The sequence below is a fragment of the Bos taurus genome, chromosome 1, assembly GCF_002263795.3.
Source record: "Bos taurus isolate L1 Dominette 01449 registration number 42190680 breed Hereford chromosome 1, ARS-UCD2.0, whole genome shotgun sequence".
Taxonomy (NCBI): domain Eukaryota; kingdom Metazoa; phylum Chordata; class Mammalia; order Artiodactyla; family Bovidae; genus Bos; species Bos taurus.
In genome coordinates this window covers 106,148,598-106,220,686 of record NC_037328.1, presented here as the reverse complement: position 1 = coordinate 106,220,686, position 72,089 = coordinate 106,148,598, and the positions used below count along the sequence as shown (strand labels likewise).

The 72,089-nt window shown below is 38.3% G+C and overlaps 1 protein-coding gene across 1 annotated transcript; it reads left to right on the top strand.

The window, feature by feature from the left end:
- Positions 1 to 34,107: 34,107 nt before the first annotated feature.
- NMD3 (NMD3 ribosome export adaptor) lies at positions 34,108 to 70,521 on the top strand. The gene is given in 16 exon segments (NM_001075420.2): positions 34,108 to 34,229; positions 34,792 to 34,847; positions 35,942 to 36,076; positions 38,070 to 38,166; positions 43,601 to 43,681; positions 44,667 to 44,795; positions 45,209 to 45,299; positions 52,668 to 52,746; positions 53,429 to 53,525; positions 57,757 to 57,874; positions 58,785 to 58,930; positions 64,902 to 65,014; positions 65,790 to 65,862; positions 67,218 to 67,324; positions 68,612 to 68,682; positions 69,122 to 70,521. Coding segments are annotated over 15 exon segments (1,512 nt in total). The 5' UTR covers positions 34,108 to 34,229; positions 34,792 to 34,803; the 3' UTR covers positions 69,253 to 70,521.
- The last annotated feature ends 1,568 nt before the right edge of the window (positions 70,522 to 72,089 follow it).

Here is a 72,089-nt window from a genome sequence, read left to right as displayed (position 1 = left end):
TCATAACAAACACCGTCTTCCAGCAACACAAGAGAAGACTCTATACATGGACATCACCAGATGGTCAACACCAAAATCAGATTGATTATATTCTTTGCAGCCAAAGATGGAGAAGCTCTATACAGTCAGCAAAAACAAGACCAGGAGCTGACTGTGGCTCAGACCAGGAACTCCTTATTGCCAAATTCAGACTTAAATTGAAGAAGTAGGGAAAATCACTAGACCATTCAGATAAGACCTAAATGAAATCCCTTATGATTATACAGTGGAAGTGAGAAATAGATTTAAGGGCCTAGATCTGATAGATAGAGTGCCTGATGAGCTATGGAATGAGGTCCATGACACTGTACAGGAGACAGGGATCAAGACCATCCCCATGGAAAAGAAATGCAAAAAAGCAAAATGACTGTCTGGGGAGGCCTTACAAATAGCTATGAAAAGAAGAGAAGAGAAAAGCAAAGGAGAAAAGGAAAGATATAAACATCTGAATGCAGAGTTCCAAAGAATAGCAAGAAGAGATAAGGAAGCCTTCTTCAGCAATCAATGCAAAGAAATAGAGGAAAATAACAGAATGGGAAAGACTAGGGATCTCTTCAAGAAAATCAGAGATACCAAAGGAACATTTCATGCAAAGATGGGCTCAATAAAGGACAGAAATGGTATGGACCTAACAGAAGCAGAAGATATTAAGAAGAGATGGCAAGAATACACAGAAGAACTGTACAAAAAAGATCTTCATGACCCAGATAATCACGATGGTGTGACCACTCACCTAGAGCCAGACATCCTAGAATGTGAAGTCAAGTGGGCCTTAGAAAGCATCACTATGAACAAAGCTAGTGGAGGTGATAGAATTCCAGTTGAGCTATTCCAAATCCTGAAAGATGATGCTGTGAAAGTGCTGCACTCAGTATGCCAGCAAATTTGGAAAACTCAGCAGTGGCCACAGGACTGGAAGAGGTCAGTTTTCATTCCAATCCCAAAGAAAGGCTAGGCCAAAGACTGCTCAAACTACCACACAATTGCACTCATCTCACACGCTAGTAAAGTAATGCTCAAAATTCTCCAAGCCAGGCTTCAGCAATATGTGAACCATGAACTTCCTGATGTTCAAGCTGGTTTCAGAAAAGGCAGGGGAACCAGAGATCAAATTGCCAACATCCACTGGATCATGGAAAAAGCAAGAGAGTTCCAGAAAAGCATCTATTTCTGCTTTATTGACTATGCCAAAGCCTTTGACTGTGTGGATCACAATAAACTGTGGAAAATTCTGAAAGAGATGGAAATACCAGAACACCTGATCTGCCTCTTGAGAAATCTGTATGCAGGTCAGGAAGCAACAGTTAGAACTGGACATGGAACAACAGACTGGTTCCAAATAGGAAAAGGAGTACGTCAAGGCTGTATATTGTCACCCTGTTTATTTAATTTATATGCAGAGTACATCATGAGAAACGCTGGACTGGAAGAAACACAAGCTGGAATCAAGATTGCCGGGAGAAATATCAATAACCTCAGATATGCAGATGACACCACCCTTATGGCAGAAAGTGAAGAGGAACTCAAAAGCCTCTTGATGAAGGTGAAAGTGGAGAGTGAAAAAGTTGGCTTAAAGCTCAACATTCAGAAAACGAAGATCATGGCATCTGGTCCCATCACTTCATGGGAAATAGATGGGGACACAGTGGAAACAGTGTCACACTTTATTTTTCTGGGCTCCAAAATCACTGCAGATGGTGACTGCAGCCATGAAATTAAAAGACGCTTGCTTCTTGGAAGGAAAGTTATGACCAACCTAGATAGCATATTCAAAAGCAGAGACATTACTTTGCCAACAAAGGTTCGTCTAGTCAAAGCTATGGTTTTTTCTGTGGTCATGTATGGATGTGAGAGTTGGACTGTGAAGAAGGCTGAGCGCTGAAGAACTGATGCTTTTGAACTGTGGTGTTGGAGAAGACTCTTGAGAGTCCCTTTGACTGCAAGGAGATCCAACAAGTCCATTCTGAGGGAGATCAGCCCTGGGATTTCTTTGGAAGGAATGATGCAAAAGCTGAAACTCCAGTACTTTGGCCACCTCATGGGAAGAGTTGACTCATTGGAAAAGACTCTGATGCTGGGAAGGATTGGGGGCAAGAGGAGAAGGGGACGACAGAGGATGAGATGGCTGGATGGCACCACTGACTCGATGTACATGAGTTTAGGTGAAGTCTGGGAGTTGGTGATGGACAGGGAGGCCTGGCATGCTGCCATTCATGGGGTCTCAAAGAGTCAGACATGACTGAGCAACTGATCTGATCTTATCTGAGAGCTGTTCAGAATAATTCTGGGTTTCCAATTATGAAGCTGCAAACAATTTCATGAGACTCTTCTTACATTATTTAATACCCTGGGTAAATACATAAACCATTAGTGTTTGACCTAACTGGCATCATCCTGTATAGATTGCTTTCATTTCTTTTTTTTTTTTTTTAAGGAATATTTATGTTACATTCTCCCAGGTTAAAGAACATTTTAAAAACATCAGTTTTGATGATGACATTGAATGGATACATAAAAATTATTGAATACTTTTTTCTTTTTTTGCTATTACAGACATTATTTCAATGAGTATCTCTGTTTTTTAGTTTTTAAAACTTTTTATTTGGATATGGTTTCAAACTCACAGAAAACTTGCAAGAATAGTACAAAGAACACCCATATGCCTTCCATCAGATTCCCCTGTTATTTACATTTTGCCTCATTTGCTTTATCTTTTGCTCTTTATTGGGGGAAGAACTGTTGCTCTACCACCTCAGAGTGGGGTGGTGGAGGTCTCTGAATTAACTGACAATAGCCACATTCCAGGAGGAAAGACAATTATTTATATACATGTAGGACCACTCATAACAGTTTGTATAGCAGCTTAATAGAGGAAAAGGTTGGGGGTGGTTAAGGACTTCAGTTGAAAAGTACAAAAGATTCTACTTGGCTTTTTCATCCTGATGCTATTGGGGAACCTCCTTCCTGGCTGGAAACTCCCCTGGAAAGGAATTTATGGCGCTGAATTCTTACCTCCTGGTACTAGAATTCCATTTTCTCCCAAACGTGCAACTCCTTTGGAGGGATGTTAAATGGCAGCTGCATTTTGGGGGGCTTTACTTTAGTCAGATACTGGCAATTCAGATAAGATATCCTAACGCATATTTTGCTCAAATTTTTATCATTGAAGGTTATCTTTATGCCATTCTGGTAGATTATTAGTCCCCTCATCACTCTATATATCTATATCAATATCAAGATAGATATACAGATATAAACTCATTGAGTGTGTGTATGTTCTGAACCACCTTTTTCCCACTGTATTTACCCCTAATACTTCAGTTTGTATGAATTATTAAAAGACAAACTAAGGCATATTAAAAATATTAAGAGTTTATACTATTCCAATCAGGCAATACCAAACCAGAAGGAGAAAGGAGTGCTCCACCAACAGGACTCAGGGAAAGATTTTTATAGAGAACAGGTAGAAACAAAGCAAGGAAATTATTTGATTGCCTCATTTGTAAAAGCCTAGTTTGCTGCTGGTGACTGGTTGGCCTTTGGTTTTGAGTTCTCCACCTTGAAGCATTTACAGACCTAGGCTGTGGTGTGCTTATGTAGGCAAAGCACCTCAGTCTAATGGTTTCCTGTTTAATTAATTTAACCTTACAAAGAACAAGGATATCCCTCTCATATAATCATAGTACTGTTATCAACTTTAGTACACTTAATCTGGATATAATTATATTTCCTAAATCTACCATCCACGTTCCAATTTTGTCAATTGACCCAATAATATATTTATAGCAAATATTTCCTTTCCAGCAGAGGGTCCAATCTAGAGCTAGGTTATTATATAGCAGACCCTTGAATAACATGGGTTTGAACTTCGTGAGTCCACGTATACAGGGATTTCTTTCACTGAATACATACTACAGTACTGCATCGTCCACAGTTGGTTGAATCCGAGGATACTGAACTTCAGATATGCATGGACCACTGTAAAGCTAACTGTAGACTTTCGACTGTGAGGAAGATTGGTACCTCTAATTCCCTCGCTGTTCAAGGGCCAACTGTACTTAGCTGTAACATCTCTTTCAGTTCAGTTCAGTTCAGTCGCTCAGTTGTGTCCGATTCTTTGCGACCCCATAAATCGCAGCACGCCAGGCCTCCCTGTCTATCACCAACTCCCAGAGTTCACCTAAACTCATGTACATCGAGTTGGTGGTGCCATCCAGCCATCTAATCCTCTGTGGTCCCCTTCTCCTCCTGTGCCCAATCCCTCCCAGCATCAGAGTCTTTTCCAATGAGTCAACTCTTCACATAAGGTGGGCAAAGTATTAGAGTTTCAGCTTTAGGATCAGTCCTCCCAAAGAAGACCCAGGAATGATCTCCTTTAGAATGGACTTTAGTCTCCCTTAATATGGAACATTTCCTTGGCTTTTCATTGACTTTTATGACCTTAATATTTTGGAAAAATATAGACCTTGTAAAATAAAAAAGTGGAATTTGTCTTATTTTGAGCTTGTCTAATATTTCCTCATCATTAGTTTCAGATTTTGCATCCTGGATACATTAGTGGCATTGTGTCCTCAGTCCCTCATTTGTGATAATTTGTGCTCATTTTGATTTTCTGGTCAAGGTGTTATTTGCATAGTTAGCTGTTTTTTACTCTTGTGACCAGTAAGCAACCTGTGAGAATTATTATTCAATAGCACACATTCGGTGGATGCCAGAATCTAGTCCTGTAAATTGTCTTTGAGATTTTTTATCTACCTGTAAATTAGGCTGCATACTGAATTCTTCTAATTTCAAATATCTTGTGATGACTCTTCAAGCTAACATTTCTAATTTTCTTCCGTTCATCTGACTTAAAGTCACTGAGAACAAAGGCTGCCCTTTTCTCTGCAAACCGAAGCTGGAAAACTTGATATAAACTTCAGAGGAATCACTGCAACAGTTCCTGTGTGGCCAGCCTTCATGCCTGTTGATGTGTGGGCCACACATAAAGTTCCTTGGATACCTGATGACACCACCAGAGAGATTCAAACCACAAAAGATGCTTCACACCCAAATATCTCAAAATCACTGGCTCCCCTCAGAACTCAGAAATTGGACTTACAGTCTCTTTCAATTACCAACCTTTGTTACTATTTTGTTTCCCTAGAAATGCCTCTTATTAAATACCTATGGCTTGAACCATATAAACCTCACTTTTGGAGCCCAGCTATATCACCTCTAGCCATAGGGGTTCAGAATATGTCACCCTAAAATACGCCACATCAGTATATTGATTATTTTGAATTAAAGTTACTTTAGAAATGGCTGATACAAGAACTCTGACCTTACTTTGTCCCCCTCTAAAAGTATGAGATCAATCTCTCATGTACAAGGTACCCTCCCTGTACCAGGAGGGTATAAGGTATTTTTATCACCAGAGACAGGGAATTTAGGGCCAAGAAAGCTGTAGAAACAAACCTTGCTACTTCATCATGTTACTACCCTCCTGTCTTGTCAATTTTTCACATGTTTATTGTTTCTTTGTCGAAAATGTATTGAAGGAGGAAACAGATGGAACAGGCTCCATCTTGAAAGCAGGACTCCATCTTGGGATGGACTGTGGACTTTGAGCTATATGCCCAGTATCTATGGAAAGGACATATCAACTGGAAAACCAGACCACCCCACCCCACCCCCCCCCGCCCCAGATGGAAGAGCCCCAGGGCTCATACCTAGAATCTCCGTCACCTAAATGAATATTCTAATTATCTGTGTAACCAAATAGAATCATAAATTCTATTATGCTTATTGGGGTATGACCAAAGGCCTATTGATAATTGTCCACTATAAACTACCTAGGCATAAGTCATATAAATCACGGGTTAACTTTGATTGTATCTTTCTTTTCCTTTGTTCAGACTAGTTTCAGAGAATTTGGGGAGGTGAGTTTGAGCATGTACACTTAGGGTATATACATCACATCACACATCAGTCACTCAGTCGTCTCTGACTCTTTGCAACCCCATGAATCCCAGTACGCCAGGCCTCCCTGTCCATCACCAACTCCTGGAGTTCACTCAGACTCATGTCCATCGAGTCAGTGATGTCATCCAGCCATCTCATCCTCTGTCATCTCCTTCTCCTCTTGCCCCCAATCCCTCCCAGCATCAGAGTCTTTTCCAACGAGTCAACTCTTCTCATGAGGCGGCCAAAGTACTGGAGTTTCAGCTTTAGCATCATTCCTTCCAAAGAAATCCCAGGGCTGATCTTCAGAATGGACTGGTTGGATCTCCTTGCAGTCCAAGGGACTCTCAAGAGTCTTCTCCAACACCACAGTTCAAAAGCATCAATTCTTCGGTGCTCAGCCTTCTTCACAGTCCAACTCTCACATCCATACATGACCACAGGAAAAACCATAGCCTTGACTAGACGAACCTTTGTTGGCAAAGTAATGTCTCTGCTTTTGAATATGCTATCTAGGTTGGTCATAACTTTCCTTCCAAGAAGCAAGCGTCTTTTAATTTCATGGCTGCAGTCACCATCTGCAGTGATTTTGGAGCCCAGAAAAATAAAGTGTGACACTGTTTCCACTGTGTCCCCATCTATTTCCCATGAAGTGATGGGACCAGATGCCATGATCTTCGTTTTCTGAATGTTGAGCTTTAAGCCAACTTTTTCACTCTCCACTTTCACCTTCATCAAGAGGCTTTTGAGTTCCTCTTCACTTTCTGCCATAAGGGTGGTGTCATCTGCATATCTGAGGTTATTGATATTTCTCCCGGCAATCTTGATTCCAGCTTGTGTTTCTTCCAGTCCAGCGTTTCTCATGATGTACTCTGCATATAAATTAAATAAACAGGGTGACAATATACAGCCTTGACGAACTCCTTTTCCTATTTGGAACCAGTCTGTTGTTCCATGTCTAGTTCTAACTGTTGCTTCCTGACCTGCATACAGATTTCTCAAGAGGCAGATCAGGTGTTCTGGTATTTCCATCTCTTTCAGAATTTTCCACAGTTTATTGTGATCCACACAGTCAAAGGCTTTGGCATAGTCAATAAAGCAGTTTTTCTGGAACTCTCTTGCTTTTTCCATGATCCAGCAGATGTTGGCAATTTGATCTCTGGTTCCTCTGCCTTTTCTAAAACCAGCTTGAACATCAGGAAGTTCACGGTTCACATATTGCTGAAGCCTGGCTTGGAGAATTTTGAGCATTACTTTACTAGCGTGTGAGATGAGTGCAATTGTGCGGTAGTTTGAGCATTCTTTGGCATAGCCTTTCTTTGGGATTGGAATGAAAACTGACCTCTTCCAGTCCTGTGGCCACTGCTGAGTTTTCCAAATTTGCTGGCATACTGAGTGCAGCACTTTCACAGCATCATCTTTCAGGATTTGGAATAGCTCAACTGGAATTCTATCACCTCCACTAGCTTTGTTCATAGTGATGCTTTCTAAGGCCCACTTGACTTCACATTCAAGGATGTCTGGCTCTAGGTGAGTGGTCACGCCATCGTGATTATCTGGGTCATGAAGATCTTTTTTGTACAGTTCTTCTGTGTATTCTTGCCATCTCTTCTTAATATCTTCTGCTTCTGTTAGGTCCATACCATTTCTGTCCTTTATTGAGCCCATCTTTGCATGAAATGTTCCTTTGGTATCTCTGATTTTCTTGAAGAGATCTCTAGTCTTTCCCATTCTGTTGTTTTCCTCTATTTCTTTGCATTGATTGCTGACGAAGGCTTCCTTATCTCTTCTTGCTATTCTTTGGAACTCTGCATTCAGATGTTTATATCTTTCCTTTTCTCCTTTGCTTTTCTCTTCTCTTCTTTTCATAGCTATTTGTAAGGCCTCCCCAGACAGTCATTTTGCTTTTTTGCATTTCTTTTCCATGGGGATGGTCTTGATCCCTGTCTCCTGTACAGTGTCACGGACCTCATTCCATAGTTCATCAGGCACTCTATCTGTCAGATCTAGGCCCTTAAATCTATTTCTCACTTCCACTGTATAATCATAAAGGATTTGATTTAGGTCATACCTGAATGGTCTAGTGGTTTTCCCTACTTTCTTCAATTTAAGTCTGAATTTGGCAATAAGGAGTTCCTGGTCTGAGCCACAGTCAGCTCCTGGTCTTGTTTTTGCTGACTGTATAGAGCTTCTCCATCTTTGGCTGCAAAGAATATAATCAATCTGATTTTGGTGTTGACCATCTGGTGATGTCCATGTATAGAGTCTTCTCTTGTGTTGCTGGAAGACGGTGTTTGTTATGACCAGTGCATTTTCTTGGCAAAACTCTATTAGTCTTTGCCCTGCTTCATTCCATAGTCCAAGGCCAAATTTGCCTGTTACTCCAGGTGTTTCTTGACTTCCTACTTTTGCATTCCAGTCCCCTATAATGAAAAGGACATCTTTTTTGAGTGTTAGTTCTAAAAGGTCTTGTAGGTCTTCATAGAACCGTTCAACTTCAGCTTCTTCAGCGTTACTGGTTGAGGCATAGACTTGGATTACTGTGATATTGAATGGTTTGCCTTGGAAACGAACAGAGATCATTGTGTCGTTTTTGAGATTGCATCCAAGTACTACATTTCGGACTCTTTTGTTGACCATGATGGCTACTCCATTTCTTCTGAGGGATTCCTGCCCGCAGTAGTAGATATAATGGTCATCTGAGTTCAATTCACCCATTCCAGACCATTTCAGTTCACTGATTCCTAGAATGTCGACATTCACTCTTGCCATCTCTTGTTTGACCACTTCCAATTTACCTTGATTCATGGACCTGACATTCCACGTTCCTATGCAATATTGCTCTTTACAGCATCGGACCATGCTTCTATCACCAGTCACATCCACAGCTGGGTATTCTTTTTGCTTTGGCTCCATCCCTTCATTCTTTCTGCAGTTATTTCTCCACTGATCTCCAGTAGCATATTGGGCCCCTACTGACCTGGGGAGTTTCTCTTTCAGTATCCTATCATTTTGCCTTTTCATACTGTTCATGGGGTTCTCAAGGCAAGAATACTGAAGTGGTTTGCCATTCCCTTCTCCAGTGGACCACATTCTGTCAGACCTTTCCACCATGACCCTTCCATCTTGGGTTGCCCCACGGGCATGGCTTAGTTTCATTCAGTTAGACAAGGCTGTGGTCCTAGTGTGATTAGACTGACTAGTTTTCTGTGAGTATGGTTTCAGTATGTCTGCCCTCTGATGCCCTCTTGCAACACCTACCTTCTTACTTGGGTTTCTCTTACCTTGGGCGTGGGGTATCTCTTCATGGCTGTTCCAGCAAAGCGCAGCCAATGCTCTTTACCTTGGACGAGGGTATATAAGGTTTTCACAAAAACTGGTCAGGGTCCTTGGCTAAGAGGAGACTCTGCCTTGGGCCCACTGGTGTAATAAACTGCACTCCACTATCTGCATTGCACTCCTAAGTGAGTTTGTTTCCTGGAACACATGGCTACAACAGTAGAAAAGTGTCCTGCTTTGCTCAATTTGAGTTTCATGTCTTTGTAGGGGGGCAGGGGGAGGGGGCTCCCATATAATTACATTTGTTTATCTCCTGTTACTCTTTTTATTACAGGTGGGTCTCAGCCAACAACCTGGGAGGATAGAGGGGAAATTATTTTTCATCCCTTACACCACCTTCTGAAGTGAGACACAACTCTGTAACTGAACTGACCTATTCTCAGTACTAAGAGACTAGTTCAGTGAGACTACCAACTTCACAAAGACAGTGAAACTTAGCAGGGAACTTTCAAAGGATGGAATGAAAAGTAGCAGAATATGCCACTCCAAAATATACCTCTTTGGCATAAGGATTATTTTGAACTGATTATTATTATTATTATTTTTTAAGAAACAGCAGACACAGGAGAAGCTCCAAAACAGAGCTGAATTTACCCTTTTCTAAGGGAAATCTCCATTGATTACGGTGCCTTCCTCTCTGTACCAGGAAGAGAATGACTCTAAATCACAAAACTCATCCATGAAGAAGGTGCTGGCTTAAATCTGCGTAACAACCTTACCCAGTTTGCTGTGTCTTTCCTGATAACCTCCTGTAAGTGGCCCCCCTAGTCCCCAGCATCTTTCTTTTGTCTTTAGCTGAAGATAGTATTTCAAGTGATGGATTGGGCCATTTCAGGGTATTTTACTCAGTTTTCGTGGGTATCTCCCATGTATACATGATATATGTGTTAATAAACTTCTGTGTGTTTTTCTCTTTTTAATATGTCTTTTATTTCAAGGGGTCTGATCACAGAACCTAGAAGGGTAAAGGAAAATTACTATTCATAATAGTATGAGTTATTAATGCTAGAACTGTTAATAAGAAGATAGTGTGTGTGTTTCTAAGAGTTCTTTTAGTATCAGGATCAGCCACAACTTTCTCCTTAGGATCAGGAGAGGTTAAAAGGTAACATGACAACATTAAGCAAAATATTAGTTGCTGTTTATTTTTACAAAAGACCAAATGGAGTAAAGACGCCCTCTAGTGAAAGATTAGGTACATTTTGCAATCAAACTGAAAGAACAGAAAATCTATGCACAATTACATGGCAATTGCAATGTGGAGCTTTTGCTTTCTTCCTGAACAATAAAATCAATAACAGAATTAAGAAATTAATTCACTTATGTAATAAACTATGTTCTCATTCATATGTTCTTCCTGAATGAATTTTATTGATTTTAATTACTTCTAAGTTGTTTTGTTCTATAAATTCAAATAACCAAGTTGTCATTCTGTCAAGGAAATCTGTTGTTTCCTATTTTGGGGGAAAAAAAAAAAAGGGTCACTCTTTATTGACAAATATACTCTTTCTCACAGGTTTATAAAGTAAATATTGATTTGTTCAACAGATAATCTGAATGTGTTATCAGAATTTACTTTAATTTTATAAAATAAATATTTGAGAGAAAGTAATTTGCAAAATTATCAAAAGATCTAATGATAAAGAGCTTCCCTGGTGGCTCAGTGGTGAAGAGTCTGCCAATGCAGGAGACAGGGGTTTGACCCTTGATCTGGGAATATCTCACATACAGTGGCGCAACTAAGCCTGTGTGCTGCAATTGTTAAGCCTGTGCTCTAGAGCCAGTGGGCCACAATTACTGAGCCCACATGCCAAAACTACTGAAGCTCACACACCCTAGAGACCCTGCTTGCAACAAGAGAAGCCACCACAATGAGAAGCCCACACACCAGAACTACAGAGTAGCCTCCCCTTGCTGCAACTAGAGTAAAGTCCGCGCAGTGCTGAAGACCCAGAACAGCCAAAGATAAAGAAAGAAAGTTACTTAAAGCAAAAAGATATAATGACAAATCTCTAGAAAAATAAGATGTTGACAGAAATTCGTATTTTATGACTTTCAGGGTCAAGGTGCTTGAGAAAGAGATAAAAGAATAAAGGGACTGTGTGTAGAGTTGATGGGCACGGGGAGCAGGAGATTATGCTCTCAGAGGCCAGCCCAGAATCTTGTTTACAGTGAAAATCAATAAACATTGTTGATTGGAGGTGAGACAAGTTGTTCCCTAACAAACTGAAATAAAATCTCTTTTGGATGAATTGCTAAGATGGTTGGCAAATGCCAAAATTCAGTGTTTCATTGATTTAAAACTGTCCTGTAAAACTTACAGGCGGACAGTCCCTTGGCTATGACAAAAGGAATAATAAAATACAACCTTTTGAGGTTCTGAGCTTATTGGATGTCCATCTGCACACACACAAAAATTAATCCTAGCTTCTACCTCACACCTTAAAGAAAAATCAGTTCCTAGTGGATTGCACATCTAAATGTGAAAGGTAAAACATCAAAGTTTCTAGAAGAAAACATGGCCACCTCAGGGATTGCAAATATTTCTCAAACTGGATGTGAACAGCACTAACCACAGAGCAAAAGACCGTACTAACTGAAAATTAAGAACTTCTCTACTTAAAAACACCACTAGAAGACCTATGCAATATGTATGTTCAATAAAGGACTTTTATCAAGAATACATAAATAATTCCTACAAATCAATAGAGAAATGAACACAGAAGAAAAATGACTTAAAATTAATAGGGACTTTACAAAAAATGATTACTGATCAATAAACTTATGAAAATGTGTTCAACTTTCTTAGTCGTCAGAGAAAAAAAACATTACATCATAATGTGACAGCACAATAACCAGAGGTATCCTGGTAAATGTTCGACAATTGGCTTTCTAGAAGGAGGAAAAGTCTGTATGTGTGCGTATCACAAATGGACAAATAATAAAATATACAGTGTATACTCTTTACTGTAAATTCCATACAGCCAACTGATTCTTACAGAATTCTTTCTGATTTTTGCTGAACTTTTGCATCCTTATCTAAGGCTGTAATTCAACCATGCTTTGATAATTTTTTTAGCTATTCACAAGATACCAACTACATACATGAAACTTTTAAGCTTAATCTGCATTATTAATATTTCCCCCATCACTTTCTGAAGTCTGTATAAATCAAGCCCTGATTAGTGGCATGTCCCAGTTTTCATAGTGTAAATATTCCACTGTGGTCAATCTCAAACTACCTAGAAGATATTGCTAAAGAGATGCATATAATATTATGTATTATATAGTATTTCCCTCACATGGATAAAATTACTATAAATAAACTCAATAGCATAGAATGATAGTCAAATGTAGTACAGTAATTAGGAGGTGATAAATTTTGAATACTTTTGTTTTAATATAACTTACGTTTATGTAAGTTAATTTTTAATAATGGTTATTTTTAACAACCAGTTGTCAAACTTACTACAAATTTAACCTTTTGTCCCTGAGAGCTGGTCTGAGCCAACTCCAACATACCTTTGAACCTACCAGAATGAAAAGATAGCCAATACCACATGAGATCTATGACAATTAATTCCTAGATAAATCCCCAACAGAAATGCACACCTAGGTTCACCAAAGACATGTATAAGAATGTTCACAGCAGCACTATTCATAATAGCCCTGAATGAAAAGCAACCCCAAAGTCATCAATAATAGATAAATAAATCATATAATATTCAATGAGAATGAACACACTATTGTTACATGTACCAACATGGACGAATCTCATAAAGGTGAAACAAACCAGACCCAAATGTATACATGGGCTTCCCTGATGGCTCAGACAGTAAAGAATCTGCCCACAAGGCGGGAAACCTAGGTTTGATCCCTGGGTTGGGAAAATCCCCTGGAGGAGGGCAAGGGAACTCACTCCAGTATCCTTGCCTGGAGAATCCCCATGGATAGAGGAGCCTGGTTGGCTACAGTCCATGGGGTCACAAAGAGTCAGACACAACTAAGCGACTAAGCACAGGATAGCAAAAGAATACATGCTGTTTGTTTCCATTTATATAAACTCAAAAACAGACAAAAGTAGTCTACAGTGTCAAAGTCAGGAGAATGGGGTAAGGGCGCAAGGGACACAACCGGTGCTCTGGTTGTGTTCTTTTTCTCAGTTGGCACGGTCTCCATAATTGTGTCCAGTTTGTGAAAATTCATTAAACTGGACCACTTAAGATCTGTGTGATTTTCTGTGGATGTGGCATTTCAGGGTTTAAAACATGTAAAAAAAAAATCTACTCCCTAGATTTAAAAAGGTACAACTGACCTAACTGATAATTCCAAGGTAATATTAAGTTGGCTAATTTAATTATCTTTAACTGAAGGAGTTGTTTAGACACCAAGTCATGTCTGACTCTTTGCAAACTCCATGGACTGTAGCCTCGCTAGACTTCTCTGTCCATGGGATCTTCCAGGCAAGAATACTGGAATGGATTGCCTTTTCCTTCTCCAGGGGATCTTCCTGACCCAGAGATCAAACCCAAGTGTCCTGCTAAGCAGGTGGAGTTTTTATCACTGAGCCACATGGGAAGGCCACTGAAGGAGTAGGGGAGTAGAAACCAGAAGGTTGATGAATGGAATCCCATTGTCTCATCATGAGAGCCTCTGAAAGAATTTTTATTCCTTTTGTGACTCAATACTTTCTACTACAAATAGAAGTGGATTACAAAAATCAGAAAATTAATGAAACACAAAGCTTACCAAATCTCTGTACTAACCTTCAAAATAGCTAAACTCTATGAAGCTATTTTGTAACAGAGAGTAATATATCCCCAAATAATTTACTTGGTCCTTGAAAATATGACTCTGTTAAGAGTCATATAGCCTTTTAAAGATTTTTCAAAGACATAATAACCTTGTTCATTTTTTCCCCATTTGGCCTGGATCCACAGAAAGAAAACAGCCACAAGCCAATAAAATAAAAAGGAAGGCCTACTTCTCAGTAAAAGATATGGGTAAATGGTTAAATGGATGTTGGAAATGGAGTGAGGGCTCCATCAGCCGTAAACCCAGTGGAAGGAGCAGCTTTCTGTTGAGTGGAAGTTAATTTAACATTGTATATTGCAGATAAAAATGCTTGCTGGAGATTATTAATTCATACAGACCTATACCTAGATCTTTACATTATTTTCAAATTACTTTTGAAAGCTTTCTCCTTCCATATCACAGTATCACATACAAAAATACGTTAGACTCTGTTGCTACCCGAACACTCTCCTTCTAGAAGCTTTACTGCTACAGCACATTTCACATTTCATAAATTTTGATGTCTGTTTTGCCCTAGACTTCCCTTTCTATGTGAGTTATTTAGCAGAACTTAGTTTAAGATTATGTGATACATATAAAAGAGTACTCATTTTAGACGGACGTGATAGAAATCTTTTCTTGAAGGTTCATTCATTACATTTTGTAAGGAAAAGAACCATAACTGAGTATCAGTTTCACCATAAATCTACCCATCTCCTTTGCAAAGAGTCTATAATCAGCAAATCAGTGATCTGGGAATTATTTTAGACATTTAGCTCTGCACACACACCAACTTGACAAATGTGAATAATAGGCTCACATTGACTGGACAGTCAGAAGCAGACAACACTTGGGTAAATCAAACAAGGTTTACATATTTGAAGGTGCAGCATGAAGTTAGAACAGATTAGCTGGGCAGTAGAGGCATCAACTCTCATTTCCTATTAACAGTCAGAAGTGCTTTTACTTGAGAACCCATCAAGGGGGCCACACCAGCAGATACACAGTTGGGGATGTTAAGTCTGAGCAAATGAGGCTCCCATCAGACCTTTCAAAGACTAGGACTGTCAGACCTAGTCTCGTATACATAATGCTAAAGCAGTCCAGGATGTCTTGGTCTTGCTTGGGTACATGCTGGAGACAACTGCACCCTGGCCAGGTATACCACAACTATCAGGGAATCACAGGACACATGCCAGATTTGCAGGAGTATATCGTACTCACGTTGTTTGTTTAGTCACTAAGTCATGTCTGACTCTTTTGTGACCCAATGGACTGCAGCCTGCCAACCTCCTCTGTCCGTGGGATTTCCCAGGCAAGAACCCCGGAGTGGGTTGCCATTTCCTTCTCCAATATAAATAAAATCTTTGTTCATTGCCTTTAACCCCTCCAAACTAGGACAGCATGGGCTGGATGTAATTCTGAACTCCATGCCATGGAACCAGAGTAATGGGTAATCTGTTATCCATATGGCTCTGGGAGTCATGCTAAAGTACCCTTGGACCAGTTTTAGGATCCAATAAAGTCCAGAGTTACTTATGTTGACAAGGAATCATGAGATTAAACAAGGAAAAAAAGACTGCAAAATACATGCCCTGCTAAGTCACTTCAGTCGTGTCCAACTCTGTGCGACCCCATAGACGGAGCCTGCCAGGCTTCCCCGTCCCTGGGATTCTCCAGGCAAGAACACTGGAGTGATTGCCATTTCCTTCTCCAATGCAGGAAAGTGAAAAGTGAAAGGGAAGTCACTCAGTCATGTCTGATTCTTAGCGACCCCATGGACTGCAGCCCACCAGGCTCCTCCGCCCATGGGATTTTCCAGGCAAGAGTACTGGAGTGGGGTGCCATTGCCTTCTCCGATACATGCCCTGCTGCTGCTAAGTCGCTTCAGTCGTGTCCAACTCTGTGCGACCCCATAGACGGCAGCCCACCAGGCTTCTCCGTCCTTGGGATTCTCCAGGCAAGAACACTGGAGTGAGTTGCCATTTCCTTCTCCAATGCATGAAAGTGAAAAGTGAAAGTGAAGTCGCTCAGTCGTGTCTGACTCTAGCGATCCCATGGACTGCAGCCTACCAGGTTCCTCCATCCATGGGGTTTTCCAGGCAAAAGTACTGGAGTGGGGTGCCATTGCCTTCTCTGATATATGCCCTAGCCATAGACTATCCAATCATCTAGTCACTAAACATTGCAAGACAATTTTCTACATCATTATTATTTTTTTAAACTTTCTATGTTGCATTGTGAAGTGAAGTCGCTCAGTCGTGTCCGACTCTTTGTGATCCCATGGACTGGGGCCTACCAGGCTTCTCAGTCCATGGGGTTTTCCAGGCAAGAGTACTGGAGTGGGTTATCATTTCCTTCTCCAGGGGATCTTCCTGACCCAGGGATCAAACCCGGGTCTCCGGCATTGTAGGCAGATGCTTTACCCTCTGAGCCACCAGGGAAGCTGGTGCATTGGGGGTATAGCCAATTAACAATGTTATGATAGTTTCAGGTGAACAGTGAAGGACTCAGCCATACACACACACACACACACACACACACACACACACACACACACACACACACACATATATATCCGTTCTCTCCCAAACTCTGCTCGCGTCCAACCTGCCACATAACATTGGGCAGTGTTCTATATGCTATACAGTAGGTTCTTGTTGGTTATACATTTTAAATATAGCAGTGTGTACATGTACATCCCAAACTCCCTAACTATTCCTTCCACCATTCCTTCCCCCAGCAACTGTAAGTTCATTCTCTAAGTCTATGAGTCTGTTTCTGTTTTTTAAGTTCATTTGTATCTTTTCTTTATAGATTCCACATATAAGGGATGTCATATATTTGTCCTTCTCTGTCTGACTTACTTCACTTTACATCATTATTTTATATGTGCTTTTATTTTGCTTATTTTTGTTGCCTGCTAAACCTATGCAGTGAGATGTGAGGAGGTTTCTATTTAGCCATCCTCCATCATCTGGGGGCATCATTTTACCAGGTGAAACACCCATTTGCTTTGGATGGTGTCCTTCCCTTCAACTCAGTTTTGAATAATAGAATGCCAAACTGCAGTGCCACAATGAGATCCCAGCAATCTGGGTTCATCATTGGCTTAATCCATGACTTTTCTTTTTTTGGCTGCACTGGGTCTTTGTCGTTGTGCTCAGGTTTTTCATTGCAGTGGCTTCTCTTGTTGCAGAGCACAGGTTCTATGGTGCCTGGGCTGCAGTAGTTGTGGTGCACAGGCTTAGTTGCCTCATGCCACGTGGAATCTTCCCAGACCTGGGACTGATGTCTCCTGTGTTGGCAGGCAGATTCTTCATCATTGGACCACCAGGGAAGCCCTCATGGCATTTTAATCAGAGAAGAATTGCTAGATGTTACACATCTCTGCCTAAAGCTTAATCTACCTTAACCACTCTGTCATGCTGAAACCCTTACTCACCCTGGATGGTTCTGCTGAGGCAGAGAGCTGATTTAGATCAGGATCCAGGCTGAAACCCTGGGTTTACCAACTACTACGCTTGTGATCTCCAGTAAGTCCCATGGGGCTCGAGTTTGTTTTCCTCACCAGTGAAGTGGGATCTAATCTATTACCCTTATGAGTTTGCAGCAACAGTGTAGAGAATGCTTGTAACTTTGCCTTAAACAGTGCTTGACACACAGTCTGTGCTCAATAAACATAAATTGATTCTAAATCTGACAGTTTAGTCTCTTGAAATATCGCATGTGCAAAAAATTGTTTATTGTCTATAGATTTTACTGACATGGATGGGTTTTACTGAAAAGTCTCTAAATTTCAGCAATAAATTCATTGCTAGGATTTTAGAGGACAAGTTTGTTGTGTTGTGAACAGATGTAAAAGTGCCTACAGCTAAAAGCATTTCCTTGTACATGAAATTAAGACTTGCAGCTACATGCCAAGCAACTCATGAATCAATATCATATTCTCGGCCACCACTTACCCTCTTAGAAGCTTTTTGAAAATATTAGTAAGTGTAACCAAGAATTTGTTGAACTCAAGTAAATTTTCACTGAGCTGTTTGATTGCTCAGTCTGTTAGACGGATTAAAGGTTATTAGAGAGGGACTGTCATTGACAGTGCTGCTGATGGATCAGCAAGCAGCAAGACTGCACAGTAATGAAGAGAAAGAAAATCACTCCATACAGGGATTAAGATTTTAATTGGTTTCTCAAGGCATTTACAGACTCTATTCAAGAGCTAGTTCTGAAGTTTAAAAGAATATTGGAAGACCGCAGTCATGACCACTTAGGGCTTTCTGTTTTGCATTCACAAATATTAATTGAATACATCACCACTGTCTAAAAATAGCCCAATAAACATTTACCAGGAACATCTGGCTATTAGACTTCTTAACTGAATGCACCCAACTGTGTTAATTTTGGCAATGAATGTGCAAATTGCTAAGCTGGTATAGGGATTCTAAACTTGGAAAGGGCAAAGGTGGGAGAGTAGGAGGTAGTTCTTGGAAAATTAGCATGAATAGGACTGGACTACAGTGGGCAGTGGCTCAAACTCTGTGTATCTTTAGTTACTGCCCAGTCTCAATCTGCTCACATGATATAGGCTCTGCTGATTACAGGTGCCAGCCCTTAACTTCTGAGTTAATGATGCAAAGGATCAAGGACAGCAGGAAGCCTCATGATGGCCACACAGAGTTCTAGGGAAGCAGAGACTGAGGTTCTAGCAGCAATAGCTGTATCTGCAGGGCAGGCTGCCGTGTATATACTGCAATAGCGATATTTGTGTGGTTTTGACTGGATATGTTGGCTCTGCTGTGTAATTTCGGGTGGTATTCCTGGCTGCATGGCCCTCAGTCTTGTTTTTCACCTTCCTTTGGATTCTGGGGCCTACCAGGAGTATGTCACAAATTCCTTTTGCTAACTAACTAAGCCAGAGTCAGTTTCTCATGCTTATAATTAAGAATGTAGTATTTCATTTGAAAAGACCCTGATGTTGGGAAAGATTGAAGGCAGGAGGAGAAGGGTACAACAGAAGATGAGATGGTTACATGACATAACCAACTCAGTGGACAAGACTTTGGGTAAACTCTGGGAGTTGGCGATGGACAGGGAGGCCTGGCATGCTGTAGTTCATGGGGTTGCAAAGAGTCGGATACGACTGAGTGACTGAACTGAACTATTCATTCAATTTTTAAAAAGCCAATGTTAGAATATCAAAAATCCCCATGGACTGGATTTGTGATGGTACATCACTTCGAGTCCTCCCTTATAAATTATAAGCTCCTGGGAATTCCCTGGTGGTCCAGTGGTTAGGACTGTCTGCTTTCACTGCCGTAGCCAGGGTTCAATCCTTGGTCAGGGAACTAAAATTCCACAAGCCACATGGTATGGCTAAATACATAAATGAATAAATAGCAAACTTCTTCATAAACAAAGTGGGGGAAAAGAAATATGAACAGAATTCATACAAGCTGGGTTTCTTCATTTTCTCCCAGCATCCTATTTTTTTAAAAGAGTATTTTAACAGAGTAATAATTATTAAGTATTCTTTAACAATTTGTTACCAGATCAAAGAGAAGACAAAGCTCAGGGGTAAAATGGCTGGGTCATAGTGCACATCTGGTTTGCCTGAATCCCTGACATAACATGCTGATGGGAAAATAATATATGGAATATATTATATTCCATAATATTTAGAACAATCAGGTAGCCTGAAGAGAAAGACAAAGGAGACTTTCCCCTTTCATTCTTTTAACACTTATGCCAATTAGTAAATGCTGTTTACTTTGGACAAAAGAAGGTGCTAACAATCTGAAGAAACTCAAAGAAGTATGGACCACCTGACTGGCCTTCAAGGAAACATATTTATTCATCTTTCAAATGTTTATTAGATTCTCCTGTATTAGACCTAATGGATATAAAGATCTGCAAGGTATAGCCCTTGTCTGTTGAGGCTTATGGTTAATAGGAATAATCATCCACATGACTAGAAGCCTGTGTGGCCTTAGATACATGTATATATATGTATATATATTTTAGCTTATTTATTTTTGGTTAATGTTTTAAGCATGTACAACCAATTACCATAACCTGTGGTATTTTCAAAAGTTTGATACTTATTGCATGTCTTGAGTTTATAGACTTAAGCAGTATATAATATAATTAGAAAGTTATAAATAAACTCATAAAGGCAAAGGTATGTTCCCCAAAGTGGCATGTACATTAATTAAATCAGGCATATAAAATTATGACCAAAGTCTTTTTAAAATGTAGAAATGTAAAATTACACTTCTTTAAAAATGAAGAGATTATCTATGCACTTTAAAAATCAAATGTGTCTTGTATCAGAGACGGAAGACAGATATAGGATTGCACTCTTCAAAGCCAATTACCTAAGATTTTTCTTATTACCTAAACAATAGCAATGGCATTAGAGGAAAATTACACCTGCATTTTAATTGCCAATCTAGCATTAAGGTAGTTCTGCAAAAAGGTAACGCAGTTGAAAGACTTCCAATCTCCAAATTAAAAACCTGCAAGGCCCAGATTAAAGTATGGAATATTGCAGATAAAAATAAAGATACAATTGGTTTACTGAATGGAATCAAACATTGCTGACATTTCTATGAAATTTGGAACTACTAAATTTCATTTCTCTAAATATTTCCATTATTTTTTTTCTTAGTGGTATGAATTATCTCAAATAGCTTACAAAGTTATTCTCTACAAAGCACTTTTGTTTGCTGCTGTTCAGATAGAACAAAAACTTTTCCACATTAACAATATATGTATTTTTGTTATAAGATTTTATCATGATGGATAGCTAACAATTTTTTCACTAAAACAAAACAGTAAAATATTTTTGTTCTATCAGCACTGCATCTTAACCATGTTACATTAAATACAAAGAACCAATATCTTATTTGGCTATGATATACTGAGTTGGAAAAAACCTATAATTCTCCTGTGCTTCTCTTTATTCTCACACTACTGTCACATTCATAACATGCCTGACACTTCTGGTCATGAAATGTGAGGGTATTTTCCCTACACCAAGCAATTCTCCTGGAAACCAGGTGGATTTATGATTTAATTCAACTGTGGCACTGTCTACCTGGAGATAGTGTCAGATTCCACTAGTTAAGGGCTCAATCCCACAAGACTGCTCCCAACTTACTTCAGATATCAGTCCTAAGTCCCTGGGTCTCTAGGTCACCCACAACTTCTGACTTGGCTACAAATAGGAGGTTCTCACAGCTGTCTCCTTGTTGTGCTGTGCTAAGTTGCTTCAGTTGTGTCCGACTCTTTGCGACCCTATGGACTGTTACTTGCCAGGCTCCTCTGTCCATGGGATTCTCCAGGCAAGTATACGAGAGTGGATTGCCATGCCTTTCTCCTTAGGTACTATTAATTTACAAAAGTGGCTCACAGAACTCAGGGAAACACGTTTACCAGTTTATTAAAACCTACAATAAAGGATGCAGATGAACAGCTAGATGAAGAGATGCACAGGGTGAAACCTGGGAGAGTCCTGAGCACAGGAGCTTCTGTCCCCATGAAGTGGGGTATGTCTACCGACCGGTGTGTGAGTGTTCACCCACCTGAAAGCTATGTGAGCCCCTAACTATTGGGATTTTATGGAGGCTTCCTCATATAGCCATGGTCAATTGCTAAATCCATTTCCAGTCCCACTCCCCTGTCTGGAGGATGGGCGGTAGAGATGAAAATTCAAATATTCTAATCATGGCTTGGTCTTCCTGGTGACCATCCTTCATGCAGGAGCCAGCCAGGAGCCCACCCAGAGTCTCCTTGAAAAAAGTTGCTCCCTGTACTCTTACCACTTAGGAATTTACAAAGGTAGAAAAGGAAAGATATAAACATCTGAATGCAGAGTTCCAAAGAATAGCAAGAAGAGGTAAGAAAGCCTTCTTCAGTAATCAATGCAAAGAAATAGAGGAAAACAACAGAATGGGAAAGACTAGGGATCTCTTCAAGAAAATCAGAGATACCAAAGGAACATTTCATGCAAAGATGAGCTCAATAAAGGACAGAAATGGTATGGACCTAACAGAAGCAGAAGATATTAAGAAGAGGTGGCAAGAATACACAGAAGAACTGTACAAAAAAGATCATCACGACCCAGATAATCACAATGGTGTGATCACTGACCTAGAGCCAGACATCCTGGAATGTGAAGTCAAGTGGGCCTTAGAAAGCATCACTACGAACAAAGCTAGTGGAGGTGATAGAATTCCAGTTGAGCTATTCCAAATCCTGAAAGATGATGCTGTGAAAGTGCTGCACTCAATATGCCAGCAAATTTGGAAAACTCAGCAGTGGCCACAGGACTGGAAAAGGTCAGTTTTCATTCCAATCCCAAAGAAAGGCAATGCCAAAGAATGCTCAAACTACCGCACAATTGCACTCATCTCACATGCTAGTAAAGTAATGCTCAAAATTCTCCAAGCCAGGCTTCAGCAATATGTGAACCGTGAACTTCCTGATGTTCAAGCTGGTTTTAGAAAAGGCAGAGGAACCAGAGACCAAATTGCCAACATCCGCTGGATCATTGAAAAAGCAAGAGAGTTCCAGAAAAACATCTATTTCTGCTTTATTGACTATGCCAAAGCCTTTGACTGTGTGGATCACAATCAACTGTGGAAAATTCTGAAAGAGATGGGAATACCAGACCACCTGATCTGCCTCTTGAGAAATTTGTATGCAGATCAGGAAGCAACAGTTAGAACTGAACATGGAACAACAGACTGGTTCCAGATAGGAAAAGGAGTTCGTCAAGGCTGTATATTGTCACCCTGTTTATTTAACTTATATGCAGAGTACATCATGAGAAATGCTGGACTGGAAGAAACACAAGCTGGAATCAAGATTGCTGGGAGAAATATCAATAACCTCAGATATGCAGATGACACCACCCTTATGGCAGAAAGTGAAGAGGAACTCAAAAGCCTCTTGATGAAAGTGAAAGTGGAGAGTGAGAAAGTTGGCTTAAAGCTCAACATTCAGAAAACGAAGATCATGGCATCCGGTCCCACCACTTCATGGGAAATAGATTGGGAAACAGTGGAAACAGTGTCAGACTTTATTTTTCTGGGCTCCAAAATCACTACAGATGGTGACTGCAGCCATGAAATTAAAAGACGCTTACTCTTTGGAAGGAAAGTTATGACCAACCTAGATAGCATATTCAAAAGCAGAGACATTACTTTGCCAACAAAGATTCATCTAGTCAAGGCTATGGTTTTTCCTGTGGTCATGTATGGATGTGAGAGCTGGACTGTGAAGAAGGCTGAGCACCGAAGAATTGATGCTTTTGAACTGTGGTGTTGGAGAAGACTCTTGAGAGTCCCTTGGACTGCAAGGAGATCCAACCAGTCCATTCTGAAGGAGATCAGCCCTGGGATTTCTTTGGAAGGAATGATGCTAAAGCTGAAACTCCAGTACTTTGGCCACCTCATGTGAAGAGTTGACTCATTGGAAAAGACTCTGATGCTGGGAGGGATTGGGGGCAGGAGGAGAAGGGGACAAAAGAGGATGAGATGGCTGGATGGCATCACTGACTCATTGGACGTGAGTCTGGGTGAACTCCGGGAGTTGGTGATGGACAGGGAGGCCTGGTGTGTTTAGATTCATGGGGTCGCAGAGTCGGACACGACTGAGCGACTTATCTGATCTGATCTGATAAGGAGTCCTGTGTCAGGGATTTGAGATAAAGATCAAATAAAGATATTTCTTTTTATATGGCAAAATATCACAGATATATTTTAAATCTCTTATTAGAGAGAAAGCCTGGGAAGAAGATGCAGAATTTCTTGAAGTTTAAAGGTTGCAGAACCCCCAAAGACAAAATCCAATCAAGTGGTTTAGCAGCCTAGAGGGAGGTTAAAGACACGTAAACTTCTTAAAACCTGAGCCAGAATAGGCTTCTCCTCTTTCTAGGTCTTGTACTGATGACAAACTGAAATTATAGCAGAGTGATCACATTTCAGGTATACAAAAATGGAGTTGGGCGGCCATGTCCTTAAACTACTGAGACATGTCCCTTAAACTACTAAGAATTGAACATTCTTTAAACATCTTTAAACACATCCAGTTGTGTCCCTGGATGTGTCCCACACATCCAGGGATACAACTAGCAGCTGTATTTAAATCAAATCCTGCCAACTGCAATCTTATGTTCTCAAGGTCTCCCCTTATAGCTATGCAACCATTTCAGACCTCAACGAATCCTTACTTAACAATCACCCTTACTTCTTGCCAGCTCCAATTATAATTCTTAGTAAGTAACTCACGTAATTAACTGTAACCTTGCAGTTTTTGCCTTTATCAGTCTGTCTCATTTTGTAGTCTGGCAGAACACAGTTCAAGTGCATCCTGGATCTGTGTGTCCTGGGAGGCAGTCCTAACAAACCCCAAATGAACATTTTTTAAAATTTCAATCAGGTCTCAGTTTCTAAAATTAGGCTAATGGCACTTTTGCTAAGTAACCCCTCTCTGAGCTTCAGTTCCTTCATCTGGCAAATGGGGATTAATGCCTATTTCATAGGACTGCTGTGCAAATTAAATTTAAACAGTGTAAATTTAAACAGTGTAAAGTGTCTGACTTATAGCAGGTAACTTAACAAATATTTATTCATTTTTCTTTTCCTTTGGAGCTTAAGATCTAGTTGGGATGATCAGTGGTAAACCCACGACGAGGTAAAGAAAAATTCAAGATTTAAGCCACAATTCACATTCTCTGAGGTGGCTGGAGAAGATGATTTTTAATGTCCCTTCCAGCTCTAAACATCGATTATTCTATACAAGCTGTATGAGAAGTGTCATGGGATGCTGCATGATGAATTGGCAGTTGGGAAGTGCAGACAGAAAAAGCTATGAGGTCAAAGAAGTGAGTGACTGCCCTGGGCTGGAATCGTTTAGGAAGACCATTAAAAAATTCTGAGCTGTCTGAGCTAGAACAAAAGCCCAATCCAATTAGGAGAATGACTGGCAAGAGTCTAATTATAATACAAATTCAGGCCAAGCTGAGAAGAATAAGAAACAGAAAATATTGTAGAGAAAGGAGAAAGGAAAAGGCAGTGTCAGCAATTTGGTTTCTGAAACAGAGAATATCAAGCAGCTATCAGGCTTTTCATCCTTGTAATAGTCTTATAAGGTAGCTGTAGTGTATTAGTCCTGGTGAGACTCTCCTGTGAGTGAAGAATCTGTTAGAAATGTGTTTGGTGACAAATAATAGAAAATCTCGCCAATAGTGGCTTACACAAATAAAGTGGTGTTTTTTTTTTTTTCTCCTTCAAGGGAAAGGACTCCTGGGTTGGTGCCACCATATAATAACACAGCCTAGACACAAGCTCTTTCTAGCTCTCTCCTGCCTCACCATTGGCTTGTTGGCCCTTGCCTTATTGCTCTTTGCCTATGGTCAGAAGGTGGCTGCTGTGCCTCAATGCATCACATTTGCATTTCAGACAATAGGCAGACAAAAGGGCAAAGAATGAGGCAAAATGGCATACCCACTGAGTCTGTGCCTTTTTATTAAGAAAGCTAAAATTTTCTGCAAGATTGCCCAATAGGTTTCCCCTTGGTAACCTGCTGGCCAAAGTCATGTCTCCTGGTTGCTCCTAGTGGTAAAGAGGGAGAAGGGGAATGTGGATGGGATTAGTTAGCCGACTGCTGATGAAGAAAAGTGTTGAAGCCTTGTGAAAAAAAAAAAAAAAACTACTACAAATTCAATTTCCTTAGTAGCTATCAGGTTATTTAAACTACCTACTTCATCTGGGGTGAGTCGTGGTAGTTTGTGCTTTTTAAGATATTGATCTATTATCAATAAGTTTTCAAATTTTTGTGTGGAACTTATTCATAGTATTCCCTTATCAATATCCAACTATTTGCTAGTTACTAAACTCTTTAAGATATGCAGAAACACTGTATATGTCATCAATTTTTAGTTTCTTGTAGAAATCTTTCTCAGAGCCATCTGATTGCTCCAATCCAGAGTGAAGTCCCCTTTGTATAGCGTATAACTCTCACCTGGGGATTTTGCTTTCCTCCTATTTCCTGAGTCTTGTGTCTTCCTTTTGCTTGGTTTATATCTACCAGTAACTTCCTCAGAAGGGTGAAACTGAGAATATCTTTATTCAACTCTCACACTTTATTGATAATTCAGTCTAGTATAGAATTCAAGGTTGGAAACAATTTTTCTTCAAAATTTCCAAAGTATGTCTTCATTGTCTTCTTGTATCTGGTGTTGCTTTTAAGAAGTCTGAAGCTATTCTGATCCTGAGCCTCTGCTGGAGACCTGTTTTTTCCTATCTGGAAACTTTTAGGATTTTTTCATCACTAATTGGGAGGCCATGGTTCAACTAACAGGTAAGTATCCTAAAGTAAATCAGCTATATAACCAGAAGTTTTATAAAGTGCTTCTATCTAACACCCAACTTTGCCTACATACACTCCCTGTATATCCTTGAAATCTCCCCTGAAATTCTACTTCAGATGATATAAAATGCCCACATAGGCAAAGTAAGTTTACTTCTTAACAGTTTTGGCAGGAAAATTCTCCCCATCACCTCCAGACTGACTGGTCATTACAAGTACAGTTTTGTGTGTCCCTTCCATTCTTTCTAGAGGAGTGAAATAAAAAACAGACACCAAACATCTTTGCAATCATCTGAGAGGAAGAGCTGAGGAGGCTTTTAGGATGAATCAGACACTGACATGGTAGCAATTACTGAAAAGAAAGATGAGAGGAGAAAGTTTCATACCCCCAAATTCTTAGATCTTTGGGACCCAGTGGAGATAAAGTTTCTTTTTTATTTCGTAATTTTTATTGGAGTTTAGTTGATTTACAATGTTGTGTTAGTTTCAGATATACAGCAAAGGGAATCAAATATATATATTTGAGATATATATATATATATATCCCTTTTTTGATTTTTTCCTCATATAAGTCATTACAGAGCATGGAGTAAGAGTTCCCTGTGCTATACAATAGGTCCTTATTCAGTTCAGTTCAGTCACTCAGTTGTGTTCAACTCTTTGTGACCCCATGAATCGCAGCACGCCAGGCCTCCCTGTCCATCACCAACTCCCGGAGTTCACCCAGACTCACATCCAATGAGTCAGTGATGCCATCCAGCATCTCATCCTCTTTTGTCCCCTTCTCCTCCTGCCCCCAATCCCTCCCAGCATCAGAGTCTTTTTCAATGAGTCAACTCTTCACATGAGGTGGCCAAAGTACTGGAGTTTCAGCTTTAGCATCATTCCTTCCAAAGAAATCCCAGGGCTGATCTCCTTCAGAATGAACTGGTTGGATCTCCTTGCAGTCCAAGGGACTCTCAAGAGTCTTCTCCAACACCACAGTTCAAAAGCATCAATTCTTCAGCGCTCAGCCTTCTTCATAGTCCAACTCTCACATCCATACGTGACCACAGGAAAAACCATAGCCTTGACTAGACGAAACTTTGTTGGCAATGTCTCTGCTTTTGAATATGCTATCTAGGTTGGACATAACTTTCCTTCCAAGGAGTAAGCATCTTTTAATTTCATGGCTGCAGTCACCATCTGCAGTGATTTTGGAGCCCAGAAAAATAAAGTCTGACACTGTTTCCCCATCTATTTTTCATGAAGTGATGGGACCAGATGCCATGATCTTCATTTTCTGAATGTTGAGCTTTAAGCCAACTTTTTCACTCTCCACTTTCACTTTCATCAAGAGGCTTTTGAGTTCCTCTTCACTTTCTGCCATAAGGGTGATGTCATCTGCATATCTGAGGTGATTGATATTTCTCCCGGCAATCTTGATTCCAGCTTGTGTTTCTTCCAGTCCAGCGTTTCTCATGATGTACTCTGCATATAAGTTAAATAAGCAGGGTGACAATATACAGCCTTGACATACTCCTTTTCCTATTTGGAACCATTCTGTTGTTCCATGCCCAGCTCTAACTGCTGCTTCCTGACCTGCATATAGATTTCTCAAGAGGCAGATCAGGTGGTCTGGTATTCCCATCTCTTTCACAATTTTCCATAGTTAATTGTAATCCACACAGTCAAAGGCTTTGGCATAGTCAATAAAGCAGAAATAGATGTTTTTCTGGAACTCTCTTGCTTTTTCGATGATCCAGAGGATGTTGGCAATTTGATATATTGTCACCCTGCTTGTTTAACTTATATGCAGTGTACCTCATGAGAAACACTGGACTGGAAGAAACACAAACTGGAATCAAGATTGCCAGGAGAAATATCAATAACCTCAGATATGCAGATGACATCACCCTTATGGCAGAAAGTGAAGAGGAACTCAAAAGCCTCTTAATGAAAGTGAAAGTGGAGAGTGAAAAAGTTGGCTTAAAGCTCAACATTCAGAAAATGAAGATCATGGCATCTGGTCCCATCACTTCATGGGAAATAGATGGGGAAACAGTGGAAACAGTGTCAGACTTTATTTTTTGGGGCTCCAAAATCACTGCAGATGGTGACTGCAGCCATGAAATTAAAAGACGCTTACTCCTTGGAAGGAAAGTTATGTCCAACCTAGATAGCATATTCAAAAGCAGAGACATTACTTTGCCAACAAAGGTTCATCTAGTCAAGGCTATGGTTTTTCCTGTGGTCATGTATGGATGTGAGAGTTGGACTGTGAAGAAGGCTGAGCGCTGAAGAATTGATGCTTTTGAACTGTGGTGTTGGAGAAGACTCTTGAGAGTCCCTTGGACTGCAAGGAGATCCAACCAGTCCATTCTGAAGGAGATCAGCCCTGGGATTTCTTTGGAAGGAATGATTCTAAAGCTGCAACTCCAGTACTTTGGCCATCACATGTGAAGGGTTGACTCATTGGAAAAGACCCTGATGCTGGGAGGGATTGGGGGCAGGAGGAGAAGGGGACGACAGAGGATGAGATGGCTGGATGGCATCACTGACTCGATGGACGTGAGTCAGTTCCTGGGTGAACTCCGGGAGTTGGTGATGGACAGGGAGGCCTGGCGTGCTGCGATTCATGGGGTCGCAGAGTCGGACACGACTGAGCGACTGAACTGAACTGATTTTTTCATTGTTCATCTTCTCTTTTAGGATACCTATTTTCCCACTTTGCAAAAGTGGGGAAATTTCTCAAGTATTATTATTTTGATTTTATCATTTTTCTGTTTTTTTTTTTAAAAACAGAATTTTTTAAAATTCTGTGTACAAGTTTATTTGTATTTTTAAAACTTTTTGATGAAGTAAAATGTACATGCAGACATATGCACAGATGTTATAGCTAAATGAATTTCACAAAAATAAACACACAAATTTTATTTTGTTTATAATTTCTTTATCTTGTAAATTAACAGTGAAGCAAGATCACAAGTGTGATATCTGAAATTCTATACAATGGATGTATCAAATGCTAACCATTTCTTGCCATTTAACTTAATTGCTGTTAAGGATCTTTGGCTGAGAATGACATACCTCCATCCATAACAGTTTTTGCAGTTTACTAAACACTTCCTTTTGTAGCTTACAGCTTACTAATATTTCTACATACCTTATCTTAATCATTCCTCATAACAATTTTATGAGGGACAAATAATTACACAGTTTTAGAAAGAAAGAACCAACAAGGACCTACTGTATAGCACACGAAACTACTATACTCAATATACTGTAATAACCGATAATGAAAAAGAATCTTAAAAAGAATATATATATGTGTATGTATATATACACACACACATATATATGCATATATATATACACACACACACATATATATATATATACATGGGCTTCCTGGTGACTCAGTGGTAAAGAATCTGCCTGCAATGCAGGAGACGTGGGTTCAACGCCTGGGTCAGGAATATCCTCTGGAGAATGAAATGGCAATCTACTCCAGTATTCTTGCATGGGAAATCCCACGGACAGAGGAGCCTGGTGGGCTACAGTCCACAGGGTCGCGAGAGTTGCATTTGACTTAGCAACTAAACAACAACAACAATATGGATATATAAGTGAATCACTTTGCTGTACACTTGAAACTAACACAACACTCTAAACTATATTTCAATAAAAATTTTTAAAAAAAAGAAAGAAGGAAACTGAGGCTTAAAGAGGTGAAGCAATTCCTTGGGGGCAGAAGGTCTAAAAGCTGTGGGACATGAAGCAAGGCCCTGAGAGTCCAGTGTGGAAGGGAATTCATGCATGCTCAGTCATGTCTGACCCCATGGACCCACCAAGTTTCTCTATCCTTGGAATTTTTCAGGTAAAAATACTGGAGTGGGTTGCCATTTCCTACTCCAGGGAAATCTTCCTGACCAAGGGATCGAACCCGCATCTCTTGCATCTCCTGCATTGCCAAGAGGATTTTTTTACCACTATGCCACCTGAGTGGTTCCTGAGAGTCCAGGTCTAGTATCAGTTCTATAGACAAACTGCTTTTGTGTAAGGCATGCTGTGAGGCGCTGCCTAGATACCCCTTCAGGAACGAAAGACTTATTCTTCTGAAGTACTTATTCCTTATCCCTGCTACTGGTGGAAAACTCTGAGTTTCACCACTTCTGGGACTCCCTTGGCTGAAGAGAGAAACCTCACCCAAGGTTATGTCTTCTTCAGTGGGCAGTCACATCCAATGACTCATCAATGAACCATGGCCCAGCACCCTGGGGAAAACTGAACTCATCTCAGCTTCAGAGCTTCTGGCATTATGGTTGGTGAGGCCTCCATCAGAGTCCAGGGCACCACATCTCTCCCTATCCAACTGTGGGTTCCTCCCTGCCCTTCCACAGGTGTTGATTCTAAGTGTGCTCCATAATAAACCTCTCCTACACTAATCTCTGGATAACGAGACACATGTGCTATCACATGGGGTAAGAATAGCCATACTCTGCATTCGAAAGTGTTGTATAGAATTTCACTAACAGTTATTGAGGAGTTATTAGTTGCTAAGTATAGAAGATACTTAAGCTCAGACGGTAAAGCGTCTGCCTACAATGCGGGGAGACCCGGGTTCAATCCCTGGGTCGGGAAGATCCCTTGGAGAAGGAAATGGCATCCCATTCCAGTAGTCTTGCCTGGAAAATCCCATGGACTGAGGAGCCTGGTAGGCTACAGTCCATGGGGTTGCAAAGAGTCGGACATGACTCCGCGACTTCACTTCTACTTTTAAAAACACTTATTCAAGTTGTCTCCCAGAAAAGTGAAAGTCACTCAGTTGTGTCAGACTCTTTGTGACCCCATGGACTATACAGTCCATGGAATTCTCCAGGCCAGAATACTGGAGTGGGTAGCCATTCCCCTCTCCAGGGGATCTTCCCAATCCAGGGATCGAACCCAGGTCTGCCACATTGTAGGTGGAGTCTTTACCAGCTGAGCCACAAGGGAAGCCCAAGAATACTGGAGTGGGTAGCCTCTCCTTTCTCCAGTGGATCTTTCTGACCCAGGAATTGAACCGGGGTCTCCAAGAAAGTAATGTTGTAAGCTAAAACAAAACTGATGAAAATATTTATATTTACCTTAATTGGTCAAGAAAGAGAGTCTATGGATTCTGATATAAATTTTTAAAATATTTATATCAATGTCATGTTTGTGGTTTGTGGTTACATGCTCCCCCTTGTAATTTTGGAGGGAAAATTTCGCAATATCTGGAGCCCTTGAGGGCCTGTAAACAGAGGAGGAAAATGTCCTCAAATCCCTCACAGCAGAGCCCAGTTAGGGGGCGCCAACGTGACTTCCCAACGGGATAGCACATCTACAAAAGGAAAAGTGATGGCGTTACTTTGTGAATCTGAAGAGAATCTGGGAGAAGCTTCTGCTGGCAGCTCATGCCCTTGCTGACATTGAAAACCCAGCTGATGCCAGTATCACATGCTCCAGGAATCTGTCCATTCAGCCAAGCTGTGCTGAAGTTTGCTGCTGCTATGGAAGCTACTTCCATCATGGGGTGTGTCATCCACTCCTGTAATCATCACTAACCAGATGCAGGCAGCTTCTGCCCTGTCTTCTGTGCTTACAGACCCCAGGGGTGACCACCAGTCTCACAAAGGCGTCTTACAGCAACCCGCCTACTGTTGCTCCAGGTCACACAGATTTTCCCCTGTGCTGTGTGGACACTGCCACCCCCACAGCAAGAGGGGAGCTCCTGGGGTCTGATGTGGCCATACTGGCCTGGGGATTCTGCACCTGTGAGGCTCCATCTCAGGTGCGCACTTGTGTGAGGTCAGATCCTGTCTCTGCTTCATCAGGGATCCTGAAGAGACTGAAAAGGAAGAGCAGGTGGCGCTGATAAGTTTGAGACTCAGGAGGAATTTCAGAGTGAATGAATCACTCCAGGTCCCGAGTTTATTTCTACTCAACCGCAGGTTGCAGACAGGTCTGCAGGCACAGATGGCCACAGTGCCTTCCAGCAGCTGCTCCTGGAGGACCACGGTACTCTGCTCGCCTCTGAAGGCTGGTCTACAGCTGCTGTGGCTCAGGCCACTGACCCGGCAGGAACAACAACCACAGTGATCTTACACGGCTCCTTCACATACTCTTAAAGAGAAAATGTAAATGAGGTCGGTGGAAAATAAATAGTTTCTTGGGGAAAAAAAAAAAGCCCATGAATAAGAATAGCTGATCTGAGCCTCAGAAGGGCTGGGAGCCTAGTATAGTGCCACATAGACACAGACAAACTGTTGTTTGGGTCCTGGTTCTGCCACTTACTTGCTACAGAACTCTCAGCAAATTACCTAGCTATTTGGAAATATCAGCCTCACCTGTAAAACATAAGCTCCATGAGGACAGGAACCATGTTTGAGTTGATCTAATGCCTAGCAAACCTGGCACTATGGTACTTGATGACAAATCATACATAGTATGGAAGCAGTGTACTGAGAAAGAAAAAAGGAACAGCCCCAGACATTCAGAACCTGGCTTGTATTCACAGATTGGCCGGAAAAGGAAGATTAGTTCCTGCAGGACCTGGCAGTTGGCTTGTATGGCTGTGTGCTTAGGAATGTGACAGGTTATGTCCAGGCCAGATCCTGAAGGGTCTTTTTTCTATGCAGAGAAATTTGAATTTTCTGTATAGATAATAATCCAGAGCAGAGACCTTTGGAGGATTAAAAGCAGGGGAATATAACAAGATCAAACTTATACCTTGGAAGGATGGGGTGTGGAAATAAGAAGGAATGGGGGACTACTTAAGTTCCCTACACAAGACATGGGAGGCCTTCTCTGATCACAAGGTAACCTTGCTTATTCCTTGAAATTTGGGGTGAGAAGACAGAAAAAAAAATATATGGTTGCCCTCTTCAAATATTTGAAATTCTGTCATAAAAGTGATTATATTCTTTCTGAGCTGCTCTAGGATCAAGGTATAAAGTCATTAAGTGCACTATTGGGGAGCACTTTCTTTTTTTTTTAATTTTATTTTATTTTTAAACTTTACATAATTGTATTAGTTTTGCCAAATATCAAAATGAATCCATCACAGGTATACATGTACTCCCCATCCTGAACCCTCCTCCCTCCTCCCTCCCCTGGGGAGCACTTTCTAATAATAAGTGGCCTTAAAATAACATAGGCTTCTTCACAATTACTTCTTACATTTCTTTCTCATCTATTCAACAAATATTCATTGGAGCAGTTATGATGTGACAGGCATTAGGCATATAACGGTGAGCAAAACAGACAAAGGCACTGCCCTCAATGGAAGTTACTCTAATTTCTTTGTGTAATGTGGTGCCGTGAACGGATAACTTTTATATAATCATTTAACCAAGAAGCAAGCTCCCAATAGGGATATCTCAAGAGTGGCTTCGAGTGAGCTCTGGCCAAGGAAGGATGATAACCCAATAGTAAAGAGTTATAAAGTCTGTGTTAAATCTCAGGAGTCATAGGACGAGAGAGCCCCCTATCTCCTCTCTTGGATCCATCCCACCCGTTCGGCCTGCGCTCCGCCCAACGTTCCCCAGCGCCTTCCCCTTCCTCCGCCCCCACCCGCAGCTGTGAGTCTCGTCTCGCGACTCGCGGGATTTCGAACCCTTCTATCGCGTAATCTGCACTGTACCGGCGTCAGCTCCGGCGGCTGCTCACTGGGCTACTGAAGCTGGTCTTGCTGCAGATTTTGAGCACGTTTGGGTCAGGCCCAGTGGTGTTAAGTAAGTTCTGGCGGCCGAGTTCCGCGCTGCAGTCTCGAGGGTCTCTGAGAAGAGACCCGGACGGACTCCCTGGTCGTGGGCCGACTTCGGGCCGCTTGGGCGCAGCGTGTGCGCCGCCAGCAGGAACTCGCGTGAGGTCTTACCGCGGGGTGCGGGGTCAGGTCGGGGTGGGTGGCCCGCAGGCCCGGTCACACCGCCCGCGGACTTCTGCAGTGGGTTCTAGGCGCGTCCGCAGCAGGGTTTGGGGCTGGTGGTGTCCGGGACGGCCCCGGCCATTTCTGGCCCCTCCTTGAGTTCGCCGGGGTTGGCGCCCAAGTGACACCTGAGGTCAGCGACCAGTTTCCTGGCTCCGAGGGTCTTGCATATGGGATCCTCCGCCAGTCGCTTCTTTCTGTTACTAAGGAAATTACTTCTTCCAGAGATTGCAGGTGGAATGGGTTTTTCTTATTTGCTGCTGTACGAGGCTTGGCTGTCTTATACAGAAAAGGCAGAAGGAAGATTTGTATAAAGGAGTGAATAGAAAAATGTCTAAATTTCACTATTCTCTGTCCTTGAAATCAAGGTGTACAGAAAAATGGAGTATATGACAGACCCCGTCAAGCACACACCTGGACATATGTGAGTCGCTTCCCTTTTCCCCATCCCCACTAAATTTTAAAACGTTAAAATGAGTCTAAAATTTACTGTGGGGAAAAGCTTTTCTTTTAGGGGGATTCTTTTGTCTTAAGTGGGAAAAATGAAAAGCCTTGTTTCCTGGAAAAAACGAGTTCGTTTTTCGCTAGAAAGTTTGTTGTGGTAAATACTGTTTTAAAAGTGTTAAAATAGTCTCTGTACACTTCTAGATTGGTATCAACTATTGGCCATATGTGGCTTTTTAAATTTCAAGTAAATGTAGTAAAACTATTCAGTTCTATTACCCACGTTTCAAATCCTCAGTAGTCACATATGCCTGGTGGCTACTACAGTGGACATTAGTGATCATAGAACTCTTATTTTGGATAGCTCAATGATTTTTAAATACTTTCTGTTCCCAATACACCTAGGGTTATGATGCTGCCATCAGTTATACTGATACTCTTCCATCCTTTTTACATTTTGGCAGTCCTGGTGCTATATTGAGACTTTAAAAAAATTTTTGCCTTTGGACTATAAAGCTGTCTAATGAGTACTGTTATTTAGATTCTCTAGACCTTTTTTTTTTTAACCTTTTGTATATCAGTCATATCTTGAGGCTTTTTGGAATTGTGGCCATATTTTTTTTTTCCCTCAATAATCTAAGGTTTTTAAAAATCTAGTGCATCTTTGAAGATTGCTCTAAGTCAGGTTTTTAAAAAGTGCAGCGATACTATGGCCTAACTTGAAGACTTTGGTTGGTTTGTTAATTTTATTATTACTTTTTATTGAAGTATAGTTGATTTTTCAGTGTTGTGTTAGTTTCTGCTGTACAGCAGTGTGATTCAGTTTTATATATAAACTGTGATTCAGTTATATATATATATATATAACTGTGACTCAGTTATATATATATATTTCATATTCTTTTCCATTATGGTTTATTATAGGATATTGGTTATAGTTACCTGTGCTATACAGTGGGACCTTGTTTATTTTATATATAGTAGTTTGTATCTGCTAATCTCTGTTTGATAGTTTTTAAATCTAACTAGTACACTCATGAAATGTAACTTGAAAAAATGTATGCTTTATTTAAGCTTGTGCTGCGATTGTGGTGTCCCAATTAGTCCAAATCCTGCTAACATTTGTGTGGCTTGTCTGCGAAGCAAAGTAGACATCAGCCAAGGCATTCCGAAACAAGTCTCTATATCTTTCTGCAAACAATGCCAAAGGTATAGTGTGATACTTTTTTATCCTACTTAAAGTTGAAATTCATATATAGGAGAGCCACTAGAATATAGTGAGATTAAGATACATATACTAAAGTGCATGTTACTGAGATTTAAGTTTTATTTATGGTGTCAAAGCTAGAGATTATAGAATTTGCAATTTTGTAATGTAGTTTTCTAGTTTTCCCTGCTAATGTGGTAAAAGTTAGTATAAAGGGATTGAATCTGTTTTTTTTCTGTTAAGGGATTAAAAGGTTTGATATGTATAATTAATACATAAAAGTTCATGTTTTCAGGAGTGAGAGCAGATTTTAAAGACATAACTGTTCCAATTACCATGAAGTTTTTGTTTTTCCCTTCAATCACTCGAAGCCATATATAATAAAAAGCACCTTATATTTAAAAGTAATTTGGCAATGTGTTTTAAAAATCATATGTTAATGTTCCTGTGTAACTAAAATGACTATGGCTAATGGAGAAAAAGCTCAGTATATCATGTCTAGGATGATCAAAAATTTGAAGGCAAACTTAAGTTAATGTTTTTTATATTCTTTAGCTGTTGCATAAATAGCTTATGTCTAGTCTGCTATTGAGTAATACAAAACTGCCCATTGGGGCTCCCATAACGTTGTATGTCTGTGACTTCCCAAGTGGATTAGGACTCTAGTGGTGCGTAACTTTTTTGGGAAGGAGGGGTTCATGAATCCCTTTAAGAATTTAAAAAGTGCATTTCCCCAGAAAAATACATAAAATATGTACATAAATATAAAAACAGGAAACTTGTATTCTGTTTCAGGGAGATTATAGTTTGTAATCTTGGTTGATATGAGGCTTAATCTGTAATATTCTCTATTCTTTATAGCGATGTGGAGTGAGAAAAACACTAAATTCCTCATGAACTGGGTCTCTGAAACTTGGCCACTTAACCTCTCTAATGCCTTAATTTCCTCATCAGAATGAGGGGGCTTTATTAGATGACATATGAAACATTTTCTAAATCTAAAAACTTGGCTTATAACAAAGGGACCTTTGTAAGTAAGGTATTTCAGTGAACCTTTAAAAGTGAAAATCAGAATATTTACTTAACGAGTATGAACAAAGCATTCACATAATACATTTAGAAGTATTATGTATTTAACAAACATTTGTTGAGCATTTACTATATGCTAAGCACTGCCCTAACTCCTTGCCTGGTTGGGCTACAAGACTTCAAGTACATACATAAAAGATTTTAATTTAGTCAGGTTTTATGTAAGATTTTAAATTTTAAAATTTAAAATTTGAAAATTAAAATTAAGATTCGTGTGTTAGTCATTCAGTCATGTCTGACTGTCTGTGAACCCATGGCCAGTAGCCCACCATGGTCCTCTGTCCATGGGATTTCCTAGGCAAGAATACTGGAGTGGGTTGCCATTCCCTTCTCCAGGGATCTTCTCTACCTAGGGATCAAACCTGGGTCTCCTGCATTGCAGGCAGACTCATTAGTGTCTGAGCCATCAGGGAAGCCTGAAAAGGGATTTGAAGTACATGAGTAGTCTTGAGCTCTTATTTATACATAGTATTAGGTACTAATTTACATTTTTTTGGGTATGTGAGAAATAAGCAGTTCTTAAGCATTTTATTTGTACACTATAAACCATTTTAATGCTATTTTGAGATGAGTTTTTATCCATGTTTCAGAACATAGCTTCAGGAAATTCTTCGCATTTTGTCATCATAGTAATTCTTATTGGTGCTTGAAGTAATAAGACCTTTTAATAAGTTATTACAGATTGACTTTCTCAAATACTCAGAATTTCACCTTTTTAACTAAACTACTGGTCTAATTGAAAGTTTCTGAACCTATTAAAATATGTTTGGGTTAAGTGCCTCAGATCAACCTTAAGTAGTAGTATATCTGGTTAATAATCATTGTTGTGTCTTCATATTTAAATGAATTTTTTTTTTTAAATTTGCTGAGAGATACTGAGTTTCAATATGGTACCTTTTCTCCTAGGTATTTCCAGCCACCAGGAACTTGGGTACAGTGTGCATTAGAATCCAGGGATCTTCTTGCTTTGTGTTTGAAAAAAATCAAAGCCCCTCTGAGTAAGGTAGGTCAAATAGCTAAAAATCAGTTTTTGTAGGTGTATGTGGGTGTGGGTGTGATTTAATGTCTCATTTTCAGATAATCTTTGTGTGAGTAGATTTTAGAAAATAACTGTTAAATACTACTGTAGGTAAGCACACTACTACACATGTTGTTTTCATCTTTCAGTTTAGTCGCTCAGTCGTGTCCGACTCTTTGCGACCCCATGAATCTCAGCATACCAGACCTCCCTGTCCATCACCAATTCCCAGAGTCCACCCGAACTCATGTCCATCGAGTCGGTGATGCCATCTAGCCATCTCATCCTCTGTCGCCCCTTTCTCCTCCTGCCCTCAATCCCTCCCAGCATCAGGGTCTTTTCCAGTGAGTCAGTTCTTCTCATGAGGTGGCCAAAGTATTGGAGTTTCAGCTTCAACATCAGTCCTTCCAATGAACACCCAGGACTCATCTCCTTTAGGATGGACTGGTTGGATCTCCTTGCAGTCCAAGGGATTCTCAAGAGTCTTTTCCAACACCACAGTTCAGAAGCATCAATTCTTCGGCGCTCAGCTTTCTTCACAGCCCAACTCTTACATCCATACATGACCACCGGAAAAACCATAGCCTTGACTAGACGAACCTCTGTTGGCAAAGTAATGTCTCTTTTTTCAATATGCTATCTAGGTTGGTCATAACTTTTCTTCAAGGAGTAAGCGTCTTTTAATTTCATGGCTGCAGTCACCATCTGTAGTGATTTTGGAGCCCCAAAAAATAAAGTCTGACACTGTTTCCCCATCTATTTCCCATGAAGTGATGGGACCAGATGCCATGATCTTTGTTTTCTGAATGTTGAGCTTTAAGCCAGCTTTTTCACTCTCCACTTTCACTTTCATCAAGAGGCTTTTTAGTTCCTCTTCACTTTCTGCCATAAGGGTAGTGTCATCTGCATATCTGAAGTTATTGATATTTCTCCCGGCAGTCTTGATTCTAGCTTGTGCTGCTTCTAGCCCAGTGTTTCTCATGATGTACTCTGCATATAAGTTAAATAAGCAGGGTGACAATATGCAGCCTTGACGTACTTCTTTTCCTATTTGGAACCAGTCTGTATATATTCTTTAATGGAAATGAAAGTCCTTTTGCTTTAAAAGATTTAGTATAGAATCAAACTTTTTAGTTGATTGAGAACCTCTTTTGTGCAGTAATCTTTTATGAAAATATATATATACGACCATCACTAAACATAATTTTGGAGACTATAATAATATTAGGGCTATGGTTTTCAGTTTTTAAAAAAATTTTCATTACTCTGGAAGGAAGATACCTGTACTTATTATTTAAAGTCAGTACATAAACATCTCCAAAAACCAAACAGGGTTAGTTAGTCTAGTTAGCCTCTCTACATAACGCTTTCAGTTTTCTTTATGCTAAATTTTATGAATTATTTCCACCAGCTATGTTTTTAATTGAAATGGACTCTTTTGGTTTGAAGGCCTTCAGATTCTCTTATCCTCTGAAAAAATTTCGTGTAGTAGTTCTTTGAAGTTTCTCTCTTTATTTCCCTTGTTTCTTTCTTCCTGGAGTTCTCATTAGTCAAATGTTGGCCTACCAGCTTAAAACTTTGTGAAGTGCCATTTTGCCCTTGTATTGTCTTTAATCCTTTTTTCCCTTGTGTTCCTGGCAGTTTCTTTTATCTTCCAATTTTTGTATGAATTTTTTTCAGTACTAATAGTTTTAAGTTTAGAATTTTTAATGTTCTTGATTCAGTCTGTTGAATATTTCTGAAAGTTTAATTGTTGTTTTTATACTTTCCTTCTGTTCCCTGATTTGTCTCAAGTTTTTCTTTTTTTTTTTTTCCCCCTGGAGTCAGTTTTTTGTGTAACTTGGTCTTTTGCTTTGATTCCTCAGGCTTTTGTCAAATGTTCTTTAATAATTCATTAGCATTTCACAGATGTTTATTAAGTGTCACCCTTGGGCCAGTCTGCTTGTGGTGTCAGAAATATGGCAGTGAATGAGAGAGGAAAAATCTCTGTCTTAAAGACCTTTTATTTTGGTTGAAGGGGAAGGTATGGAGTGGGCAGTAAACTAAATAAATAAGTATATTAAAAGGTATAAATTCTGTGGAGGAAAAATTGAGGAAGGGGATCAAAACTGCTCACGAAGAGTTGCAATTCAAAATAGAGTGGTTAGAGGAGACCTCATCGATAAGGTGATCCTGCTGCTGCTAAGTCGCTTCAGTCGTGTTCAACTCTGTGCGACCCTGTAGACGGGTAGCCCACCAGGCTCCCCCATCCCTGGGATTCTCCAGGCAAGAACACTGGAGTGGGTCGCCATTTCCTTCTCCAACGCGTGAAAGTGAAGTTGCTCATTTGTGTCTGACTCAGCCTACAAGGCTCCTCCGCCCATGGGATTTTCCAGGCAAGAGTACTGGAGTGTGTTGCCATTGTCTTCTCTGAAGGTGATATTAGAATAAACATTAAAAGCAGTAAGGGAGGAGGCCACAGCTTAGAGAAGAGCATTATGGGTAGCAAAATAAGTGTAGAGGCCAGGGACAGGAGCATACCTGTATGGTTAGAGTGGAACTGGGAAGAGAAAGTACTTGGGGGTGAACTAGGGAAGACTAGGTGAACTAGGAAAGTTCAACTAGGGTGAACTAGGAAAGTCCAAGTAGGTCAGGCCTTTTGGGCCCTTTTGAGGACTGGTTTTTACTCTGAGTGGGGCTCCCTTGGTGGCTTAGATGGTAAAGAATCTGCCTGCAATGCAGGTGACCCGGGTTCGATCGCTGGGTCGGGAAGATTCCCTGGAGAAGGGAATGTCAACCCATTTCAATATTCTTGCCTGGAGAATTCCATGTGTTTAGAATAGATATGAGGGGGATGGGGGCCTTTAGGAAGCGATTGTAGTAATAATGAGAAATGATATTTGAATCAGTAGTAGAGGTAGTGAGAAGTGGATTGATTGTGGCTCTGTTGTTGAAGGTAGTCAGTAGGCTTTATTGATGAAGCCGGATGTATGCTTATGAGTTGAAAGAGTCAAGGGTGACTTCTATGGCTCTTGAGCAACCAGGAAGAAGTTGCTGTTAGTGAAGTAAGAAAGACTTCAAAAGGAGGAGGTCAGGTGGGAGAAATCAAAACTCATCTCAGGTGGTACTTAGCTGTTCATTAGACATGGAAGCAGAAATAGTGGGGAGCTGGATGAATAAGCAAGGGCATGGTCTAGACTGAAGATAATGAATTTGGGGATGTATATGGTATTTAAAGCTATGAAATTGGATGAGATTTCCTAGGGAGTTTAGAGAAGGAGAAATTTGAGAACTGAGTCCTGGGATCCTTTGATGATAAAAGTTTGAGAAGATGAAAAAAAAATCAGTCATTACTTCTCATTAGCTTCTCAGTTCAGTCACTCAGTCATGTCCGACTCTGACCCCATGAACTGCAGCATGCCAGGCCTCCCTGTCCATCACCAACTCCTGGAGTCCACCCAAACCCATGTCCTTTGAGTTGGTGATGCCATCCAGCCATCTCATTCTCTGTTGTTCCCTTCTCCTCCTACCCCCAATCCCTCCCAGCATCAGAGTCTTTTCCAGTGAGTCAGCTCTTCGCATCAGGTGGCCAGTGAGTCAGCTCTTCGCATCAGGTGGCCAAAGTATTGGAGTTTCAGCTTCAACATCAGTCATTCCAATGAACACCCAGGTCTCATCTCCTTTAGGATAGACTGGTTGGATCTCCTTGCAGTCCAAGGGACTCTCCAAGAGTCTTCTCTAACACCACAGTTCAAAAGCATCAGTTCTTCGGCACTCAGCTTTCTTTATAGTTCAACTCTCACATCCATACATGACCACTGGAAAAACCATAGCCACCGCTTCTGTGCCGTCACAGCCTCATTAGCTGTAGGGAGAGCTATATATATATAATCAGAAGATCTAGAAGGTGAAAGGAATGTTCTGGAAAGAGATTGAGGATTTAGAATGTTCTTTTGTTAGTGAATGTTGAATTCCAGAAGCCACAATAAAAAGGTTTTCAGGATTTGGGGAGGAGTGTTGGATGGGACAGAAAAAGGCATATGTGTTACACATGGAGATTGGAGTGTGGGAGATGAGCAGCTGGCTCAGGTAATGGTAAAAAAAGTTAAAGGGTTCAGTAAGTTGTATTAGTCCTGGTTGAGGACAGATAGTGTGGTGAGACTGAGCTGGGGAATGGTGAAGCAGATCTGTTTCTCTCTCCACTCCTACAGATGGAGATTGGAGGCTGAGGAAAGGGCAGTCTTATACAGGCCCATGAAGCTTCCTTGAACTGCCACAGATGGAGACTGAGGGAATCAACAGCTCTCTGTCACCCTTTGTACCTGGTGACTTGTCGACTGACTACTAAGCTTTAGTTTAGGGGAGCCAGTCATGTGAGGAGGGTTTTACTCTGGACTGCTGTATCTATACTAGCTTATCTACTTCTCACCAGACAGGTCTTGATAAAATTATTATCTGCCTGCTGATGTCTCCCAAACCTGTTATCTATAACTCAGATTTCTCCATAGAGCACCAGACCAAATGTGTGTATTTCACTATCTCCTGAACAGCTTCACTTAGATATCTCAGATAAATCCTCTTGAACTTAAGTGTCTGAAACCAAATACAGCACATTCCTCTGCTATATTTCTCTCAGTCCTCAAATAATCTTTTTTATTTGTGACAGAAAAATAGTGTTACCTTGGTGTCCAAGCTGGATCCTTGACTATCATTCTAAAATCTTCCCATATCTATTTGCTATTAAATCCTATAGATTTTATCTCCCAAATATCTCTTGGCTTGGATCCTTCTGCTGCTATTATTTCCAGCCCCTCAGTTCAGGTTACCTAAACTCCTGCTCAAATTAATGAAACAATTTCTATTTTTTGTTCTTGAACCTCCTTTATTAAAACACTCATTTTAGCCATATGAACTGCATTGAGTTTGTCACATAGGGCGAACTGTTTTTGGCGTTTGCTGACTGCTGATTTTGCAGTGAGTTACCATTGTGGATTCAGTAATCAGTGCGTGAGACTCCCTCTGAAGAATGAATGTCCATATATATTTTTTAAGCCACAAATTTACTATAGAGAGAATAATAAAAGTAGAAACCTTTGTTCATGAGATTTCTAGTAGATGATCAAGTCATCAGCTCTTTGTTTTCTCCTAAAAAGTGTACTTTGAATTAGAAAAACTACTGTTTCTAGGGGAAAGGAGTTTTTTTCCTTTTTAATTTTTGCTTGAATTATTTGCTTTAATATAGTCATTAGATTTTCACTTTACTTGCTCTTTTTGTTGCCATACCTCTGATGGTTTTTTTTATTTTTAATTGGTGATGTTGGGTAGATTAGTCAGGGGATTGCTTAAGCATCTATGAAGTCTTTTTATTTTGAGTTTTTCTTTCATCTTTTTTCTCTTCAGAAGGGAACTTATGTTTCTTTTTGTTTGTGTTTTATTGAAGGTACGGCTTGTAGATGCAAGCTTTGTTTGGACTGAGCCTCATTCTAAGAGACTTAAAGTTAAACTGACTATTCAGAAAGAGGTAAGCTATACATAATTTTTTCGGCATGGTTAAAGTGTAGGTAGTGAAAATACAGGGCTATTGGTAAATTATGACTTGAGAGCTTAAAGAGAAGCAAATAACATTCTTAATTTTAATTCTTTGTTTTGTTTTGGATCATCTGCAGAAATGATCAGGTCACTAGTAAGACCAGCCTTTGTTCATGATTAGTGGGCTAAGTTAATTTTCTCAAAGTCATTTTTATTTTAAATAAGATTGAAGTAAAAACATGAGCTAAGGCAGTGCTTCTCAAACTTGGCTGATGATTATGACTCACAGTGACTGAATCAAACTGGATTCACCTGGATATAAGACCCAGGAATCTATAAAGCTTCCCAGGTGATTTCTGATGATTGGTTAAGTTTGGGAACAATTAAGGAATGACTTCTTTGAGAGTTTTCTTTGTCTCCTAAGGATGAATTTTATACACACACGCATATATAGGTATAGTGAGAGTGAAGTTGCTCGGTCATGTCCGACTCTTTGCAACCCCATGGACTGTAGCCTATCAGGCTCCTCTGTCCATGGGATTTTCCAGGCAAGAGTGCTGGAGTGGATTGCCATTTCCTTCTCCAGAGGATCTTCCTGACCCAGGGATCGAACCCAGGTTTCCCGCACTGTAGGCAGACGCTTTACCATCTGAGCCACCAGGGAGGTACATATATATGTATATATAGCTATAAAAAATTTTTTTATATATATATATATATGTGTATATAGCTAAAAAAAATCTTCAAAGAATATCTTACAACCAGTTCAACCCAAAGATATATTTGAAATGTTAATCTAATAAATCCTATGAATTAAACCTATATATGTTTCTGGAAATAGTATAACTTAACGACTTTAAATGTAACTTATTACTAATGTCCTCAAAGCATTCATAGAAAAAGATTTTAAGTTAAATATTAAAGGATCTTCTTTTGAGAAAGGAAAGAATGAAGAAGTGGATTGTTTTCTTTGTCAGGTGATGAATGGTGCCATCCTTCAGCAAGTGTTTGTGGTGGATTATGTTGTTCAGCCCCAGATGTGTGGAGATTGCCATAGAGTGGAAGCTAAGGATTTTTGGAAGGCTGTGGTTCAAGTCAGGCAAAAGGTAATGAGAGAAAGATGATATGTGAGTCCTCCATCTGTATTTTGCCTTTGTCCATTATAAATAGTGGGTAAAGCCTTCTCCTTTCCCTTCTTTCCAAGTTTAGTTCAGGCACCAAGGATATTCCAGGTCTTTGGGACATTCACCTTTAGAAAAAGATCACTGCCACATTTTAGATAATCTTTAGATTGTTTTAAAAATTATTGTGCTATCCTACATATAAAGGAAATCTGGAAAAAAAAAAGGGATACATGTATGCATATAGCAGATTCACTTTGCTGTACAGTGGAAATTAACACAGCATTGTGAAGTAACTGCGCCAATAAAAATTAAAAAAAATTAGTGTACTATCTGTAGGTGCCTTTTTTTTTTTTTTTGCGTTTCATCTGTTAATCTAATAACTCATTTATGTTTAGACTTTGCACAAAAAAACTTTCTACTATCTGGAACAGTTGATTTTGAAGTATGGGATGCACCAGAATACACTTCGTATCAAAGAAATTCATGGTGAGTTAAAATTTAAAGCATTTGAAATGATTTCAGGTTTTACCTATCTTAAGGAGTCTTTTATCATTACTGATAATATCTAGAATAGGACTGTCCAAAAGAACTTTCTGTTAAGAAGAAAAAAAATCTGAATTCTTTTTCTGCATTATCCAACTAATACGATAGCCACTAGTCATAAGTAGCTGTTGAATATTTGAAATATGATTAATTTTTTAGATAAAAAATTTTAATTTTTTTTCTATTTTAGTTTATATTTACACTAAATGGCTACCAAATGAGTAAGCCAGTAACTGCAATAACAGAATGTAAAGTGGTAGAAATTTATCAAAAACTTGTTTTATGCAGAATTCAGTTTCTTCTTGAAAAGAAATTATTTTTGACATGTGTTGTAATATTTTTGTTTTTCATATGCCTAGTGGCATTTGTGATGCATACATTGAATCAGAAGGGTAAACTCAATAATAATAAACAGTGATATACAAATGATATAATTATATTTCTTGAAGGTGGAATTTTAAAATACTTGCATAGTTTCATAATGGCTCCTCAGAGTGTGTTCTGTCTTAGCACTTATTATTTATTAGTGTAGCATACTAACACAGACTAGTTGATGGATGAATATTTCTTTAATAATAGAAAATGTAAGTATTTAGCAAATACTTCAGTCTCTTGCTAAAAGTGAATGTTTTTAGTTGTAGGGCATGTACATAGTTTTCCTAGTTGTTACAGTACGGGTTTAGAGATAGCTTTTCTTGAAGGAATGACCAGATTCTTGTGCTACTTATTTTAAAAGTGTAAGTTCCTCTTTTACTTACTGATGTGTTATTCATTTATCTCATATGTCTTGAAGAAAGTACTTAAAAGTATGGTTTGGGGTCTCTTAAATGGGGTGAAAAATACCAGTTTTGTCACCTGGAGAAACTTTTAAACTTTGTATCTGATTTGAGTGCATTACCAGACATAAGGTTAATAGTCAAAATCTGTGGAATGTAGCTTACTGAACGTAGCTTATTGCAGGTAAAGTACTTTGCTACCTGTTTAACATGGTGTCTGCTATTTGTGGCTAGCCGTCAGGCAAAAATGCACTTTTGTTCTGAGTAACTTGGAAATTGGGATCCTAATATTCTAGCAAAGGAAACAGAAAACTCTGATTATTGTTCATCACCATGGCAGAAATATCCTCACTTAATTTTTTGTAGCAAAAGACGTGGATACATTCTGAGACATATTTTTGCAGTCACTTTCAAAACCAAAAATGCTGGAAGTGTAACAATCCTTTTTTTCATCCAGAATTAAATCTGTTTTTTTTCCTACTGGTTTTTGGTTTGATGTAAATTAATGTTTTGTTAATTTGCTTGTAACTGTGTTTTTAAAATCATCATAATTATAAAAATTCATAAAATTTTAAATTAAAAATTCTAAAAATTATAAAGAAAACAAGCTTTTATGAATAAAGGACCTCTGTTCCATTTATCCACTTGTTATTCCCAGATATAGCCCCTTAAAACAGGATATTACAGTGTTTATTCTGTATATCAATTGTGATAACATTGGTTTCTCCTCATATTTGAGATGGTTCTGTAACATTCTATGACTTGCCATCTTACTATATTTAGAAACCCTTCCACATCATTGCATATAATCCTGTTTCATTATTTTTAACTCTGTGGTTGTATATTTGTTAATCATTGTGTTTTTAATGATTTAGTTGTTTCCTATTAATTGGCTTACAAGATGTTCCAGTTTTTTGCTACTAGAAGCAGCACTGTAGCAAACATCTTTATGTTTGTGCGTAGCTAGTAATTTTTCTTTGGGACTGAGTTCAAGAATTGAAATTACTGGACAAGAGTTTGCAAATGTTAAATTTTTACGTGTGCAACTAGATTGTTTTCCAAAATAGTCCCATCGCTTGTGAGAATTTCTGTTTTACCAAACACTTGCCAGTACTGCATAAGATTGTATTGGGCTTTCTAATTGCTGTTCTAATGAAGAAAATAATGGCATCTTGTTTTTATTTTCATTTCCTTGATTACTAATGAGGGTTAACATTTTCATATGTATTGGCTGTTTATCTAATATGAATTATTCTTTATATATCTAATTTTTCCCTATTTCCTGTCTGTTACAGAGGATATCAATCTCATGATGTGTGTATTTATATACAGAGAGAAGCATGCAGAGCATGCCCTTGAGTGTGAGCTGAGAGAGCAGATACTTACTGTTTCATGTCTTCTCTTATCTAAGCTGTTCATATTTTAGTCATATGAAGACATGTGAAAGTCACTCAGTCGTGTCTGACTCTTTTTAACCCCATGGATTTTACAGTCCGTGGAATTCTCTAGGCCAGAATACTGGAGTGGGTAGCCATTCCCTTCTCCAGGGGATCTTCCCAACCCAAGGATCGAACCCAGGTCTCCCTCATTGCAGGTAGATTCTTTACCAGCTGAGAGCCACAAGAGAAGCCCAAGAATACTGGAGTGGGTAGCCTGTCCCTTCTCCAGTGGATCTTCCCAATCCAGGAATCCAACCGAGGTCTCCTGCATTGCAGGCGGATTCTCACGGAAGCCGATTTTAGTCATATAGCTACTAAGGAATCCCATTTTAGTCATATAGCTATGGCTTATGACTTTCTGTCTTACATAGGATAGAATCTTTCTATCTTTCTTTAATCTTTCTATCTTTATACTCTCAAGATTATTTTTAAAAAGTAGATTTTTGCTTTACTTTTTGGATCTTTAATCTTACCTGGTATGACTTTTTCCCAAAAAGTTAACTTGCATTGTCTCAATACTTACCTACCAAGTAGTCTCTTCTTTACTCACTGATTTAAAATATCTCCTTACTTATATATACTAAATTCCTTAATACACATCCCGCAGTTCTAGTTTATTTTGTCTCATTGCTTTTATTACAGTATGTAAATTATACTTCATAATATGTACCCTCTTATTAATTCTTTGGTAAAACTTGGTTGATAGTAAGAGCATTAATTGTGGAGCCAGATTTTGTGAATTTGAATCTCTTTCCCATCATGTTTTTGCTGTGTGACCCTAGGTGACCTGGTGCATAATCATGTTTTTTCAGTTCTTTTCTGTATTTCTTTGGCATAGTTTTCCTCATCAAGATTTTGAATGATTCTCACTTTTTTTTTTTTTCCAGAGTATTCTATACTTTTAGTTATTGGGGATGGCGGTTTTTACTACGTTTTCTGTCTTTATTGCTATTATTTTCGGGAAGCTCTTGATTTTATAGGTTGATCTTTCTGAAATTTCTTAATATAGCACTAATGGTTTACGTTATATTCTTGTGTTATTACATAATACTCCTGGTTTACTAGGCAAATTATTATTTGTATACAATGATAGTTTTATTTCTTCCTTTATGGTATTATTCCCTCTTTTTCTCCCCTTTTTTCCCTCGTGTCTAGGAGTGGAGAACAGCATTGAGTGGTAATGTAACAGGCATTATTGTCTGTCTGTGTTTCATCCCTAAATAGAATATTTGTTGAGATTTGTATTTGGTTCATATGCATACATAATTATATTTAAACTGTTCTCTCTAATATTGCTATTTGTTATGTTAGTGATATAGAAGCAGTCAGTTTTTTCTCTTTCTGCATGGTGTTAATCAACATCTTTAAGTTTAATAAGTACCAGCCCATTAAGCCATTCAGTTTGGTATGAGGAGAGGGAGGAAGCAAAACCTTTTCAAATCCTTATGTTAGGATGTTAATTTTTTTCAGGTATTATACTGCTTCTTGAATCAATTTTAATAGCATTTTACAAGGAAATACATGTCATTTGGCTTTTCACATACTTGGCATAGAATTGAACATGGGGTGTGTGTATGTGTGTGTGTGTGTGTATCATGGTCTTAAATCTCATCCATAATTCATCATTATATCTTCTTCATTGTTGCCAATGTTTGTCTTTTCTCATCTTCTTTCACTTCCTCTCTCTCCCCACTCCTATCAGATTTGCCAGAGTTTTGTCTATTATAGTAGTTTTTTCTAAAGAGTTAGCTTTAGTTTTATCAAAAAAACAAAGTCTTACTTTTTTCTTAATTTTTGTTTTTATTACTAACTCCTTCCACTTAAAATTTTTTTATTGAAATAGAATTGTAAAATTCACATAAAACATTAGTTTCATGTATGCAACATACTGATTGGATATATGTGTATACTGTTGACTGATCACCCTATGTCTGTTTAACATGCATTGCCATACATAGCTATACAATTTTTTTCCCTTCTACTTTCTTTAGTATTTTTTATTTAAATTAATTGAAAGCTTAGCTTATTTTAAGTTTCTAATATATAGATTTAAAGTTAATAAATTTTCTTCTGAGTATCATATTATCTCTGTAGCTGGTACTTAAAGCTATATTTTTCCATTTTTTTCTCAGCAAGCATTAAGCTATTTTATTTTCTTGAGTGCCTACCTAGGTGTAGAATTGCTGAGTCATATGGTAAATTTGTATTTATTGTTATAAGAAGCTGCCATTTTCAAAGTGGCTGTATCATTTTATATTCCTGTCAGTAGCCTTTGAGGGTTCCAGTTTCTACATCTTGACATCACTTGCTATTGTTTCTTTGTATAAATAGCTATTGTAGAAGGCGATGGCACCCCACTCCAGTACTCTTGCCTGGAAAATCCCATGGATGGAGGAGCCTGGTAGGCTGCAGTCCATGGGGTTGTTTAGAGTTGGACACGACTGAGCGACTTCACTTTCACTTTTCACTTTAATGCATTGGAGAAGGAAATGGCAACCCACTCCAGTGTTCTTGCCTGGAGAATCCCAGGGACAGGGGAGCCTGGTGGGCTGCCGTCTATGGGGTCGCACAGAGTCGGACACAACTGAAGCGACTTAGCAGTAGCAGCAGGGGATGAAGTTGTGTATCATTGTGGTTTAAATTTGCTTTTCGCTAATGACTGATGATCTTAATTGTCTTTTCACGATCTTACTATCATTTCTGTATCTTTTTGGTAAAACAAGCAGTTTAAATTTTTGCCGGTTTTGATTGTGTTGTTTGTCTTAAGTTGTAAGATTTATTAAAATATACACTAGATTTAAGCCCTTTTTCACGTAAGATTTGTTAATATTTTCTCCTGGTCTGTATTTTCATTTTCTTAATGGGTTCTTTCTTTCTTTCTTAATTATGATAAGAACACAACATGAAGACTACCCTCTTAAAATTTTAAGTGTATGGTAGTGTATCATACCTTATAGTTGAGTAGGTATAATGTTACATAGCAGATCTCTAGCTGAATCATCTCGTTTGATTGAAATTTTATGCCCATTAACTAATCACTCCTCATTTCTCCTTTCTCTCTGGCAACCATAGTCCCACTCTTACTCTATGCTTTTGACTATTTTACATACCTCATATAAATAGAATCATGCAGTATTTTTCTGTGACTGGCTTATTTCACTTAGCACAATGTTCTCAACGTTCATCCATGTTGTTGCACGTTGTAGAATTTTGTTCCTTTTTAAGGCAGAATAATATTCCTTTGGAGGTATATATCACAGTTTATCCATTCATCTGTTGTGGAAACAAGCTAAATGTCCATTTTCTTAGCTATAGTGAATAATACCTCAATAAACATAGGAGGTCTTGATTTCACTTCTTGTGGATAAATACCTAGAAGAAGGATTACTGTATCGTTTGATAGTTCTGATTTTAGCTTTATGAAGAACGTCTGCACTGTCTTCCATAGTGACTGTACTGTTTAATATTTGCCTTAGTAGTAGTGTACAAGGGTTCCAGTATCTCCATGTTCTCACTAGCATGTGTCTTTTTTTTTCTTTGATAATAGCCATCCTGAAGGCAGTGAAGTGTAAACGCATTGTGGTTTTGATTTGCATTTCCTTGATGATTAGCATCATTGAGCTTTTTTCATATATCTGTGCCATTTGTACATCTTCTTTGGAGGAATGTCTTATTCCTTTCCCATTTCTTATTGGCTTATCAGGTTTTTGTTTTTTTTTTGCTGATGAGTCATAGGAATTCCTGATAGATTCTGGAGATTAACCGCTTTTCAGATACATGGTTTGCAAATATTTTTTCCCATTCAGTAGGTTGCCCTTTTAATGTGGTGATTGTTTCTTTTGCTGTGTGTGAGCTTTTTTAGTGTGATGTAGCCTCAGTTTATTTGTCTTTTTGTGTCATCCATGAAATCATTTCTAAGACTGCTGTCATGAAGCTTTTTCCATATTTTCTTCTAGAAGTTCTACAGTTTCAGGTCCTAGTTTGAGTCTTTTTAATCTGTTTTGAGTTGATTTTTGTTAATGATATAAGAGTTCAGTTCAATCTTTTGCATGTGGATATAGAGTTTTCTCAATGTCATTTGTTGACAGTATTATCATTTTTCCACTGTGTATTCTTGGCACACTTGTTCACGATCAGTTGACTATGTATGTGTGGATTGATTCTGTAGACTTGCCTTTTTGTCTCTACCACACTGTTTTGATGACTGTAACTTTGTAATGTGTTTTGAAATTAGGATATGTGGTGCCTACTTATAATAATGTCTTCTGAATCATGAAAGTTTTAAAATCTTTGTGAATATTTTATGAATATTCTATCAATTTTTTGAAAATAATAGGTATTCTTTCTTGGACCATGTTCTATAATCTCAGTTAAATCAACCTTGATAGTTGGTTCTTCAAGCTCTTTGTATCCTTCCTCTTTCGGGTCAGTTTGGGCTTCCATGGTGGGTCAGATGGCGAAGATTCCGCCTGCAGTGTGGGAGACCTGGGTTCGATCTCTGGGTTGGGATGATCCCTTGGAGGAGGGCATGGTAACCCACTCCAGTATTCTTGCCTGGAGAGTCTCCATGGACAGAGGAGCCTGGTGGGCCATAGTCCATGGGGTTGCAAAGAGTTGGACACAACTGCAGTTTGGCACAGCACATTTTGTTTTTTGATCATTTTGGTTTTGTTAGTCTTATACTAGTCTCCCTCAATGATTGCATGTGTTAACATTTGTCAGTTTTTTCTTTTTAGTAGTTTATGATTTCTGTATCTCAACACTATGCTATTACATGCATTTCTGTTGTTTTCGTGGTGGATTGTTCTGTTTATTACATAGAATACCCTTTTTTGTTCTGTTTAATATTTTTCTGTTCCCTTTGACCTTGAATTTTGTCCGAAGTTTAAGTTATGAATCTTGTTTTGTTTTGTTTGCTTTTGTCTGATTTATCTGTCCTTTTGTCAAAAAAATCTTAAGTGATATGGCATTCCTAGTGTGCTGTGGCAAGAAAATTATAATTTAATTATTTAATATGCATTTAATTTGTGATATAGTCATATTAGTAGAAGAAAATCTTTACAGTATTACTTTAATATGGCTTTTTTCTTTAAAAGATGGTCTGGATTTCTATTATTCCTCAAAACAACATGCTCAGAAGATGGTAGAGTTTCTTCAGTGTACCGTCCCTACTAGGTATGTTCTGAAACCTACATGTGATTAAATCCAGGCAACAGGGAATGAACGTAGGTCACATCCATTCTTCAGGCTTAGGCAGCTTACCTTAAAATATGTAAAACTATAGTAGGATTACTTACACAATTAGTAAGCATTTGTTGGATAAGCTACTTTTAACAGAAGTATTAGCCAAAGAGCATTAAGAATCTTTGGGGAGCTAGACTCAGTCTGTGATAGTAAGCACTGTAGTCCTGAACCACTGATTCAATGTATTTAAATAAGAAAAAACAAGAACAGGGTTAAAGGACTTTGGGGAGAAAATTTATGGAGTTGGAAGGACTTAAGCTCCTAAAATGGGGAATTTTCGAAAGTAGTGTTTGTGCTGAAGGGTGAGATTAGTGTGAACAGTGACTGGGAGTGGACATTAGTGTGGATTTTAATGGATGATAGATATAGACTTGCTTGGTCTAAGCCATGAGCATGTTTTGGAGGTTTTTGGTAGATAAACTGGAAAACAGAGTGCAATCAGACTGGTGAAAGTTTATAAATGAAGTGGATGAACTGAGACTTCACCCTAACTGGCATCAGGAAGCTGTTTCAGACCTTGGACAGTAATGATTCAATGAAAATTTATATTCCCACGATTAGACAAATAAAAGACCTTTGTCTTTTTATAATGGTTAACTTTTTCTCTTAACAGATACAAAGCCTCACAGAGACTGATCTCTCAGGATATCCATAGTAATACATATAATTACAAAAGCACTTTTTCTGTGGAAATTGTTCCAATATGCAAGGTACTTTTTCTTATTTAATTAATCCATGTCCTTAATTGGTTTATATGTAATTATTAGCTCCTGATTTCCTTCTGGGATTGGTTAAACATTTAGAATAACTTCTTAATGATTTCTGACACATTTTAGTCATGTTAAAAAGATTTAAGAGTAATCATGCTTAAAATTATAAATTTTTGGTGTACTAATTAAAAGGCCTTACTGCAGTTTTAAGGCATATATTCCTTAAACTTTGCAGTTATCATGCAGTGGACACATGATAGTTCTGTGAAACTTTGAATATAGGAAATTACTTATCAGTGAGCCACTTTGTGGAATGTGTGCAAACTGGATTTTGGCAAGATAAAATTAAAGAATATTATGGAAGGAGAGCATTGAATTATTTTTGTGATTTTAAAAATATCTGAATAATACTTAAGATATAGATTATCATTTTTTAATGACTATCCATTATTTTATATAGATATAGAATTAAATTAGAAAGGAAATATTTTTCTCCTCATAAGAGTATTTACTCTCTTTACAACTTTCATACATAACATACAGGTGTATTAATTGTGTTTATCATGTTGTGCGTTATATCCTTCATAGTCATTGATCTTGCAACTGGAAGTTTGTGCCTTTTGACTACGGTCATCCAATTCCTCTTTCCCCTTGCCCCCACCTCCACCACTTCTGGTAGTTGCAAATCTGATCTCTTTTTCTAAAGACAAAAATTGTCATTTCATTAATTGTACTAAGGTAAAACTCTGCTTCAAAAAATAGAAATGAATTAAAACTCAACAAATAGTTACTGGGGATCTGTTGTATAGAAGACTGTGTATTAAGGACTGTGTCCTAGATGTCTCTGCTGCATAGGAACTTACATGTCCATGTTTAAATCACTAATAATGATAAGTGCTATAATTTATTGTGCGCATTCTACATAAAGGTACTTTCTGAGTACTTAAGTATGTTTCACCTGTTTAGTCTCACAACTACTGGAGTAAATCATACCATCATTCTGAAGATGAGTAAACTGATGCTTGGGGAGGTTAGATGATTTGCCAAAGTTAACAACAAAAGGCGGAGAAGGCTATGGCACCCCACTCCAGTACTCTTGCCTGGAAAATCCCATGGACGGAGGAGCCTGGTAGGCTGCAGTCCATGCGGTTGCTAAGAGTCAGACATGACTGAGTGACCCCACTTTCACTTTTCAGTTTCATGCATTGGAGAAGGAAATGGCAACCTGCTCCATTGTTCTTGCCTGGAGAATCCCAGGGATGGTGGTGCCTGATGGGCTGCTGTCTATGGGGTCGCACAGAGTCGGACACGACTGAAGCAACTTAGCAGCAGCAGCAGCAACAACAAAAGGAGGCCAGGATTTGTACTTAGGTCTCTGACTCTAAGGCTTTAAATCTGTTATCACTAATTATGGTTTAGTAACTGGAAGAAGCACAAGCTGGAATCAGGATTGCCGGGAGAAATATCAATAACCTCAGATATACAGATGACACCACCCTTATGGCAGAAAGTGAAGAGGAACTAAAAAGCCTCTTGATGAGAGTGAAAGAGGAGAGTGAAAAAGTTGGCTTAAAGCTCAACATTCAGAAAACTAAGATCACGGCATCTGGTCCCATCACTTCATGGGAAATAGATGGGAAAATAGTGTCAGACTTTATTTTTGGGGGCTCCAAAATCACTGCAGATGGTGACTGCAGCCATGAAATTAAAAGACGCTTACTCCTTGGAAGGAAAGTTATGACCAACCTAGATAGCATATTCAAAAGCAGAGACATTACTTTGCCAACAAAGGTCCATCTAGTCAAGGCTATGGTTTTTCCGGTGGTCATGTATGGATGTGAGAGTTGGACTGTGAAGAAAGCTGAGCACTGAAGAGTTGATGCTTTTGAACTGTGGTGTTGGAGAAGACTCTTGAGAGTCCCTTGGACTGCAAGGAGATCCAACCAGTCCATTCTAAAGGAGATCAGCCCTCGGTGTTCATTGGAAGGAATGATGCTAAAGCTGCAACTCCAGTACTTTGGCCACCTCATGTGAAGAGTTGACTCATTGGAAAAGACTCTGATGCTGGGAGGGATTGGGGGCAGGAGGAGAAGGGGACGACAGAGGATGAGATGCTGGATGGCATCACTGACTCGATGGACGTGAGTCAGTTCCTGGGTGAACTCCGGGAGTTGGTGATAGACAGGGAGGCCTGGCGTGCTGTGATTCATGGGGTCGCAAAGAGTCGGACACGACTGAGTGACTGAACTGACTGACTGACTGACAGTACCATGAAATGATGGCTTAAACAGAGTCAGCAATTTTTTTTTTTTTGTAATAGCCAGATAGTAAATAGTTGCAGTTTTTAGGTTATATGGTCTGTTTTGCAACTACTCAGCTGTGCTCTTGTTGCACAAAATTGGCCATAGATAATAGGTAAATGAAGGGCTGAGGCTGTGTTCCAGCAAAACTTTATTTACAAATGTTTGCCTCAGGGTCTTATTTTGCAGACCCCCAGTTTAAATAAAGCAGTGAATCTAGGTGAGAGGACATATTTAGGCCTTGTGTATTAAGTGCTTTAGTGATTCATATAGGTAGCTGAATGAATACAGTGTAAAGAAGTTTTTCCATTAATCTTTGGAGAATCTTAGTAAGTTTCAGGAAAAAAAAAAGGACTGAGCTAGATGCCAGTAAGGATGTACGGAGTGTCCTTTCAGTGAGGGAGCCTATGATTGTGAATAGATACAGCTTAAAATATAATCCAGATCCCTTTTATATTTTAATAACATTAAGAACAGACAGCCACATCGGTGTTAGTATGTCCTGGTGCACACATAGGCATATGTGCTCTTGGGGGGTCATTAGATCTTTGATTACACATTGGTACATGTAGATGAGAAGGAGAAACATATGGCTCCTCTGAAATTTTTATGGAGAGTAAATGAAGTCACACTATATTCAGTTCAGTTCAGTAACTCAGTCGTGTCCGACTCTTTGTGACCCCATGAATCGCAGCACGCTAGGCCTCCTTGTCCATCACCAACTCCTGGAGTTCACTGAGGCTCACTTCCATCAAGTTGGTGATGCCATCCAGCCATCTCATCCTGTCATCCCCTTCTCTTCCTGCCCCCAATACCTCCCAGGATCAGAGTCTTTTCCAATGAGTCAACTCTTCGCATGAGGTGGCCAAAGTACTGGAGTTTCAGCTTTAGCATCATTCCTTCCAAAGAATACCCAGGACCGATCTCCTTTAGAATGGACTGGTTGGACCTCCGTGCAGTCCAAGGGACACTCAAGAGTCTTCTCCAACTATATTAACACAGAGTAATAACCAAGCATTCACACTTCAATAAAATTGAAATGAACTATGGGGAAACAGTGGAAATAGTGTCAGACTTTATTTTTTTGGGCTCCAAAATCACTGCAGATGGTGACTGCAGCCATGAAATTAAAAGATGCTTACTCCTTGGAAGGAAAGTTATGACCAACTTAGATAGCATATTCAAAAGCGGAGACATTACTCTGCCAACAAAGATCTGTCTAGTCAAGGCTATGGTTTTTCCTGTGGTCATGTATGGATGTGAGAGTTGGACTGTGAAGAAGGTTGAGTGCTGAAGAATTGATACTTTTGAACTGTGGTGTTGGAGAAGACTCTTGAGAGTCCCTTGGACTGCAAGGAGATCCAACCAGTCCATTCTGAAAGAGATCAGCCCTGGGATTTCTTTGGAAGGAATGATGCTAAAGCTGAAACTCTAGTACTTTGGCCACCTCATGCGAAGAGTTGACTCATTGGAAAAGATTCTGATGCTGGGAGGGATGGGGGGCAGGAAGAGAAGGGGACGACAGAGGATGAGATGGCTGGATGGCATCACTGACTTGATGGACATGAGTCTGAGTGAACTCCGGGAGTTGGTGATGGACAGGGAGGCCTGGTGTGCTGTGATTCATGGGGTTTCGAAGAGTCGGACACGACTGAGCGACTGAACTGAACTGAAACAGAAATAGCTTGGTGACTAGGATCTTTAAAATACTTCTAAAAGCCATTTTATTAAGACGGTTATCTCCATCTTAAGGTATGGCTTATTTTCTGTTTCTGCAAAGTCTGATTCTCTTAAGCCATCTGTTGATACATAGAATTAAAAATGACATTTTGGTTTGATCAGATGCACTTTGATCAGGTTTACATTGATGGTGTTTATCAAGACTTCTACTTAAAATTTGCTTCACACTAAATGTTAGTTCTTATTCCTAGGATAATGTTGTTTGTCTGTCTCCAAAACTGGCACAAAGCCTGGGAAACATGAACCAGATTTGTGTGTGTATTCGAGTGACGAGTGTCATCCACCTCATAGATCCAAATACCCTACAAGGTAAGTTTTAGAAACTGCCTTGACACTTCCATTTAAAAAACAGTAATAATTTGTTATGTTAATTTTATGAAGTATTCTCAGTAATACTGTTTTAAAAAATTAGTTAAAATTAATGCTGTACAGTTTTTAAAACACTGGAATTTAACACTTTTGGTAAGTTGCTCTTGTATTTTTTTTTTTTTTTTTTTGAAGAAAAATTTATTTGAATTTTAAAGTTTTTATTAGTCTTATCCCATTAATTTCTACTGAACTGGACTTATTTACCTCTTTTATTTTTTATGACTAATTATTTAGGTTCATTATTAAATTTTAGTCTGGAGCATATGTTTTACATTTTGAAACATTTGACTTAAAAGAAGACCCTATATTGATAGATGTCTCTCAGTACTTGGTTGCATCTCCTACTTGATCTTTTTCATATGTTTACTGTAATACACGTTTTCTTTTATAAAACATTGAATTTATTTTGATATTTTCTAGAAAGTCATTTATTATCCTTATCAATTAGAATTCATCAGTCAAAATTCTGTTTGTAGTATTGGGATGAACATGTGTCAGGTAGAAATTTATTTCCCGTAAACTAAACACCTGAGATGGCTGATAATGTGTCAAATAAAATGCCAGCACACGAAACAGCTATACAGCTGATGGGATCCAATCTTATTTTAAAGGCACTTGTTAGTAGCTACTTAGGATATTTTTGACACCTGGTATTTCTCTTACTCTCTGGGAAATTTGGGGTTGATGTATAGGAATAAATGATGTCCCCTGCAGTGAAAGTTGCCACTCTGGTTTCTGTTGACCTGATGCTTCTCAGTTCACTGTATCAACTTCTTCCTAGTTAACACATTTGATGGCTTTTGAAATACTTCAGTTCTTTCGTTCTTTAATGTTCTGTGTTTGCTCTTAGTTGCAGATATTGATGGGAACACTTTTTGGAGTCACCCTTTCAATAGTTTATGCCATCCCAAACAACTGGAGGAGTTTATTGTTATGGAATGCAGCATAGTCCAAGATATAAAACGCAGTGCAGGTGCTGGAATGATATCAAAAAAGGTAAGTTCCATCCTGTTCACCTTCCCCTAATCCTAACTTACTGTTTTAGTCTCCCTCTCTCACTCTTTTTTTGGTTTTAATTTGTTAGTAATTCCAAACTGTGGTTCCAAATAAGCTAACACCACATTCAGTTAAAAATGGGTTTTGTGTTTGTATGCCATTTGCTTTTAACATGTGGCCATTGTGGTGAAAACTATCAGACTTACGCTGTCTGGTAAGTTAATTCTTTCTCTTTAATATTAAAATGTTATTATGAAAAAGTATTTCTTTTACTTTTTGTACAGAAGGAGCAAATGAGAAGCTTAACCCGCTTTCACTTTTTAAAAAATGTCAAACATTTTGAATTAAATATATATATATTATCACTAAATACTGAATACTTCAATATGCATCTGTAAAAACTAGAAACCTTTGCTACATAATCAAAGTATTATCATACATATCAACTACATAGCTTGCCAAATTTCTTCATTTGTCCCAAAGTGTCTTTTATGGTTTGTTAACACCAGTACCTATCTGGGGACTGACTGTACCTCTTAAATATTAATAATAGTACCCGCTCTTTTTTTCTAATTTTTTTTTTTTTTATGATACCAACTTTCTAAGGCAACTAGGCCATTTATTTTGTGGATTTATATTCTCATTTCCTCATGATGTTATTTAACTTGCTTCATAATCTCTTATATTTCCTTTAAAAGTGGATCTGAAGTCTCATTTAAATTTAGGTTAATTTTTTTTTTTGGTCAGAACATTTCAGAGGTGATGATATGTACCTTTTGTGATATATCAGGAAGCAAGTAATGTTTGATTGTTTGATAGCCAGATATCTTTGTTGAAATTTTTGAAGTTTTTCCCTTTGTTCCTGCCTTCTCCCGCCTCCTTCCTTCCTTCACTGCCTCCCTCCCTTCTACTCAGATTGCCTCAAATGTAGCCAGTAGCAGCCTCTTCAGAATAGTTTCTGTCCTTTAAAAAAGTTGTTTTTTTTTTTTTTTTAATAACTTTTACTTTTTTTGGGTGAGGGTAGGTGGGGGGGCTTCCCTGGTACCTCAGATGATAAAGAATCCACCTGCAATGCAGGAGACCAGAGTTCAATCCCTGGGTCGAGATCGCCTGGAGAAAGATTTTTTTTAGAGCAGTTTTAGGTTCATACCAAAATTAAGATGCGATAAAAGATTTCCTGTATACCCCTTGCCTCCACACATTGGTAGCCTCCTCCATTGTCATTGCCTTTCCCCCACCAAAAGAGTGGTACATTTGTTACAATTTATGAATAGATTTATGGACATACAGTTTATGTCCACGTTGACATGTTATAATCACACAAAACGATTACATATTTGACATTACAGTTCACTCTTAGTATTGTACTATCTATGAGTTTGGACAAATGTATTAATATAATGACATGTATCTATCATTATAGCATCCATCATTATAGTATGCAGGATATTTTCATTCCCTTTAGAACCTGCTGTGTTCCCTCCTAACCCCTGGCAATCACTGTTTGTTTTTGTTTTTTTTTTGTAAATACTGTCTTTATAGTTTTGCCTTTTCCAGACTGTCATACAGTCTTCTCCTATTGGACTTGTGTAGTCTGTTTATATTGGCTTCTTTCACTTAGTAATGTGTGTCTAAGGTTCCTCCATGTCTTGGCTTAATAGCTTTTTTTTGGTAAATGCAAAGTATTATCTTGATATCCCACAGTTTACTCATTCACCTACTGAAGGACATATTGGTTGCTTCCAAGTTTTGGCAGTTATGAGTAAGTTACTGTAAACATTCCTTTGCATGTTTTTGTGTGGACATAAGTTTTCAGCTTCTTTGGGTAAATACCAAGGAACATATTTAATTCTGTAAGAAACCACCGAAGTGCCTTCCAAAGTGATGGTATCATTTTGCACTCCCACTAGCAGTGTATTGGAGAAGGCAATGGCACCCCACTGCAGTACTCTTGCCTGGAAAATCCCATGGACAGAGGAGCCTGGTGGGCTGCGGTCCATGGGGTCTCGAAGAGTCGGACACGACTGAGCGACTTCACTTTCACTTTTCACTTTCATGCATTGGAGAAGGAAATGGCAACCCACTCCAGTGTTCTTGCCTGGAGAATCCCAGGGACAGGGGAGCCTGGTGGGCTGCCGTCTGTGGGGTCGCACAGAGTCGGACACGACTGAAGGGACTTAGCAGCAGCAGCAGTGTATGAGAGTTCCTGTTACTCCACATCTTCACCAACAGTTGGTGTCAGGATTTGGGATTTATCCGTGTTTAGGAGTTGGGCCATCCTAATAGGTATATGATAGTATCTCATTGTCAATTTATATTTCCCTGATAACGCATGATGAGGAGTATTTGTTCATGCTTATCTGCTATCTGTATGTCTTCTTTTGTGAGTTGTCTGTTAATGTCTTTGGCCCATTTTTTTTAATCAGATTGTTTTTTTCTTATTTTTGAGTTTTAAGAGTTATTTATGTATTTTGGATGATGTCCTTTGTTAGATGTGTTTTCTGGAAATATTTTCTCCGAGTATAATTCATCTTCTTATTCTCTTGACATTGTCTTTCATAGAGCAGAAGTTTCTAATTTAATGAAGTTCAGTTTATCAACTGTTCTTTCATGGATCCTGCCTTTGTTTTACTTACAAAGTCATTGCCAAACCCAAGGTCAGCTAGATTTTTTTCTTTTGTTATCTTCTAGGAGTTTTGTAGTTGTGTGTTTTCCAGTTAGGTCTATGATCCATTTTGAGTTAGTTTTTGTGGAAGGTGTAAGGTTTGTGTCTAGATCGACTGTTTTTTTTTTTTGCATGCCAATATCCAGTTGATCGGGCTTTCCTGGTGAGTCAGCAGTAAAGAATCTTCCTGCAGTGCAAGAGTTGCAGGAGACATGGGTTTGATCCCTGGGTTGGGAGCATTCCCTGGAGGAGGGCGTGGCAACCCACTCCAGCATTCTTGCCTGGAGAATCCTGTGGAGAGAGGAGCCTGGCGGGCTATGGTCCATAGGGTTGCGAAGAGTCAGACATGACTAAAGCAACTTGCATGCATGCATCCGGTTGATCAAGCGCCATTTGTTGAAAAGACTGTCTTTGCTCCATTGTATTGCCTTTGCTCCCTTGTCAAAGATCAGTTGACTGTATTTATGTGGGTACACTTCTGGATTCTATTTTGTTCCATTGATCTATTTGTTTATTCTTTTGTCAGTACCACACTGCCTTGATTACTGTAGCAGTATGGTAAGTCTTAAAGTTAGGTAGTGTCATTGCTACAACTTTATTCTTCTCCTTCAAAATCTTGTTGACTATTCAGGGTATTTTGCTTATCTATTTAAACTTTAAAATCAGTTGTTGATACCCACAAAAAAATCTTATTGGGATTAAAAAAAAATTGAAACGTAGTTGATGTACAGTAGTTTATTTTCTATATACAAGTGATTTGATATTTGCATAATATTATGAAATGATCACCATGGTAAGTCTAGTTACCATCTGTTGCCATACGAAGGTATTATAGTATGACTGACTGTTTTCTTCATGTTGTATATTATACCTATGTGGCTTAATGTGGGATTTTGATCAGAATTGCATAAATCTATAGGTCAAATTGGGCAGAACTTAAATCTTGGCAATATTGAGTTTTCCTGTCTATGAACATGTAACATCTTTGTGTTTTATTTGTTTGATTTTGTTCATGAGAGTTTTGTAGTTTTCCCCATACAGATCTTATAGTTTGTTAGACTTAAGTTTTGGGTGCTAATGTAAATGGTGTTTTAACATTTCAAGTATCATTTTTTGTATTGGTAAACAGGAAGATGACTTTCATTTATAACCTTGTATCCTGTTACCTTGCTAAATATATTCAGGAGCTTTTTGGTCCATTTAAGTTTTCTTTGTAGATGACCGTGTCATCTGTAAAGATAATTTTATTTTCACCTTCCTGGTCTATATACCTTTCATTTCCTTATCTTTTGTATTAGCTAGGGTTTCCAGTAGGATATTGCAAATGAGTAGTGAGAGGGGACATTCTTGCCTTGTACCTGATCTTAGAGGGAAAGCTCCAAGTTTCTGACCATTAAGTATAATGTTAGTTGTAATTTTTAAATAGATACTCCTTATCAAGTGAAGGAAGTTTTCCTTCTATTTCTAGTTTACTGAGAGTTTTTATCATGAATGAGTGTTAGATTTTGTCAAATGCTTTTTATGTATTGATATCATTGTGTGATTTTTTTTTGTTTTTAGCTTGTTGTTAATGACTGATGGGCTCCATTAACTTGATTTTCAAATATTGAACTAGCCTTGCATACATGTGTTAAATTCCACTTGATAATGGTGTACAGTTCTTTTATATTTTGTTGAGTTTTAAATCTATGTTCATGAGAGATTGGTCTGTAGTTTACTTTCCTTGTAATGTCTTTGTCTGGTATTGATTTTAGGGTAATGTTGGGCTTGTCAATGAGTTAGGAAGTGTTCCCTGTGCTTCTGCCTTCTTGAGAAGATTCTAGAGGAATGGTATATCTCCCTTAAATGTTTGCTAGAATTCACCAGTGAATCCATCAGGGCCTAATGCTTTCTGTTTTGAAAGATTATTAATTATTGACTCAGTTTCTTAATAGCTGTAGGTGTATTCTTATATCCTTTGACATGACTTTCTTTACTAGTCTTTGAAAGCGTTGTTATGTTTTGGGATAACACCACAACATTTAGGTGTTCTAAAATCACATTGTATAGTTCTTACCCCAGTATCTGAAATCATATATTTCTTCAAGCATGTCAGTCCTATTTCTTCTACTATGAAAGCAGTATTTAAGAGCAGACACTTATCATTTAAACACCACCACTTCTTCTCCAACATATATAAAGCTAGATATATGTTTTTTTTGTTTTCAGAAAATACATTGTTAGAACTTAGTCTTTTCCTGGTAATTTGCTCCCCTCTGTCCCCCCACCCCAGTTTTCCCCTAAATCCAGGACCTGTTAACTTCAGTTTTTTCCTCTATCTTTATCTCTTCTTTTTAACTCTTTGAGATTCTTTAATTCTATCTATAATTCTTAGTGTTTTGCTCTGAATCCCATTTTACTTGGGTTTGTTTTTGTTAAGGTATTGGCATGGCTATACTTAATTCAGCCAGGAAATTTGAAATGTCATTTACAATTGCTTGTAAAATTCCATGTTGGAAAGGGCCCTAGTGGTTTTTTGCTTAAAAAGTTCAAACTTGAGATGATGTTTCCATGATAGTTTTTTTAAAAAGTTATGCCTCAAAATAGTAGACACTCAGAAAATTAATTTGATGATTTGGATGCTGTTGTGGCAGTGGTGCTGCTGGGATTGTTAAATTATTTTCTATGAACTCTGGTGTTTTTAACCTTATGTGTAAAACATAAGGTGTTACTTAAGATATTTGCTGTATTTAAATGAAGATTCCCCTGCTTTTTTAGTAGGTGGCTTCCCAGATGTGCAGTGGTAAAGAATCTACCTGCCAGTGCAGGAGATTCGGGGTTGGGAAAATTCCCTGGAGAAGGAAATGGCACCCTACTCCAATATTCTTGCCTGGAGATCCCATGGACAGTGGGGCCTGGCGGGCTACAGTCTATGGGATCGCAAAGAATTGTACATGACTGAGCACACGCATGGATGAATGTACTTTATTCTTTTTGCTCAGTCTTTGTTGGATGATCTCCCTGTGAATACATTTCTTTCGAAAGTTCTACATATGTGTCTGCTTTGGTGACAATGTTAATGTTTTTAGAAGCCTTGAATAAAATCTTAACAAAAATATTTATTTTATGAATTACTTATGAGTTTTTCTCTACTCATAGTTCAGTAATTGGTTAATTTTGACAGTGTTTCAGAGGTCTGGAAAGTCAAACACTTTTAATTTAAAATGAAAATCAGAAACCAAAATCAACATTGTATTTAACTTTTCTATGAGATACTTTTTAAATTATGCCTAGATTATTGAAGAGTTCATTTTCTTCCCTGTTAAGCATACCCTCGGGGAAGTCTGGGTACAGAAAACATCTGAAATGAATACAGATAAACAGTATTTTTGTCGCACTCATTTGGGACATCTTCTAAATCCTGGAGACCTGGTGTTGGGGTTTGTATAATTTTATATTATTTTAAACTGCCCAGTAGCATTGCAAATTTTCTCTGGGAGCCAGCAGAGCTATCTAAAATAAAGTTGTTTATCCTAAAAAGAATTTAAGAATTCTTAGGAGCTATATAGCTCACTTTATTATTGATAATAAATTAAATTACTGATTGGACAGAAGCTTATAATTATTTCATTTTGGCCATTATCTTAGAGTCATTTGTTATAAGATTTGAGTAATTGATCCCTGAAATTGTATGATAAGATTATGTGTATAGTTTTTTGGGGAGCAAGTGGTTTTTTGTTAGGCATATGCTGTTAAAATAAATTTCACTGTTAAAATATGGCAGCTATATATGTAAGGGGTCTTTATGGGCATAGGATAGCCCATTCTGATGCAGAAGTTAATAAGCTTGCCTTAAACATTACTTTTGCTCTTGGAGTTTCAGTTCTTTTTACTGGAGAATGAAGGGTGTTTTGTTTTTGTTGTTTATAAGAAATGGAGCCATCTAACTGAATCTTTACATTAGACTGAGATATATCTGTTTTGTTCTTTTACAAGAGTATGGTAAGGTGGGCAATAGTGGATGACTTGTGAAACTTAGAGATAGAATGCATTATTATCTTTGCTATGATCTGTAGAAGCCTATTTACTGCACAACTTCTGAATTGGGAAAGCGTATTAAATGCTTGATCTTAGGAGGAACTGTTAGGTGATTATTTATAAAACAACATGGAAAGAGTAAGTGTTTCATTAATTGTTTCATTGTTTTCATTTCAGGTTTGATTTGGTCAACTGTAACTTAAATGATGAGCATGTCAACAAAATGAAATCAGATAGAGTCCCAGATGTGGTAAGGCTTTAGATTTTTCCCCCCTTTTTCTTGTGTTGATGGGGATTAATGTAATTGTTATGGGGAAGATGCACGAGTTCACATTTTTTGAAAATAATAAACTTAGATATTTCTTTTGAAATTGCAGTTAAGTTATAATAGCAAAATCTTTATGTAAGATAATTATTCTTAATCTCAAAATCCAAGATTTATTGAGTTTTTTGTTTTCTCTTACCAAATTTTCATTCTGTCAAATTGCTTGATAGTATCCATAGAGCAAAAATAAATTTACAGCTAAAAACGATGACCTTTATTCTGTTCATTCTTTTAGGCTCAGTTTATTTCATGCCTTTTTTCTTCATTTTTTGGTGGCAGCTCATATAGATCTTATTAGTTCCCTGACCGGCGATCGAGCCCGTGCTTCCTACAGTGGAAGCGTGGAGTCTTAACCACTGCCAGGAAAGTCCCTCATGTATTGTTAAGAAGGCATTTAAAATTAACACCATCATTCAGGTTTGAATATAATTATTAGTTGAAAATAATCTTCACAGTATTAAGTCTTAAGAGAAAGGATGTTACTTCCAGAAAAAAAAAATGTTAATTTTTAACATGAGTTTATAAGAATCAGGAGCAACAGTGAATGTGAAATGTGAAAGGCTATTTCCTGCTTGCTTAACTTAATGTTTTAAAATAAATATTGATCTCTTTAGAAACTGTGGGCAGAAATCAAGTTGTGGCATAAGAAGGACTCCCCTCCTCATCACCCAATTGTGCTTTTATTAATTAATAAATTAGGAAATAGAAACGTGGTTTAGGTGTAAGTCTAAATCGGTATTTTTCAAAGAGGTCATAAAGAGATTAAAATGGTCTTACAAGATTTTGTGAAATTATTTTATCCCCACTTTATTAAATTGTTCTAGGACATATAGTTGTGAATATATATATGTAGTCTATAAGTATTTATTAGTAGGAATATGAGGGAGAAAAATTGTCTTCCTTTGATAATGTTTCAGAATGACTTACATGAATGGTAGCAGAAAACTGAACTTTGATGTAACAGAAGGAAAAAACCACCAGAAACATGAAATTTTTAATATTAAAAAGTCTCAGTCACTGGAAAATTTCAGTTAGTAAATTTAGCAGTTATACACATAAGGCTAAATGCATTCTCATAAAATATTAAGTACATTAATAAAAATGTTGAAAGTTCTGACACTGCTTCTTGATCTGTACTCCTTTCCTTTGAGGTATAACCACTATCATCAGTTGGCGGTCTTTCTGACATTCCCATAACCTTTCATTTAAAAAATTTTATTGGCTTTTGAGGTCCTGTTACTTAGTTCCCATTTTTTGTAATTTTGCAAATTTTTCTTTAGGTATTAATCAAGAAGAGCTATGACCGTACCAGACGTCAGCGTCGTAGGAACTGGAAACTAAAAGAGCTTGCAAGAGATAGAGAAAACACAGATACAGATGATGAAAGGTCGCACTTTGTTTATACTTTTTACATTGTCTCAAAGGAAACCCTTTTGATAAATCTTTATGGTTTTTATATCATCAAGAAATAGTTACCACACGGTTGCTTCTTGCACTCAATATTAATTTTGTTTACTTATCAATATGTTGTTTGGATCACGATGAGCAGATATAATGACCTTTACCACAGATCTAGTTATTTTTTCCTGATTTGTGACCTGACGATTACAATGTTGTTATAGATGATTCATTTGAAAATATAATGAGTTCTTTTGGGTCCAGAGTATAATCCACAAGGTATAATAATAACCTTGTGGCTATCACAGAGAGCAAATGAGTACTTATGACTTAGTGTAAAAGAAAACAGCTCTTTGATACCAAATATGCTGATTTTCAATTTAAGGAGAAATGAAGGTGCTGTGTTCTAGAAAAATTTATTGTGTGATTGGAAGAGTGGCCTTAATGATGACATTAATAATATTGGTATCTACGAAAATGAAAAGTTTAAATAAAGTGTCTTGAAATGTGAGTGGGAGACAGCAGTATTTATAAAATATAGTCTCATAGTGTAATTTAAAATAAGTACGTATGTATAAATATATAATATTAAATAGATATTGTAAGTACATATTTGACTGTTTCATCTATAGTCTTAAAAATGTTTGTATTTCAACTTGGCTATACATTTTTTGAGGGAGAGGGTAAAGTATGAAGGGGTCTTCTCATTGTCTTATATTTAATGTCCTCTTATATTCAAGTGGGGCTTCCCTGATAGTTTAGTTGGTAAAGATTCTGCATGCAATGCAGAAGACCCTGGTTGATTCCTGGGTCAGGAAGATCTGCTGGAGAAGGGACAGGCTACCCACTCCAGTATTCTTGGGCTTCCCTTCTGAGTTAGCTGGTAAAGAATCTGCCTGCAATGTGGGAGACCTGGGTTCGATCCCTAGGTTGGGAAGATCACCTGCGGAAGAGAATGGCTACCCACTCCAGGATTCTGGCCTGGAGAATTTCATGGCCTGTATAGTGATTTGGGTCATAAAGAGTCAGACATGACTGAGCTACTTTCACTTATATTCAAGTGTGTATTGTTTCTTATTAATCAGGTAATTTTGAAGGAAAATATTTTTCAAAAACTTGTCAGTGTTTATTTAAGATCCATATTTGACCTTTAGTTATTATTTTTAAAGATTTTAATACTTGGAACACACCTTGTAATAATGAAAATGAAGAAGACATTAACTTCATACTTTTTGGTAAAGGAGAGATACTTAAATGTTTCTTTATCCTTCTGTAGGCAATACCAAGATTTCCTTGAAGATCTTGAAGAAGATGAAGCAATTAGAAAAAATGTGAACATTTATAGAGGTTGGTGAATAAGGATTATTTAAGTTGTATCTTCTGTAAATAAATAATTACTGCACTATGAGTATCTTGATATCTTAAACTTCGATTCCATAAACCACTTTTATTGTATGTTCTAAAACTACTCTATAAACATTTACCCATCTTCCCCCTAAAAAAAAATCCCAAACTTTCACAACAGTAAAATACTGCTTACTTTGCTACATTTATATAATTTGCATCCTAGCATGATCCCTCAATTTGCTATCCCCTATACAAATGGGTAGTTATTCATACATTTATGCAAGTTCAGTCATTCAGTGCATATTTAAATGCCTGCTCTGGATGTGATATAAGTGCTACAGATATAATATGGTTAAATAGTAGTAATGATGGGGAGGACAGGTATTTACATATTTCTATGTTTGTATTTATTTGAAGTTCTCTTTATATTTTGTTTTAGATTCAACCATTCCTGTGGAAAGTGACACAGATGATGAAGGAGCACCTCGAATTAGTCTGGCTGAGATGCTTGAAGACCTTCACATTTCTCAAGATGCTACTGGTGGTGAAGGTGAATCGATGATGACATGAGATCATGTTGTATATGGTTTCCACATCTGTAGGGTCAGGATGTTGGGCAAAATACTTTTACTGTCTGTTCTGTCTATGCCTTCACGTTGAGAGAAGAGAAATTTAGTTTTAAACCTGAATAAATGCAACTGTTTCAGTTGCTCACTTGAAGAACTGAAAAGTTGATGGCTTTGAAGGTTTAGATAAAAAATTACAGAGAATGGAATTATTACTGAAATTTAGGCCATTTACAAATAGGTTTATTGGCTTGCTTTTTTTATGAGACATTAGTATTTTCATATATTGTATAGCCCTGGGTTTAAAAGCTTGCAAGTTGTGATTCCTTGGAGGTTATCTAAACCTTCAAGCACTAAACATGCTTTTACATTCTTTTTATATTGATTGCTTTAGTGGAAGAGCATATGAAAAGTCATTTTTAGGATCAACTTGTAGGGCACTTTAATCTACTTTAGATCATTTTTATATCCTTGGGATAGGAAAATTAGGGGTTCAGTTTATAACTGGACATTCAGTAGAAAAGTTACCTTTTTTTATTTATAGTATCTACATCTTCAAAAGCTGTTAAGGTGGGGATAATCTTATTTTTTGTTGCAGAAGAAGATATATTTAAAATATTTACAAATTATACAGCAAACAGAGTATTGAAAGGTTAAATAATAATTTATTCCTGAATTGTTTTGGTCTGTGCCAGCAGCTTAGTGTTGTAGCTGCTTATGTTATAAAAATGTCTTCCTGTCTCTACAAGGGTTTTGCTTTTAAAATTTTGGTTTACAAATTGAGAAGGAATTCTGTCTTTATAAGTTTGTTTCATTGAACACATCACCATCAAAAAGAATGTTAGAATCCAGCATATGGATGATGAAATAATATGTGCTCTTCTTGCTTTATAAAACCATGAATCAGATTTAAATAGGAAATACCTTTCATATCCTTGAAGGGAAAGCATTGGTTTGGTTTTTAAAGTGTTCTGAAAATGAAGTTTTAAGATCCTATTTCTATAAGCAAGACAACTGAGCATGCCAGAACTAAGAGCCAACTCATAAATTCTATATATATATCACTAAATAAGGAAATTGAGTAAGTGCTGAATGAAACACTTTCCTATTTAAGATTTGACTCCTTAATCCTGAAGTTATGAATAAAGCTATGTTCTTTCTAAAGTGACTTCTTTTCTGTCTGTATATTTAAAATTTTTACCCGTGGTCTGTCTTTATCTCTTCCTGTGTCAAGACTTTAAAAAGCATGAAAATAAAAACAATCTCGCCCTTTTTTGTGTCCTTGAAGTGATTATGTTTGTGTCATATTTAAGTTTCTTGCAGTTTTCTTAGATAGAATTAGTGTTTTGTTACTTGTTTTGATGTTGTCTTTATGAGGAATGAAATCTGTTGGTTAAAAGAAAGCTGTGACAAGATGAGGGAATATAGCTAAAAGCAAAGCTGTTAGCCAAGATTGTGTACACAGTTGTACTGCCTTGCTAAATCTGCCATTTTAGAGGATAGTTCCCAGGCTTATGGATCCCAAAATACTATTGTTGATGTCCCAGAGTTGATACGATTTGAGAAGTGCTGGTATTAATCAGAACCACAGAAACCTGATTTATAACCCAGTTTATAAATATGAATAATTTCTAAGTCAATATGATTATTTTCTTATAGCCAGATCTCCACGTCAAGCCACTATTTTATAGGCAAAAGGCCCTTGATGAACAGGGAAGCAGTCCAGGGGAGAGGGTTGCTTCAGTAGTTAAGATGCTTAACAGCATCAAGCTAGTTCCTTGCCACAGTAGAACCCAGAATTCCAGGCTTTGTGCTGGGACACTGTTCTCTGGTCAGTTTTGGAGTAAGTACTAAGAGCATTTCCATGACTCACATTTAATTTTGTTAAATGTGTTCATGGTGATTCTTACCTTTAGATAACTTGATCTGTTATTTTTAGCGTGAAGGATGTTTATTTTAAAAAATAATTGAATTTTGACATAATTTCAGACAAAAGTTGCAGAATAGTAAAAAGAATTCCTGGAAACCCTTCACTCATATTTGCCAAATGTAAACACAACCTTATTTTTTTTCTTTGTCTTTTAAAATATTTTTTTTTTTCCTGAGCCATTTATTAGTACTGCCCTAAATACTTGTTTTTTTTTTCTCTCCAAAGCAAGGAATTTTCTTACATAATCACAGTGCAATGATCAAAATCAGAGAATTAACATTGACACAATATTGTTATGTAATCAGTGGACCACACTGAAATTTTGTCATTTATCCCATCTATAATAAACTCCTTATCTAAGATTGTGTTGTGTGGAGTTCTCTTACTGGACTTCTTTGATCTGAGCCCGTTCCTGAGTTTTTTTAAAGGTGTAATTGGCATTTTTGAGGAGTCCAAACCAGTTGTTTTTGTAGAATGGCCTCAGTTTAGCCTGGTCTGATATTTCCTCACAATGATGTTAAGCCCTTTTAGCAGGATTACCCCAGAAGTAGTGGTAAATTCTCAGTGCATTGCCTCAGGAAATGTATGGTGTTGATTAGTCCAGGTGTTTTCAGACCTTGGGTTATTTTAAGTTGGTTTTCTGTTTGAAGGGATTAAAAAACTTGATCCTTTGCAGTTGTTATTTTAACTTGATTTTTCTTTTTAAATTCATTAATTTTTAAATGGTGAAGCATATGCTTTGATTTACATTATTTGAATTTTAACATGTAGAGATCCTTATAATTGCCACTACAATTTAAAAAATCCTGTCATCCTCCCCAGCTCCCCTGAATTCCCTTTGCTACCCTACCCCTTTGTTTTCAAACCATTCACCTATCCTTCACCCCTGCCAACTTCCAGTCTGTTTTTTA